The sequence below is a fragment of the Microtus oregoni genome, unplaced genomic scaffold, assembly GCF_018167655.1.
Source record: "Microtus oregoni isolate MIOR12 unplaced genomic scaffold, Mior012 000020F_ref0000438, whole genome shotgun sequence".
Taxonomy (NCBI): domain Eukaryota; kingdom Metazoa; phylum Chordata; class Mammalia; order Rodentia; family Cricetidae; genus Microtus; species Microtus oregoni.
In genome coordinates, this window is record NW_024543079.1 from 20,432,612 (window position 1) to 20,504,418 (window position 71,807).

The 71,807-nt window shown below is 44.9% G+C and overlaps 1 protein-coding gene and 1 long non-coding RNA gene across 3 annotated transcripts; both read left to right on the forward strand.

Annotated features, from left to right (window-relative positions):
• The first annotated feature begins 31,463 nt into the window (after positions 1 to 31,463).
• On the forward strand, positions 31,464 to 35,672 carry Foxa2 (forkhead box A2). 2 transcript variants are annotated; one of them, XM_041670474.1, is made up of 3 exons: positions 31,464 to 31,682; positions 32,635 to 32,704; positions 33,712 to 35,672. In XM_041670474.1, the coding sequence occupies exons 2-3, from the start codon at positions 32,636 to 32,638 to the stop codon at positions 35,020 to 35,022; spliced, it is 1,380 nt and encodes a 459-aa protein (XP_041526408.1). In that variant the 5' UTR covers positions 31,464 to 31,682; position 32,635; the 3' UTR covers positions 35,023 to 35,672. The 2 variants fall into 2 exon arrangements, with proteins under 2 accessions (XP_041526408.1, XP_041526407.1); XM_041670473.1 differs by lacking the exon at positions 31,464 to 31,682 and having other exon boundaries at positions 32,568 to 32,704.
• Positions 35,673 to 38,297: 2,625 nt separating this feature from the next.
• LOC121460309 lies at positions 38,298 to 54,434 on the forward strand. The gene is made up of 4 exons (XR_005976044.1): positions 38,298 to 38,501; positions 49,005 to 49,071; positions 52,808 to 53,077; positions 54,109 to 54,434. It is a non-coding gene; the product is annotated as an uncharacterized LOC121460309 (long non-coding RNA).
• Positions 54,435 to 71,807: the final 17,373 nt, after the last annotated feature.

The window sequence follows — 71,807 nt, forward strand, 5'->3', positions numbered from 1 at the left end:
CCTTTCTGGAGGGAAAAAGCTAAGTTACTTCAGTGTGGACAACTTTGTGCTCTCTGCTTTCTTACTACATGGGCAGCTTATGCCCGTGAATCCTGGACAGGACACTTGTGACTGGCCGGGATGGACAGAATCTGCAGGGGACAAATCGGCAAGAGTGTGTATGACATCAGGTCTGCTGAAATCCAAGTCAGTATAGGTAAACAGAAGCTGCTGCCTGGGAATCAGACAGGCGGGTGCAGCACCCGAGGGCTGAGTCCTGGGCTCAGTGACCACAGTGGTGTGTGGAGAGGACTGACTGCTGGGACTGACAGTGATTTAATACACATCTCTACACACTAAAAGACCTCAATAAACGTTGTTGACTGACTACCCAACTGGCTTTGACCTCCCCTGAAAAGAGGGTGGGGGGCACTAAATAAACTGAAGGTATTATCATAATAATACCTGTTGGCCAAGAATGTCCTCAAGATGAATGAGCGCCTGTTAAAGGGCAAAATCGGTTTCTCTGCAGAATGACACTAGGTGAATACTAACTTCAACAGCATCTGAATGGGACCTTATATTGCTTCAACTCTGCCCTTTGCTGTATGGCTACCGGCCTCCTGGAAAGGCAAACACTCTCCTCAAACAGCTGAGCCAAAAAGCTGACCTATCTTGACATTCATGACTTGCTCTGCTGTGACTGACTTGGAGCCCTAGAACGGAATGATGCTGAACACTTTGTCATCCACCCAGGGATAAGACTGCCCTGAATGCTTCTAGAGGTGGGGCCCGACTTCTCTGTCCCCTTCCCCCAAGACAGCCCCAGGAAGAGAGATTCCCTACAGTCCCCTATCACTCCCAGGAAACCATGCCAGTCAGACTCCTTTGTGTTTGACCCTAGTCCTCCAAGAAATGATTGCTCAATTTCTTATCATGTAGTCTTCTGGAAAAATAAGAATCAATACTCCAGTACCTCATGCTAGTATTGAAATTCAGGCACACATGTTAATTTTCCAGCTTGGGTCTTTACAACTTGATTATTATAATGAATTCCAGATAAACTCTAGTTCTTCATAAATATTTATCTTTTTATAATCTCTTTTTTGCTCCTTCTACCTTCAGCCTATTTTCAATTCAACCACAAGTTCACAGTTATTGAAGAGAAGAAAGAAAGAGAGGAAAGACATGTAAAAAAAATTACATAGCATACCCAAATAATGACTTTGGCCCAGCATTGGGGTTTCCTTTTTTCCTTTTTTGTAGGGAGGTGGGGTGTACCTGTCAAGATTGAGGGCCTGAAAGAACAACTAATCATTCTTCCACATGCCCAACAATTCATAACCCCAAATCTTGATGTTACCTTTAGTGAGAAGCCTCTAACTTTGTGGCTTTCTACCAAGTCATGGAAAACAGCTGAAAAGCAAAATTTTCAGACATTTATTATACTACTGAGAAACTCATTATTTTTCACTGGAAAAACATTTTCTTTGTATTAGATAATCTAAAGAGATATGGACAATACTGACATTGCTGCCTTAATTTTTTAATTTCATAGTGGTTTATTTTTTTTTGGGGGGGGATGTTCCAGAAAAAAGCTTGAAGTATTTGAGCAAGATCACTTGGCTAGAGCCAACTGATTTCTTTTGTATGATGAATAGATCTCGGATGATGTCTAGGAAAAAGCAGCTTCCCCCACACAGAGATTTGTAATTCCCAAATGCTGGTGCATAAGGTGATGGACACTGAGCCCTCCTCTACTCTCAGCTCAATCTGCCACGAGCAAGGGTTCTCCAGGAGGTCTTAATGACTCGGGCACAGGACCAGCTCAATGGTTTCCCTCACTTACAAGAGACTTGCACAGACAGTCAAAGGGGTCATTCATGTGCTGTTCCGCTAAGCTGTTCTGCAAAGCCTTTCTGGAACTTTTCTATTCGTGTCCCCCACTTTCTCTGCTTTTAATAGACTTCAGAGGAAAGATCAGCAAGTGGCTTGTCTGGCCCCTGAAGCAGTCTAGCTTGGAGACCTAGGCTCCTTTTCGGCATGGATCTTCTCAAATATGCTGACTTCGGGGGGTCAGCTTTTTTATTCAAATGTTTCTTCTGCTATCTGTGATCTGAGGGAGATGTCAATCTTAGTTCCTATAGCAGTTCCATGGAGACCAGGAATTCAGGTCATTTGTGTTCCCCACAAATACACTCTGAACTAAGGAAGAGAGGGAAAGAAGAAAAAGGATAAATAAAAACTTCACAGACCACAACGAAATGAGTTATTTCCAGGGAGCTATAAAGTGTGGATGTTTGGGAGACAGTGCAGTTATGTTTGACCAAGTAGGTCTGACTTCAGCCTCTGAGAACAGGCTGCCTGGATTCAAAATCTGTAAAGCCAGACAAATACTGTGTAGCATGGGTGAGTCCTCTACCTTCCTGGCCTGTATTTGTCGATTGGATGTAACAGCAGAAGAAAGGATGAAGAGTTTAGGAGTGCAAAGGCCACAGAATGGTGCCCAAGGCCAGGAGTTAAGAGTCAGAGCCAGAGCGTTAGGTGGATGTAAACCTGAAGGATAACAGTGACTTGGGACACAGCCCACTAGCCTAGTATTTAACTTAGGGAGGTCCAGGTAGATCCTCAGCCCTGGAGTTATTAAGAGAGCTGGGAAGTAGTACAATTACAGTGTTTGTCTTGCAGCTGTCGGGCCCTGGATTAGATCCCCAGCATCACCACAAAAAACAGTCACAGACAGAGGTACTCGAGAGGATAAAGGTCCTCAAAGGCAAGGTGGTAGGGTGCTTTCTTAGAATAAGCAAACTTTTGAGTACAGAGAAAAAAGAAAATAACAATAATAATGATAATAATAATAACTGCCGATATCTCGGTGGAGACCTCCAATTGCCGCACACCGCGCCCCCGTGTCTGCGCTCTGTGCACTGGCACCCAGTTTGCTACTTCAGGCAAGGGGCTGGAGGTTAAAATACACAGACACACACAGACAGAGAGACAGCGACACGGGTCATCCTTGAATTCCCCAAGAATGCCCCCTTTATTGTGTTCAGGGGCAGATTTATATAGAGATAGTCACGCCCCAGCCAAACCCACCAGAAACCACTCTCCTGCCACCAGGAACTCCTGAAGGTCTCGTGCTCAGAGCAGCTGTAGGCACTCAGATCAGGGGAAAACAAGTTGTTTACAAGAAATTCAGGATCTGGGGTTTCACTGCTCCCAACAAATAACAACAAAATCCAGGAAAAATGACCCAAAGTTTGTCATCTCCACACATTGGCAGTTATATACATTTCCAAGGACAGTCCTTCCTAGGACTATAAACTGCTCATCAAAAAACAGGTTCTGAACAACTGCTGTGGTGATTTATCATGTACCACCCCGCAGCAACATGTGTGTGTATGCTTCAAATTATCACATTTCCCTGCCTATCCTTTAGTAAACATTCGATTGACATGCAAATTATGCAACCAGCCAATTGTACAGTGGGCTCAAGACATAGCAGACCGTACTCATTTCTACAGTGGCGTTGCCGAGGTTCCAGAAATTTCAGCTTGCCTTGGATCCATGCAAGTCCCCAGTCCTAGTTTAGAAACAGTTACCTAGAGAACTGGAGATGCAGCTCACTGAGAGAGCACTTGCCCAGCACACATGGGGCTCTGGTTCTATCTTGAGCACAGCGGAGAAATGGAAATGTACTAATAACTGTGGACAAGGAGGGGAGGAATGACAGAACACTGAATGAAAAGAGGAAAGAGCTGAACTTGAACTGTTCCCACTCTGTCAATGCAGAAAACTCATTCTCTGAATTACTTATCACTCGCTGTTTTCTTTTTCAAGTAAACCCACGATAATGAAATATAGAAGTACGAATTCATTTCTTGTTACCTTGTGGCATAATCATGATTATTGTTTGATGACATGATTATATCAACGTATACAAAGTTTAATTAAAAAAAAAGTGTTCCACATCTGCGTTTGATCTCATGTGCTCGGTCAGACAATCATTGTATTGTACAGTGGTTTCCAGTCTGTCAGCTGTTCTACTTCCTGGAACCAGGCAAGCACTCAGCCAGTGCTAGCTAAAATTTAACTTTTCTAGGGCTTCGTATAAATCTATTTTTTGATGCTTATCTCTCTCTTCTCCTTTTCATCTTCCATAAAGTAAATACAGTTCATAAGATAGTTGATAGGATTAAGTGTCACAGATATTCAAAAGGCAAAGGAAGATCCTTGTATAAACCAAGTCTTCAGGTCTCCCAAGAGAGGAAAAGCAGAGAATAGAGTGAGACAGGGTGACATCAGAAGCAATAAGGATTCCAGGTAGGAAGATTCGAAAACAAGCCCTACACTGAATTCATGTGTTTTGATTCATGTTGGAATATGTGATACACAACAGTGCAATTTATCACACTTCAAATCTGTGCGCTATTTTGGCTTTTAAAATATCCATTGTTTTAATTTAAAAGAGATTATAAGTTGCTACATTTTAAAGTTCAGAGCAACATGAAGAAAGTAAGAGAAGATCTGGAGAGACGGCTCAGCAGTGACAAGCATGTACTGACTTTTCCAGAGGGCCCAGGTGCCATGCCCAGCACCCATGTCAGGTGGCTCACAATCTCCTGCAGCTCTGGTTCTAGGGACCTGACTCCTCCAGTCTCTGAGGCACCACACTTATCTGCGCATACACATAATTAAAAATAAATGTTAAAAGAGGAGGAGCAGAAACCCTCTAAGATTCTATAAGTCAAGGCAGCCAGGGTTAGACGTTGGAAAACATCAAACAGGATGCCTGTCTCTGCGTCTAGACAAAAAGGCAAACTGATAGGCAGTCAGACAGCTAGGGAAAGCAAATCAGAGGATGCCAGGAGCGTCCTATCACATTGTCGATGCGATGGCCTTTTCTTTGGATTTACTCAAAACATTTTTATCTTAAGCAGATAAAATGATGGGGACTCACCTTTTTGGAATGACTGGAATTCAGATATTTTCCCATTGCAGAAAGGGAATATAAGCAACCAGGTGATTGTGTTAGCTAGTTCTATAACCACATTGCTACTGTGGACAGTATCTGGTGCTGGCTACGAAAGATGAGGAAATCAGCAGATAACAATTTGAAATATAAAGTTTTTGGTTCCACAAGTTACCTGTCTATGGCTACGTGTGTTCATTCAACCTTTTGTATCATTTCATGGCTTTAGCCCTGTTCGTTGAATTCTTGCTCATTTCTATTGTAAAAATAATTCGTCTATAGGATTAGTTTATTCATTTTTAGGTTGCTATTTCACAATTTCACAGTATTCTTTTGACTTTTTTAGTTGTGAGAAATTTTTATTTTTTAAATTTTTCTTTGGAAGATAACTTCAGATTTCTCAGATAGTTGCTGAAGTAGAACGAAGCACTTTTATGTATTCTATGCTCAGCTTCCTCAACTGGTAAAGTCCACTTACAAGGCCCCAGACAATTATCAAAGTAAAGAACCTAATAACTTCTTTTTTTGACAAAGATTTTTTAAAAATTAATGTTAAGGAAACACTGTTCTATCCAATCAGTTTTCCCTCTAAATGTCTATAATCCAGGGACAAATCTAGGATTACATATTGTATGAAGTTATTGAACGTTTCTTTCATTTTTCCTTAATTCGTACTCTCAGTAAGTATGAAGGTTTCAGCTACGGGGATTTTCTTCTGATCTTTAGTTTATTATCTCTTCTAATTTGACGACTCCCATTTTTACATGTTCAATTTTAAAAGTGGGTGACTGCAAATGTGCTTTAGAAAAACCCCCTTTCTTGTTTCTGGAACCTCAACCTCATTCCGGACTTCATTTTCCAGGTGCTAGGAAAAGAACTAAGGGCCATGTATGTGCTGGGCCATCACACCCCTATCCTCACTCTGGCATATGCTCTTTAACAGAGCTATTTGGTACCCTGTAAGATGTACCAGGTCAATGGGATGAAATAGTCTTCTGACACAACCCAACAAAAACACTTCAATTCTGAACCCCAGTGGAAAGAACCAGGGAAAGGATGATTCTGCAGCATGAAGTTTGAAAAACATAAGGGGAAGGGAACAGCCTTATGCTGTCTCTTAACCCTTGCCACTGACTACCAAAAGCATCATGTCCTCGCTGACTGTGAGAACACAATGCACTGAGCTCTTGGTAGAATATATACAGTAGAAACCCAAGACAAGTGTAGCTGCTGACCCAGAGTGCTAATGTCAGTGAGCCTAAACCAAGACAAGAAACTAGCTCTCTCTGGTCTCCATAAATGAGCAAGGGAAATCCCCCTTGTGGAAGATGCTATCAAGATGTTCTGATGGTCTCCACTGGATGCATCCTGATGGACAGGGCTGGCTACGTCTATTTTTTTTTCCTTTTTGCTCAAGTCTATTTGCATAGTTGCTTTGCTACTTTTCATCTTGCTTGCGCGTGAGTGGCTCTGTCCAGACTGCTACTTCCTCTGACCTAATGGGACTAAATTGTCCTTGACGACTTTCCCACTTTTATTTGAATCCAGTGTGTCCTTGTCTATGAGGTAACATGTGAGGGCTGACACTGATCTCAAATTACATTATGCAGAGATTTTTATTGTAAGGATAAAAATGATATGAACAGATTCACATTTTAAAAGGATTCTCCTGTTTGCTGCTGCTTGGGGAACAAGTACAGAAAGACTAGGCCCATCTTATAGCTACTGAAATAGTCCTGAGAACCAAAAGATGGTTGAGACCATGAGGGCCTCGGAGGAGCTGATGGCAGGTGTCTGGGTATATGGTCAACAGCTTTCACTTGTGCGTAGTACAGAGGATAGAGAAGAGTGGAGAAGGTTTGGTGAGTCTTGGTTCAAAGAAAGGTAGATTGACATGAGTGGCTATATCATTTTATCAAAATGAACACTGGGAAAACAGGAAGGCAGAACATAGAGCACATGCTACAAGAAAGCACGGTTCCTCCAGAGCATCAGTAAAAATAAACATGGTGCAGAAGGCTTGCCACAGGCATCTTCTGCTCCTTCCATTAGGCACTTCCAACTGTGAGCTCTTCATCTCTCTTATATCTGTATATCACAAGAGACATGCTGAATTGTCTACGTGTTGGGAAATTTCCCCACTTTTCTTTCTTGCTAACAGATTTCCAACTTTGTCAAACCAAAATGATAGGAAGTGGCCAGAAATATGGCTCATCAGATAAAGGGGCCTGCTGCCAAGTCCGATGACCCAGGTTTAATCCCAGGACTCCACATGGTAGAAAGAAAGAACTGCCTGCCAATACTTGTCCTCTGACCTCCACACATACACCATGGCACATACCATACACACACACACAAAAAAAAATAAATTATTTAAAAATCATAAGTGTCTAAGAGTGAGGCAGGATAAGCCATCACTGCCATCTCAGTTTGTGCTAAAGAGTGTGCTGCTTATGAATGTGCTCATCAGATAGGCAACCTTGGAGACTTTGTGAGGTTACCACTCAACTCAAGTTATATACAAGTAAATCAGAGATCAGAAATGAAACCCCAGTGTCATACAACCTAGAAATGGGCAGTCTGCTGGGAAATAACACACTTGTACACTGTAAAGATTTGTCACTCATATTGGTCTAATAAACCACTGATTGGCCAGTAGCCAGGCAGGAAGTATAGGCAGGGCAACCAGACTAAGAGAATTCTGAGAAGAGGAAAGGCAGAGACGCAGTCAACAGCCAGATGCAAAAGCTGATGAGAATGCCTTACTGAGAAAAGGTACCAAGCCACATGGCTAAACATGGATAAGAATTATGGGTTAATTTAAGTTGTAAGAACTAGCTAAGAATACACCTGAACCATTGGGCAAACAGTGTTGTAATTAATATAGTTTCTGTGTGATTACTCGGGTCTGGGCGGCCAGGAAATGAAAGCACAATCTCCATCTACAGCAATTCCACCTCATATTCAGACTCCTTATGACACACACCCTCCAAGACCCTGCCAAGCTCATGGAAAAGTTTCATTTCCCCAAGCAAAGGCCTAATTACCCCCTTCACATAACTGTCTGGGACATCTCAGGCCAGTGGCAACAAGATGCCTAGTGTGGACTTCTTGTTCCTCTTCCCCAGAACTCAGTGACAAAGCTAAGTACACATAGTGTTGGGCAAGAAGGTCCTTCCCTTCATCAGAAGGATTTCTAGAGAACTGCCACCTTATTACTCCTCCCTCGGGCCCTATCTACAGATGTCAAATAGACGCAGATTACACATATTGAAAAAGAATGCCTTTTGTTTATAACTATAGAGAGAAGAATTCAATGAAAAGATGTAACTTTTAAGGTCTTAAAATTTAATGCAAGGTATCCATTCTCACCAGTGTGAGAGAGGACACCACCAAATAACTAAACACCACTGAGCAGCTTGAAGGAGGTCTAAAAGGATAGGGCTGTCAGACTGTCCTCAGCTCTAGAATGTGCCTTCTTATAGTAATGAGAAAGGTATTGTCTTAATGACTCATACAATGTAAATTTAAATTTTGAATAAACATTATAAAAAATCAAATATTAGAAAATCATTCCTCAAAGGCAGCAGTGGTTTGCCAAAGTGCTGGGTAAGCTTAAGTAAGATCATTTCAGATTATGTATACAGTGCTGAGCCAGTTCAATGTAATTTTCCTAAAATTGTATTTTCATTAAGGCTCCTCCCTAAGGTGAGAATGCGTGATGATTATGTTCACTGACATTCTTTGAATAAGCCGGCTTTGAAGCTGAAAGACGTTTGCCCAGGAGGTTGTTTTTAAATGTATGGTGTCTCTGTGGAAGTAGACTGCAGCGACCACGGTCAATGGGATGCTTAACAGAATAAAAGGGACAGTATTAAGGTAAAGCAAGAAGCTAAAACCCTACACCCAGCAGACACTTTGAACACCACTGTACTATGACTGCTGCTAACAATCTCTGTCTTTAACTGTGCCATCCGTGACAGCAAATACAAATGTAAACAGAAGCCATCTCTGTTAATGCATCTGTGAGCTGTTGGCATTGTAGAGATGGGACGCAGGGACTCCCTGCTAGTGGCTAACCCTTACAGATGAGTAAAGAAGAGGAGGGAAGCTATTAGAACTAAAGCAAAGTTCAGTATGGCTAGGCTAACAAGGCTAAGTGCACTGCTATACAGCACCCAAGAGCTGGTATGTGAGATGATGATCAGGACCTGAGCCACGATAGAGCTTCCTCCACCGAACACACTGACTGCACATTGATTGCCCACTGGCTAGTCCAATATTTATTTTGCAAGTGCTTGTTACTTGTTTAGCATGGGTTTGGTGCCATTGGAGGTCCTGGAAATGCTGCTGTGAATGGGGATAAACAGATCCCACACCTCTGCATCTTATCCTCAGAAGAGAAGCAGGATAACACACAAGAACACAAATAAGCAAAGTAGAGAACACTGAATGGTGACTGCTTATGGGAGGAAAACAGGAGCAACTGGACAAATAGTGAACCAGGGTGCAGAGAGCCAGCTGAGATGCAGTGGGAGGAAGGTAGCACTTGAGCTAGGAAGGAATCAACACATTCATGAGTTGCTATAGAAGTCCAACCTCTTCACTCTAAGGTCACTTTGCTCTATACTTAGATTGGATGTGGGCAATCAACATGAGAAAGAATGAAATTATTAATTTTCAGTACAAGCTGTCTTCATCAGATAAAAGTGAGGCACAGAGCCGGGCGGTGGTGGCGCACGCCTTTAATCCCAGCACTTGGGAGGCAGAGGCAGGCGGATCTCTGTGAGTTCGAGACCAGCCTGATCTACAAGAGCTAGTTCCAGGACAGGCTCCAAAACCACATAGAAACCCTGTCTCGAAAAAAAAAAAACCAAAAAAAAAAAAAGTGAGGCACAGAGACAAACCTGGAATGGATGAACAGTGATCAGAAAAGGCCCATGAAAGATGGAGATAAAAGGGGGGAGGGGAACCAGTAAATATCATGTATGATTATTAGACTTTCCCCATGGAGTTCTGTCAGGCTACCCAAATGTCAATCACACAAACTCAAAACTACAGCAAGGAAGGTCTCTGGTGACATCTAATCATTCCTACCTTTTAAAGTTCAAACATTTGCATAGTTTCTACCACTTGAGCATGGGTAAGACTTTGACTTGCTTCTCACCAATGGACCATAGTGAGTTGTCGCTACCTTGGTTATATTGCATTGTTCATGAGCTTATGCCTTCTTGCTGGCTGTTGGGGAGGTCCATATAACTAGAAACCAAGATGGCCTCCAGCCAACAGCCAGTTAGAAACTAAGACTCTCAAACAAGGGACAATAAGCCAAATTTGGTCAACAACCCAGGAGGCTGGACGAATTCAGAAATCTGTCTGAATTCATCTTATGACAGATTTTAAGGTTGGGCACCAAAGAAGCTATACCAGGCTAGACCTTGGAAGTGTGAGGTAATAAATGCATACTGTGAGCCACTAAGTTTGTCATGACTTGCTATGAACAAAATGAAACAAAAATAATGGCACTGGTGAGGGCTGATAGAGGACTCAAGTATGTGGGTAAAGAACCAAGTGAAAATCTCCCAGGAGTGAGGATGTCAGGGTGGGGAAATTACTACAAAGAAAAAATGTCTAACTATTTCTGACTTTTAAGAAAAATATGTAACTTATGATATCTTTTTTCTAGACAGGGATCGTCTGTAGCTTTGGAGCCTGTCTTAAAACTTACTTTGTAGACCAGGTTGGCCTTGAACTCACAGAGACCCGCCTGTTTCTGCTTCCTAAGTACTGGGATTAAAGACTTGCACCACCACCCTAAGTGTGCCTGGCATGACTTATTATGTTAATGAGAATTCTTATGTAAAGATTTTAATTTGTTTTTGAAAAATATGGAATTTGTGATTGTGAGTTAATGTTTTCTTGCATAAATTTTTTTCTATTCAGAGGTATAAAGGGATAGGAGATAAAAGAGATATAGGAGAAAGAAAGATGTAGAAGAAAAAAAGATCAGGGAAGAAAAATCAGGGGGATAGAAGAAGAACAACTGGAAAGAAAATGTAAAAAAAAATACAATGAGGTAAAAGAATAGAACAGAAAAAGAGTACAGTAGGAAAGACAAACAGCAGAGAGAAAAATAAAACAAAAATCCCCCAGGGATGGTTGAGAAGTTGGGTCCACAATGAAGGATCGGCACAGTGTCACTTCACACCTTTCCTGTGGTGGGAAGATCGGATGAGAAAGCTGATAGTTAAGACTTGCACCTTGATCAAGAGAACCTGAAGGTGTAGGTGTGGGAGAGCCAAGACTGAGGATGTGGAAGCAGGAGAACTGGCTCCACCTCTTTGCTCATACAAGGGGTAAACTAGCCAGAGTGATGCAAGGGAGAGCTAGCGGGCTGATCAACCCTGCAACTACCCAGGCCCAAAACCAGGGTTAAGCACCGGCCCATCCCAGTATCTAACCCATCTCTGATCTGCTGGAGCACTGTTGGTGGTGTGGGGTTGGTCCTGAAGACCCAGGGTTACAGGATCTCCATGACACAGAGCCACAACAGGATGTCCAGGAAGAGTCCTAGTGAGGACCCAGTGTCAATAGTGTAGCAGACACTGGGAGCCTTGAACCAAACCCACGATTCTTTGCAATGAAGACCTGCATCTAAAGAGGTATAGAGAAAGGTGTTTACTGCGTGACTCACTGCATCACACTGCAGCTTCCATAACGAGATTTTCTCTTTCTTCCTTTTTTTCTTTTTTTTTCTCTTAAATTTTATTTTGAGGGGAGGTTACAGGGACAGAGGACAGATGCAAGGGGACAGGAGATGGGTGGGATTGGAATGCAAGATGTGAAAGACACAAAGAATGAATTTTAAAAAAGTTTGAAAAATAGAGACAAATTTATATATAAATATATATAAAAGAATAGCCCTTTCCTTTTTTTTTTTTTTTTACAAATCTACTTTCTAGTAGAGGTTCCACCCAGTAAGAACAGTTCAATAAGTTCTCCTCACACAAACCGATAGCTTAAAAAGAACAAATGAACACACTCACAGATTTATAGAGGGGAGGAAGTGTTTAATTAACATGTATTAATTTTCTGTCCCAACCATGTGCAGTAGCTTTGAAGTAGCCTGTAAACTCGCAACACTGTTGACTCACGGTAAGAAAAACACACAGGGACAGCAAAGGAGCTACTCAGGTCTCTCCCGCTGGGCCAAGGCTCTGCCAAAGACTGGATTATTTTTTAAATCTATTTTTGCAGTGAAAGGAAAGCCACAGGCATCTGAAGCCTAGCTTCCCAGCCCGACGCCTCCCTTCTGCCAGGGCATGAAGAGCACCTTCTGAAAGACTCTTCTGGGCTGCCGGCGGTGTGAAGCGAGATGGCAGTGAGTGTTTGGGTGGCTTTTGTTTTTGTTTCCCAGCCCTCCATCTTCCGGGTATTTCTCCTCTCCAAAGGACACTCTGTCCCCACCGCAGCTACTCCTGATCATCCCCAGACATAAATCCAGATTCATTCTGTAACGATTCATGAGTGAAGGCTTGTCCTGTGTTTTTGTTTTCCGCAGCTATAGTCTTCCTGTGCCAACACAAATGAGTGTATTCCTGTTTTATTTTTAAAACACCTTTTTACAAATCTTCAGTCGCTCTTTGAGTATAAAATATTCATACCTTGACTGCAAATTATGGTTGGGAACATAACCACTCAACGAGTACTTTTAGTTCAGATTCATTTCAGATTCATACAAGCAGGGAAGGAAAACTTTGGAAACACAAAGTGTCCTTTAAAGGTGAGAAAACCTGAATGAAGAAATGGGAGGAGGGGTGGCCATTCCCAACCCAGATGAATGCTTTTGCCACAGAGTCAGAGTCATTTAGGGTGGTGGAACAGGCTTTGGCAACCAGCAACGGAGGCAGCAGTACAGGACACCCAGATTGAGGAACTTCTCCAGCCATGAGCCCTTGTGGAGAGTCAAGGTAAGTCAGTTCACGCTGACTGTCTCGGCTGCATCTTCTCCCTTCCAGTCCTTGCAGAGGCTCTTCTGAGCATCCACTGCAGACAGCTAGAAAGCTAATTTCACTACAGATTTGGATGCTGGGAATAAACGATCCAGATATTCAAAACCCATTTCTTAGTTTCCGTGAAATGAAACCTGGCAGGTCTGGTTGCAAATCATTTTGCAAATGCAAATGCAATCGCCCAAAACTTCAGGACCTTTCTTCCCCAGGCATCCTCTTAACTGCCGCCAGGGATTTTTAGAAGAAAAAATGTTACTTCGGTCTAAACCTTGAGCCTTTTGTAATGGAGGTGATTTTCAAATGGGAAGTTTTTTTTTTTCCGTGTCTTTTTTTTTTAAATTTATTTATTTATTAAGGATTTCTGCCTCGTCCCCACAACCGCTTCCCATTTCCCTCCCCCTCCCCCGATCAAGTCCCCCTCCCTCATCTGCTCGAAGAGCAATCAGGGTTCCCTGACCTGTGGGAAGCCCAAGGACTGCCCACCTCTATCCAGGTCTCATAAGGTGAGCATTCAAACTGCCTAGGCTCCCACAAAGCCAGTACGTGCAGTAGGATCAAAAACCCACTGCAATTGTTCTTGAATTCTCAGTATTCCTCATTGTCCGCTATGTTCAGCTAGTCCGGATTTATCCCATGCTTTTTCAGGCCTAGGCCAGCTGGCCTTGGTGAGATCCCAATAGAACATCCCCATTGTCTTAGTGTGTGGGTGCACCCCTCGTGGTCCTGAGTTCCTTGCTCGTGCTCTGTCTCCTTCTGCTCCTGATTTGGACCTTGAGATTTCTGTCCGGTGCTCCCGTGTGGGTCTCTGTCTCTGTCTCCTTTCATCGCCTGATGAAGGTTAATATTCCTGAGGATGCCGATGTGTTTGTCTTTGGATTCACCTTATTTAGCTTCTCTAGGAACATGAATTATAGGCTCAATGTCCTTTATTTATGGCTAGAAACCAAATATGAGTGAGTACATCCCATGTTCCTCTTTCAAATGGGAAGTTTTGTTAGCCAGCAGTTGGAGGAAACTGTGCTAACATTTCTGAAGCCTGCTGGATTGTGAGGTCTTTGATAGGCACAGACTCCGTGAGAGGCACTCCTCTAAGCCTTGCTAACCATTTTAACTATCCTGACTCAGCCTCTGGTTTGATCTATCAGGGTCAAAGTATTGGTCCTGTTTTACCCATCTTCCTATTGTGCAGTTGGCCTCATTCAAGGTGGCAAATGGGACCCAGCTACTATTAAAGTTTCTCCCATTGCCTTAAAGCATGAAGAATAGAGACTTTCAAAGAGTGCCCCAGCATTCTCCCTGGGCACCTGCAACCCACCTTGGGGGAAGGGCTTGCTTCTGAACTCTCTCACTGTAGTTAGAGGCTGAGGCCACACATAGGAGCTCAAGTCTGAGATCCAAAATACCTGCCAGAGCTAGAAGCCCTGGGCAAAGCCTTCTTCCGAACACACACCGACAGGGATAGCTAGCTAAGACACTTACTCCTGGAGAAAGTAAACTCCAGCGGGGATTAAGAAATAAGTAAAGATTGTCCTTGCTGACATTGGGTTTTTCTCACAGTGCTTCCTTGATGCCTGTCATGTCTCAATACCCAATTTGGACTTAAGCCCTAACCTCCAATGTGACTGTATTTGGAGAGAAGACTTTTAGGAGGTAAACAAGGCTAAATGAGGCCCTGAGAGTATGATCCTCATCTGACAGGCTTAGCAGCCTGATATGAAGAGAATGAGAGGGAATATATCTGCCCAAGTACACACTCCAAAGAAAGGTCATATGTGAACAGCAAGGAAGAGGATCCCTTCAAGTCCAGAGACAGCTCCTGAAAGAGCCTCACCATGCTGCACCCTGATTTCAGAACGTTAATTTGTATCCCCGGGATCTATGAGAAGATACATTTTGTTCTGTTTGTGCGTGTGTGTGTGTGTGTGTGTGTGTGTGTGTATGAATGCATGTGTGTTTGCATGTATATGTGTGTGCACATGTGCACATTTATGTGTGTTTGGCAATACTAGTGATCATACCCAGGGTCTTATGCATGCCAGCCAGCACTGTCCTATTAAGTTACATCCCCAGGCTTGGCGTCTTGGAACAAAGTCTTGCTATGAAGCTCAAAGTAGCCTTGAACCTGCTACAGAGCCCAGACTGGTCCTAAACTCACAATCCTTCTCCCAAGCTCAGCACATCTATCCATTTCTATTTTTTTTAAGTGTAACGGGGAAAAGGAAGGAAAAATAGAGGGAGGGGAGGAGGGAAGAATGGAGGGAGGAGAGAAAGTAAGGTGTAAAGAAAGAAAGGAATAGGTAAAAACAGAATGTTCATGACAGCTGAAGCAGAATGCTTGCAGACATGTATGCATGGGCCAATTAAGGCTGGCATGGGTCTCTCTCAAGGGATTAATTAGAATGTAGCAGACACCATACCAAAGGCCCTGCCCCAACCAGCCCGAGATAAATTAGCTGTTTCCTCGTCGAGGATATTCATCATTCAAAAGCCTTAAGACCTAACGTTCAGTCTCTACACCCTAGAACTTCAGCCAATGAGAAGATAAAATATTTTCCTATCAATTCAGTTAGCCTATCGCTGCATCCACTGTGCCAATGCTGATAAGAGCCAGTAGGTCCATTGTCACTTGCTATTTTGTCTCCTCCGTGGGCCTGCTCATTTCCTACCAGATAGCATGTTTTGTCTTGATTCCCATTCAGCCAACCTCAGTAAAGCCAAAGGCCTTCAGCTTTTCACTCTTCCCAACTCTGCACGTAGCAGTTCACGGATGGGTGTCAGACTAAGGGTGGATACAGATAGGAAGGGAACAAAGGAAATCGAAGTTCTAGATTCCAAACCCCTCTTCAGGCCCCTGGGTCCCTTCCCCTGGACTTGCTGCCCAAAACCTGGAACGTCACAATGACTTCCTTTCTCCTTCTTTCCAATAGACTCTTGCTCGATGTATTCTAGATGTTTCTAGTGTGTTGATCAACTACTTCATAATCACATGGTGTCTCAACTTTAAAATAAAAAAAAAAGAACTTATCATTTTGTCATTGGATAAAATCTAGGCCAGCACCTCCTTGATAGGCACAGTGGCGCGAGGGTCTGCTACCTCTTCATTCTGCCTGTGTTAAAGCCCTCTCAGTCACACTTCCAAATCATAGCAGGCCTCCTGTTCCGCACTGTGCAGTTCACGGGTGCTCATAATTTCTCCCATCAAAATCCAGCATTAGTGTCACGTTTTTAAAACTCTCAGATCCAAATTTTTTGCTGTTAGTTTTGAGACAGGGTTTCATGCACCCCAGGCTAAGCCCAAACTCAGTACATCTGTCCTTGACCTCCTGGCCCTCTTGCTTCCACTCTGAAGTACTGGCATTTCAGGTGTACACTACCATGCCCAGATTCAATTCAGCACTGTTGTTGTTTCTGACCTGGCAACCCAAACTTCCATGTCGTGGGTGAATTAATACGTGTTCATGGCCATTAAGGGACCAGGTCATGTATAAGTGCTCTTAACCATTGAGCCATCTTTCCAGCTCCCAACTCCCCCCCCCTTTTAAAATAACTCACTAAGTCCAACTAGTGCTGATGTGTGTGTGTGGGGGGGGGTGTGGGTGTGGGTGTGTGTATACAGGCCTATCCACTCAAGCATGGGTAATCAATTAGTGCCTACACATTCAAAAAAGGGAAGAGTCAGGGTGTAGCAGCACACACCTTTCATCCTAGCACTTTTGAGGCACAAGCATGTGGGTCTCTGAGGTCGAGGTCAGCTTGATCCACAGAGTGAGTTATAGAACTGCCAAAGCTACATAGTGAAAACTTGTCTCAAAAAAAAACAAAACAAAGGGGCTGGAAAAATGGCTCAGTGGTTAAGAGCACTGACTGCTCTTCCAGAGGACCTGGGTTCAATTCCCAGCACCCACATGGCAGCTCACAACTGTCTGAAAATCCAGTTCCAGGGGATCTGACACCTTCACACCAATGCACATAAAATAAAGATAAATAAATCATAAAAAATAACCCCCCCAAAAAATTAAAAAACCCACAAATAACAAAGAATGATGCTCCTTCCCCCAGTAGCTAGCAATTGCCAATAGCTCTTGTGTAACAGGTGGGTCCTGGAGAGGACCTCCCCATCTATGCTAGAATTGTGACTGGATTATTATGTACAGACCAGTAGTAGATACATGCACAAGACCTGTATATAATCAATCATTCATCCCTTGTTATCCTCAACCATGAACACCTTTAGTTAGTTTAAACCACCTGTTAGGCTATATCATAAGCCTTGGGGAGGGGCATTTACTGAAAGAACTCTAAAGGAAGGAATGTCTGACAAGGGACTGATGAAGAACCCTTGGGTACAGAGAGAAAAAGCTCTCCAGACATCAAAGTATTTTCTAGCAGAGAGGGTTCAGCCCACCATATTAACACAGTTGCAGAGGGTGTGGTGCAGATGAGCTAGACTAAGATAAAGGAAAGCTGAATTTTCCCAGCCAGATTCTGCTCACAGAACCATTTGACAAACAGTGCTTTCAACATTAGTACTGGCATGCCTTCATCTTATAAAAATTTAAATAAACTCAACTACAGCTCTTCCAGGTACAAGGATGTGTTATAGGTGCAATATGGATCACAGAACTTTTATAGTTGTTGTAGGAGGTCACTTGTTCGTTCCTGGCTGCCCAGACTCAAAATAGTCACTCAGAAACTATATCATTTGAATCCCTGTTTGACCAATATCTTAAGCATATTTTTCAGCTAGCTCTTATATCTTAATTAACCACTTCTATTAATCTGTGTACTGCTAAGTGGCTGTGGCTTACGAGCAAGGTTCCTCCCAGTGTCTGTGTCTGGAGGGGCTGCTGGCTTCTCTTGACTCCTCCTTCTTTCTCCCAGCATTCAGTTTAGTTTTCCCCACCTAGCTCTGTTCTCCACTGCTATAGGCCCAAAGCAGTTTCTTTATTAATCACTGGAAATCACAGCATACAGAGGTGAATTTTATATCATATAGTACATTTTGCATGATTCTGGAAGTGAGAGGTTCCAGTCAAAGTTGGCTTTCCAGCACAATTTTTTTCATGGGCCTTACCATGGCAATCAACCCGTGTAATCAACAGTCTGCATAAAATTGGAAGATAGTTGTTTTACCCTTAGAAATAAAAGCGAATTCTGATTGACTGTGTAAGAGAAGACAGCAACCTCATCATCTACCTGTCAACATCTGCACACGTCCACATGTCCACTTGTTAGTATAATTTCCAAACAGTCCACTCATCCACAACTCGCCTACCAAATCGAGTCAAGATGAAACCCTCACTCTGATGCCTTTGATTGGCTGTTGTTGGGAGCTGGTGTCCAATCAGTGCTCCTGGAGAATGCAATCCCTGCGCAGACCCCAGTCAACAGGAAAAGAAACTGATTTCCCTATATAGGCCCCTGGAGAATTCATGATGTGGGTTGTTCTGAACATGGCTTTAAAAGATGCGCATATCTTTTCAGTGCTGCCGTAAACGGAATGGAATAGACTAGGAATCAAGGACTCAGTCCTTTCTCTTTATGTTCTGATCATGAAGTCTAAAACATCGTGTGTGTGTGTAGCAGCAAGCAGCCATTTAAAATTTAAAGTGATTCATGTCTAAGAATCTCACGTATTGGAAAGGCTGATGGGAGGCTCATGAGAGAGACAGAGAGACAGAGGGGGAACATGCTGAAAGGTCTTCTGACTGACGTAAGGTCTCATTAGCCTCATGGGGATCTAACCAAAGACTTAGGCTGAAAAGTAAATCTGTGCCTGGGAAGTGAGAGTTTTTGCAAGGAAGGGAGAAATTCCATCAGAGCTTTGTGGAAATGGCCCTGGAAATGGGGTGTCTCCTCTCACATGTGGTGAGAACTGTGAGTCCTGCCTGGTATTTTGCACAAAAATGCGTAGGGCACAAAACTGGGACTGCTTTCTTTGTGGTCTGTTTCTCTCTGTGGCCTCAGGCCTGTATGGCCTTCAGTGTTTGGGGAGCAGATCCAGGATTTCTATGTGGAATGTCTTTATTTCTCATTCACATCAGAACAATCACCTCAGCAGAAAAATCAGGAGTAAGGCTTACCTCCTTGATAGAAGCAAAGTTCATCATGGCTCAGTTCCCCAGCCTCTTCTCTCGTCACTGAACATTGGAAGTGCATAGAGTTTTAAAAGATTTCTGCTTAGGGTGGGCTCTTCTGCCTTCAGTCCATGAAGGAATTCCGTTCTCTGTGAGGACAAGTGGAGCTTTCCCTTCAGTTTCCCGCTGCTGCCACTCCAGGTGGCACTGGCCTCATCCTCCACACTGCTAACACATGAGGAAGATTATTTCTGGGTTATGAAGGTTTCTGGAAAACCTGCTTTAATACACCTAGAGGCAGTTGGCAGAATATAACTTTTGGTGTCTGCAGGTGATTCAATTTAAAACTTCCAGTGTAGATGGCCTGTTTCATCTTGAAGGAAAGAAAACAATTTGGAGATCCAGTGCCCATGATGATATTAATATTATTGTATGCCTCCTTGTCTCTCTCAAGCACACTAGCCATCCTTGAAGATACTATTCAAGAATTAAAGAAAAGCCACATTTAAGTCTTACAACAACTCAAAAGTGCTGATATTTTTTTTCTTGTGACTAAGGAACCCCCCCAGGGGGCTGGAGAGATGGCTCAGAGGTTAAGAGCATTGCCTGCTCTTCCAAAGGTTCTGAGTTCAATTCCCAGCAATCACATGGTGGTTCGCAACCATCTGTAATGGGGTCTGGTGCCCTCTTCTGGCCTGCAGGCATACACACAGACAGAATATTGTATACATAATTAATTAATTAATTAAAAAAGGAACCCCCAGGCATGGAAGCAGGTCTTTCTAAGTACTTGCCATCATGAGATGGAGCATATAGCCCTTTCCCTACTCAGTCAACATTAGAAAGATCTAGAAAATTAAGATCCTCAGCAGCAACTGTCAATAACCACAGGAGCCCATTTATCCCTGCTCATGCTCCTTTTTCCTTGGTAGAGACAACTCAGGAGCCTACTGTCCTCCAGTCCCAAGAGGCCCTAGCATGATTCAGCTTCAGGTAGCCACAATGATCTTTTTCTTGGTGCTGAACCTCATCAATGCCTACCCTTGCTATTTCATCCCTTAGTTCCCTTCTAGACTTTCCTGGGCCAAATGTCCTGTGTCTTAGTTAGGGTTTTTATTGCTGTGAAGAGACACCTTGACCTTGGCAACTCTTATAAAGAAAACATTTAATTGGGTAACTTGTTCACAGTTTTAGAAGTTCAGTATACTATCACCATGATAGGGAGCATGGCAGCTTACAGGCAGATGTGATGCTGGAGCCGAGAGTGCTACTTCTTGCAGGCAACAGGAAGTTGACTGACCTCAAAGCCCACCCCTTCAGTGATATACTTCCTTCAACAGAGTCACACCTCCTAAGAGTGTCACTCTCTTTGAGCTTATGGGGGCCAGTTGCATTCACACGATCACACCCTGCTTATATTCAGTTCCTTCTATAAAGGTGTAGTTCTGGAGAAGCCAGAACTAAAACACGCCTTTGGCTTCCAGTTTCACATTTTTTATTTCACTTGATGCTTTCCTGTCTCTATCGGTTTGGTATTTTCTTGGGAGAGAGTTGGAGACCTAACCTACCACAGAGGTCAACTTCATCTACAACTAGGCTGTTTTTATTTGTGCCTAGTGGAAGCCCGAGAGAGTGTTCCATCCACAAACTCACCCTCTCTACCTGAATTAGCGTTGTCCTGCATGACAGCCTCTAAGTTAGGTGAAATGTATTTACGTAGTTGTCTGAGCTTGGCCTGAGGTGGTCAAGCCTCTGTTTCAGTTTGTGTTCAGAACTGGATGTGTGTGGGTCACCCAGGATGAAGTCGGACCTCACATCTAGAGCTGAGATTATCCCTGGGAGGATGCTAGCTGAGGGTAGATTGTAGCCTACACTCCTTGTAGGAAGGCAGCTGGTACAGTACTTCATCTGTGTCTACACAGGCAGTGACTCACTTCCCTTCTGTCTAATCCTGGGTACAAAGTTCCTTCCCAGGACTCTGCTGAGGAACAGGCTTCCCAAATCTGTCCTGACTTATCTCCCCAGCTGGTCATTTCAGCACTTAAGAAGCAGAACCAAGTCTCTAGCCTCCAACTCCTCTAGTGGCCCTGTAATCTGCTGCCAGCTGGCCAACTTTCCCAGGAAGTTCTTTCCCTAGCACCTGCAGATGGGCTGCCTCTATGCCTCTATACAGGCATTTCTCTCCACAGGAGGGGCCCTTAGTTCTCCCCTTTCAGTCTGGCAAGCTCTTTCCCTTCCTTCAGAGACTTGTTTTCTTATCAGCCCACACGCAAAAGGTACCTAACCCTCTCCTCTGCAGGACTGGTGATAATAACTGCTATCTGAGGGATGCATGACATTGCTGCTTTGATCTGACGTTATGTGGTGGTTATATTCCTTTCTGGTCCACTCTCACCTCAGTGACCTCCTTGAATACATTCATGGCACCCACGAACCTTGACTCCATTAGATATGTGGTTATTTCACAAATGATGAATGTAGCCTGAGTCACTACAGAAACACAAACAGATATGCCTTCAAATGATGGCCAAGCTTACAGTGACCATTTAGGCTACTGTTGAAAGGGATGAGGACCATTCAGTGTAGACCTTTGGTGTGGTGTAGCGCAAATACTTGCTATGATTCTTCATCAGGGATTGCTCTTGTTATATTCACTGAGGCAGTTACAAGTATCTGGCATGGGTAAGGCCTTAAGCCCCACAAGAGTCTTTAACCAATGATGAGTAAAGGGTTGAGCCTTATCTACCATCCAAAGGCCCTTTGGGATGAGTCCGAGCTCTCCTCTGTGAGACTTTACTCATTCCATCTTCAGCAGCTTCAGTGACTTCTGCCATTATCTGCCTAATAAACGAGAAACCTGAAGCATCTTTTCAAGAACTAATGCTCTCTCACCTCCTACTGTATGGAGTTTCTTAGGCTTTAGACATCACACCCATAGTAAGGGAATGGACTTCAAATCCTAATGCAAACACACATTTATAACAGAAACAGATTTTTTAAAATCTGTTTGCCATGTAAGATGGTTAGGGATCATTAATTCCATTCATCTTTCCCTTATGTTTATTAAGTCTAGTAAAACAATTTGTTATCACAACACAAGAATGGGTCATCAATAGAAGTCCAAAAAGCACAGGACTAGAAATTGTTGTAAGCTGATTCAATCCAACCCAAACTAGTGCACACACATAAAGTATGGGTTTGTGTATCACAGTGATATGCATCTGTCCTATATCCCACCCCTCACTTACTAGCACAGAGAACCAGCTTTACACCTGCAGTTCTCATCTCGAGGAAGCAAATTATCTCACCAGTCTCTGTTCCAGTGGATCAGTATACGCAGACACCTATTCTAGAAACACTCAACAGAGCCATACAGATGTCTCCAAAGCTAATACCATGGGCAGCCCCTTGCTCTTTGCTTCTCTTCTGCTTGGGGGCCAGAGTAGTGAAAGACTGAAAATTTTCCTTCTTACACACACACACACACACACACACACACACACACGATCTGTGGAAAGAATCACTGTCAAATTCACGCTCTTATTTTTGGAGGGCTCAACCAACATACATACAACATGAAATGGACAGACAAAGAGGCCCCAAATCCCACACACCTTTGTCAGCCAAGGTTTCTGTCCTGCCCTGTCCACAGCCATTCAGCCCCAAAGCAACACACAGAGGTCTACATTAATTATAAACTGGTTGGCCTATTAGCTCAGGCTTCTTATAACTCTTATAACTTATATTAGTCCATAATTCTTGTCAGTGTTAGCCACGTGGCTTGGTACCTTTCATCAGCAAGGCATTCTCATCTTGCTTCCTCTGTGTCTGGGTGATGACTGTAGACTGAATTTTTCCTCTTCCCAGAATTCTCCTGTTCTCGTCGTCCTGCCTATACTTTCTGCTTAACTACTGGCCAATAAGAATTTTATTAAAATACAATTGGCAGGGTACAGACCATTGTCCAACAGCACCCTGTGTTTCTGGACCTACTGTGAGCTTTGCTGTCCATGACCACAGGCTGTTTAAAATTATACTATTTGCCATATTTAATTTTCTCCTGCAGTCATAAATATTAATTAAGTGAAACCACATAGAGCCTACATTTAGTCTTTTCCCTTCCTGAGGCCCATAAAAACTAGAGCCAAGGCAATGGAAGGGCTGCTGGGTCTTTAAGATGTCTCGGACATCCACTTCTCCTTTCTAAACCTGGGCCAGATTTATTAAATCTTATTCATGTTTTCCTACCTAACTTCTCCCAGCCAGTGTGCTTCTGATCTGATTTCTCTTCCAAAAAGAAGACATAGAAACTGTCTCTCCAGAGAAAGGTTTGCTCATTTTCTGTGAAACAGGGTAGGTTTTGATTAAGGAAAACCAGAAATAATATGTGCAACATAGTAGCTATCTAGGGGCAAAGGACACATTTCTCTGATTTTGTTTACAAAAACAGAAGATGCAAGCAGAAAAAATTAGGCAGACATAAAATCAATAGAGGGAGCCCTTTCTCATTCTTCCCAAGTCAGCTTCAGAGCCTGTCAGTGTTGACAGTTTGGCATGTAAACTTCAGAAGCTTCCTGTGTAGTGACAGTTTTGCTATTCATAAAATCAAATGAATCATATTCTGTGACAATTTAAAACTTCATTATAAATATGGTTATGGGGACAGAGCTCAGCAGCACAGCACTGCACAAGCCTAGCAGTTACATCCACAAAATCAAACATAAAATAGATAATAATAAGTAAATGATATATAATATGCAATATCATATATTATAATAATATAACATGCATTACATTTTATTTTATAATAAGTTATATATTAAAATTATAATATAATTATACTATATCTTTTATAATTATGCTATACTATTATACGCATATTATACAATATTATATAATCTATATGGCATATGTGTATATAATATGTGCATATAATATAAATGCGACATTACAGTATAATTAAAAATAAAAATATAATATACTGGTCTGTCTATGATTTTATAGACATTTATATCACTTTTTAGAACAGTGAATTTAAACACCTCTTCCTAGAAAGAGTCCTAGCATTTAGGAGGAGGAATACAAGAACGAAAATGACAAAGCAAATATTATGTTTCCAAATTTAACATGCCAAAGGGGAGGAGAGAATAAATGAAGACAGAGAAGTGTCCAGAAAGTCATGTTGGTCTGACTATGAGACCTGGCGAATGGATGTTCAGTCTTAGACTCCCCCAGGGCCAGTCCGGCATCCTCCACAATGAGCATCTACTTAGTACCTTATTCGGAGACTTGGAAGGATGAATGCATGCTTCCCACTTACAAAGTGTAGCTGGAGCCTGGAGATTTTGAAAGTATAGCCTATCCATAGAACCTTCTCTGATGAACATGACCCAGCACTTACATCACACCTTCCCTCTAAGCACCGTGTGATCAGTCAGCTCTCTTGGGTGATTCAATAACCGGACATAAAAAAGACAGTTAATAAATAAGTTTGCACTTCCTGCCCAGTTCCAACTAAATATTTGAAAAGTACATTAGTATAATGTCTTTCCTGGCTTTATTAACCCCCAATCCACCGACACAAATGAGCCTGCTGACTCCTCAGTGACTCGCATTAGTTCCCCTGGTGCATATAGAAGCCTTGTATAAATAAGAACTTGCAGGTGGAAGTGTTTTGCTTTCCTTATAGAGGTTCTGACATGAAAGAAAAGAGTTCTTCACAGAAAGAATGCTTCATTCAAATTCTCACAATGGAAAGACGGTCTCACCACTGACAGGAAACCATATTGCAGCTGGAATAAGAGCCAGCAGCAGCCTGAAGACTTCCATTTTTCTCACCTCTGAGGCTTCAGTTTCAGCTCCTAAACTTTCCTTGCTGGGCATGTTAGAAATTATTAGGATGGCCCACCGAGGTTAATGGGGGAATTTGCTGTGATGTCTAAGAATTCAGTTAAAGTGACTCTTAGACCCTTTCTCACACAATGACCAGCAGTGTGGCTTCAATATTGTGTCACATTTTAGGGAAGAGATTCTTTGTCCCGGTAGTCTTCAAAGAGACCTGGGATTCCTCCTGGGTGGAAAGGCAAACTTCATTGGAAACTCAATAAACAGGCTTGCTCTTGTCACTTTCTCGTCCTTTTGATCCTCGCATTTTGTTTCTTAAATGTATATTAGGATGAGGATGAGGATTAGGGCTCCTGGCCTATGCTCAGGGTCAGACCACCACCCAGTGCCGGCCTGGATTCCCTGGGCATCTTCCTTACAGAACAATGGTAAAGGGATCCCTTTCTCTGTGGCTGTAGACTAATGTGGTAGCTTTGATTCTGCTGTTTCTCCATATTTGGAAAATATCTATCAGTGCTGCATACTGATAATTGCCATAGATCCCCTGTCCTTTCCAGTCAACCAGGGAGGTCCTTGTCTCCGGAAAACATGCCCAGGTGGTAGGGGGATGTGCTCGAGCTAACAATGCACCATGGGGGAGCTCTGCTTTGGAACACTTGCTGCAGGGACCCTGCTGCCTGTAGGGGCCCTTTCCACAGTTTGCGGACTAGTGATACCCTGCAGAACCTAACCAGGGCAGTTAAGGGAGCTCCTGGGGGCATGGAGTCTGTAGGTACTACAGAAGTGGCAGAAACTAGAGAGGGGTCTCCAGCTCTCATTTTATCACATGACATCTCACTACCTGCTCAATACAGACTGCAGGAACAGAGAGAGAAATGGACCCGTAAGACTGAGACCACCTGTGGTCAGTGGCCCAGCAGCTCTGCCCATCTGCAAGGAATGCTAAATCTACCTGCTGAAGCAGAATCTGCATTTTAACAAGATTCCCTGGGGGGTATTCCTATGCACATAAAAAAGTTAAAGGGTGTGTGTGTGTTCCAACCCTGGTTAATTAGCCCACTGTCAGTGAGGCCCTGTAATTTAGTAGCACCCTTAGAAGCTGTGTTGGGAAGGATGATCCACAATCCTTTGGTTGGGATTCCTTTGACGTCAAAGTCCAACTGAAACAGCTGATACAGACACAGGTATCACAAACTCTTAAGCCCAGCATTTACCAAACCTGATAAGTTTCTCAAACCAGTACTACTCCAGAGCACATCCTTCCTCAAGTCAGAATTCAAAGGTAGGAGTTTATACACTTAGTTGTAGAGTACTTGTCCAGCGTGTCTCTGAGTACAATCCACAGCGCTATCACCTCGACCACCATAACCAACCAACTAAATAACAACGGCAAAAACCACAAAAGAACAAACAAAACCCAACACTTTAATAAACACCAATAGGCAGCAGTAGGCAACAATGTAGCATTCACGACGTGGAAAAGTGACGCCGTTATATGATAAGGGTACAGTGTTGGAGAACCCATCATAACCTGGAAGTTATATGATAAGGGTACAGTGTTGGAGAACCCATCATAACCTGGAAGTTAGTCTATCTTCTGTCACCTAAAAGGCTAGTTTTAAATAGAAGAATATAGATTTTTTTCCACTTGAAAGTTCCTGGATCATTGTTGAAAAGAATTCTGAAAATATAGGAGGTTGGAACTTTTTTTTTCCATTACAGGGTTTCTCTGAGTGGTCCTGGCTGTCCTAGAATTAGCTCTGTAGACCAGGCTGGCCTCCAATTCAGAGATCCACCTGTCTCTGCTGGGATGAAAGGCATGCGCCACTACCACCCAGCTAAGGTTGGAACTCTTGACAGAAGAGAAAAGGGAAGAAAATAAGGAAAGACTCGGATTGGTCTCTACAACAGGTGGTGTTCCCTGGGTGTGCACCACCTGGCATACAGTCAGAGCTCATTAAATATTTGCCAAATGGGTAGGAATATATAATTTCCCCTTCCCTTGTCAGTGTTAGTATTGAAATAAGTTGTGCACAGCTATTCTGTGTTTATACCAAGGCCCTGCATGACTTTGAAATTGAAACAAAGGTACTAAGAGCACTCCCCAAGTCTCAAAGTTGAACTCCAGGCCTTGCTGCCCTGTTCCAGGTCTCTACACTGCTCAGTGCCTCGCTGCTTCTTACTTACTGGGAGGACATTTGCCTATCCAGCAAGTCATCCATGGTTCCATAGGTCTAAAGGACTCTCTTCCAAGTGAGCTACACAGAGAAAGAAATGGCCAGAGTATGTGAGTGACTTCCCAGGACTGCTGTCCTCCCTGAAGCTCACTGTTCACCTTGTTGGCGGGAATATCTGAGATATCTCCCAGTACCAGCATGCAAATGATTGAAAAGTTGCCAGGGCCACCGATGCAGGTGTGCCTACTTCAAGCATCCCTTCGCTGAGACCTTTTTCTCACATTGCTCTATTAGGATTGCTACCAAAAAGGTATCATCTTTTAGTTTTATCTTTTCCAATTATTTTAATTACCTGCTATAAGAGCCTCATATACCAGAAACATGTTAAAAAGTGCTAGAATGGTGAGCCGGATGTCAAGCACATCCCAGGAATACTCCTCAACTTCTTGACCCCAATGGACAGAACACTGACTTTTAGTACTGAGCAAAACAGATGCCGATGCAGTGTGTAACTAACTGCTCTTCTAATCTGCCCATAAATGACAAACATTCACAACTACCACCCAGCCTCCAAACAAGCTCTAGGTGTATTGAAAAGGCAGGGAGATGAGGGAGAGAGGGGTCTGGGTGTTGAATGAATTTGGCTGAACCTTAACCCAGATCACACATAGTCTTCTGTCTCCTGCTCTGAAGTAGGACCATGCAGGGAATGCCCCCTGTGGTGAACATCACTATCTCTTCATTTCCTCTCCCTGAAGAGCAGAGTCCATCTGCTGATACCAGCAAGGAGGAAAAAAACAAAACCAAAACAAAACAGTTTTAGCAAAACCAGAATCAGTTAGAAGAATGGCTTTTCCTTACTGTTCCAGTATGAGAAACAAGTGACTAACTATACAAATTATTTTTCTAGGATTTCCTTAACATGAGAATTAATACCCTTATTGAGAACTTCGCCATAACATAACAAATATAATAAAAGAGGATGCAACAGTAAAATGATATATAAAATGATGTCACTACTCTGCAGAAAATGTACATTGGAGACACAGTTCTACAACCCAAATCCAAATTGTTTTGTTTTGAATTCATTTATTTTTTATTTTATGTGCATATTGGTGTTTTGCCATGAGTATTGGCTCCCCTGCAACTGGAATTACAGACAGTTGTGAGCTGCCACATGGGTGCTGGGAACTGAACCAGGGTCCTCTGGAAGAACAGTCAGTGCACTCTTAAGCACTGAGCCATCTCTTCAGTCCCTTGTTTTATTTTTTGATGCTAAAGAATGAACCCAGGGTCGTGCTCACAAAAAGTACCTTCTCCCACCGAGTTATGTCACCAATCCCATCAAGGGTACTACATATGTATCTTATAATTATTCTATCCCTGTTCTTTCTTTCCCATAGATCTCCCAAGGGACAACACAGCTTATTAAACTTGAAATCTTACTTTTGTCCCACCTCATTTCTATAGACATTTTTTCTGTGTTTTTACAGAAGAGTGCAAACGTTTAACTCTTTTCTTCATTCGTGCATGAATATCCTTTGATGATGTGTTCATGGCTAACTGACTTTAAATGTACTCCCCATAAACAAGTGTTTTGACTCAAAAAAAAAAACTATGAGAATCACAGAAGAGGATTTCAAAGGGGGTCTGACTTTTAAAAAATAAACCAGAAACAACACGAGGAGTGAGATGTTACCTATAACCTTTGATATACTATATAGATTCTCCGCATTGAGATTTGGGGTTCACCCAGAGAATTCCATCGTGTTACATAGGGGGAATTCTGTTTAATGACAGAAACTTTGGGGAGCAGTTTTGCTTAGGGACACTGGATATCATTCTCTCCCGAAATCTTGGCAGAGGTAGCCATGATTTTAGGCCAAATCAGAAGGCTGCCTTGCCGCCAGCGCGACGTCCAGAAAACAAACAAACCTAGGAGCAGCGGCCGTTTGTAAGGAAGCTAACCCCGCCGCTGTGCAGGACCTAAGAAAGGGAGAAACGGGAGGGTGCAGGCAAAGGAACTCTTTGTGTGGCTCAGCCCCAGGTGAGGTTTAGACAGTCGGGGATCAGAGTAGACATCTGTGTGTAGTCGGAGCTCCCGAGAACTTTTTCCTGGAGAGAGGCACCTGGGGCAGTTTACAGCATTCCAGCCTGGAACTCTGGTGCCAAGGTTCTGAATAAACCTTTAGAAATCGCAGCGGCTCGGGGAGGACCAGCGTGTGCGCCACCAGGAGCAAGCGCCGGCAAAGCCCGAGGCGCGGGGAGAGAGAGCGGGCTGCCAGAATGTTTCCCCTCGTTTCGCAGCTGGTTGGGCTCTCTGACTGCTTACTGAAAGCCAGTGGCTGGTAGTTCTTGGAGGGTCGCAAACCAACCACTCAAATGTTCCAGGTGGCGTCACATGCAGACCTACCCCTTCTCGGAGCTAGGAGACAAGGGGCGGGTTTGCCTCGCACGCAATTTCAGGGACCTCCAGGAGGTGCTCTGGGGATGGAGATAGGGTGTGGGACCAGAAGAAAGAGAGCAGGGGCAGGAGTTGCGCGGTTAGGAGCCCAAGGATAACTTAGAACTGTGCTTGACCCCGGGAACCTCGCTGCCAACAGGGGGCGCCCTGTCACTGTGGAAGTTGGAGCTTAGCGCTCCCGGATATCCTGAGATCTGAGCACTCTCGACGCTTCAGGTGAGGGTGGGAACTCTGGCGGAAACGTGCTTTGCTCTGCGGACCCAATCTCCCAGCGTATAGTAGCTAATTTTAAAAGGGGAATAATTTCTGGGGCCGAATTTCAACTAGGAGCACATAGAGTAATGCAACCCCAGGCTTATAAACACTCTGGCATTCAACATAGACGGGTGGGAGAGACCGACGGCGTGTGGGGGGCGGGGGGGAGGATGAGTGTGTGTGTGTGTGTGTGTGTGTGTGTGTGTGTGTGTGTGTGTGTGTGTGTGTGTAAACCAGATTGATGGTATCCCCGCACTGGGGAGGCAGAGGCAGGCGGATCTCTGAGAATAAGCGAGTTCCAGACAGCCAGCGCTGTTACACAGAGAAACCCTGTCTCAAAAAAAAAAAAAAGGAAAGGAAAGAGCGAGAAAGGAAAGGAGGTAGGAAAAGAAGGAGGTTGGTGTCTTGAGTTTCCTATTTGGGGCGGGGAGGTGAGTACTGTGCTTCAGCATTTAAGATCTCTGTGGAAAGAACAGGAGTGCTGAATTGTTTAAGGGTGTGTGTGTGTGTGTGTGTGTGTGTGTGCGTGCGTGCAGGCAGGCACATGCCTGCATTTTTGCTTTTATTTTGAAAATCAGCTCCTTTTATAAACAACATGTGTACCCCTCTTTTCCTGTGGGCCCTGGGGGAGACGCTGGGGATCTGCTCTCTCTGGGTTCCTTGTAGTCACTAGCTGAGCATCAGATTCACCATTCAGCAGGAAAGTAGGTCTTGCCTTTGGGGGAATCTTACCCTGCACTTCTTCAGAGGACTTACTTGACTTGTTCTGTAAACTATCCAAACTATACGTTTCAGTAACGAAAGGAACTGTTGACGCTGCACCTTCAGTCCAAAAGGACGCTGACCCAAGAGACTTCTTCCTCCACCAGTCCTCTAGGTTCACCCTCCAGTCTGATCCTCGCTCAGGCTTCCCTGTTCAAAGCTCACTCCAGTGTCTGTCTGCCGCCTCTATGTATCCTCTACTATCCCCACTCCCAACTCTAGACATTTGGATTTGAGCCCAGTTCCTATTTTCTTCACCTCTGAGGCGGAAGAGTCCAGGGTTGTAGCCTTCTCATGTTAAGTCACGTTTTCAAAACCAAGAGTGTCCACATATAAACGCTTGCCTTCAGGACCCTCTGTTCAGAACCAAGAGTGTCCACATATAAACGCTTGCCTTCAGGACCCTCTGTTCAGAACCAAGAGTGTCCACATATAAACGCTTGACTTCAGGACCCTCTGCACCCAAATCTTGGGTCACCTTAGTCTTGGTAGCAAACGATACAAATGACATGTTCTATTGGTTATTGTTTTGTTTTGCTTTCTGAGACAGATTATCCCTGTGTGGCCCTGGCTGTCCTAGAACTCGATCCGAATGTAAACTAGGCCAGTCTCCAACTCAGAGATCTGCCTGCCTCTGCCTCCCGAGTGCTGGGATCAAAGCCCCACACCCAAGTGACTTTTTTTTTTTAACACTCATAAACCCGAAGAAAATAGGAACTGAAAATTTCAAATTATATAAAACCTTCCCGGCCTCAGCAGGCAGAGAGACCGCAGAGCCTCCTGAAGTCATCCCATAAGGCCTATTATTGATTCCTTTTTCTCTCTCTCCCCTCCTGCCCTACCCCCACCACTGCCCTGTTTGTTTTAGTTACGAAATGCTGTTGGGCACCTTGGATTTAACTGAAAAGTAACCTTGAAACACCGAGGCCCGAATGTCAGAGGCAAATCGCAGCCTCCCAGGCATTGGCTGCAATTAAGCGGGGCTCTCCCGGCCGCGTGTGGTGGAAAGCCAGAAAAAGGTCCGAGGTAGCTGACAACCAAGGCGGCCCGACCATGCGTGTCCTGCGCGCCTCCTAAGGCCGCTCTAGGACTTAACTGTAACAGGGAGGGGCCTCCGGAGCAGCGGTCAGTGAGTTAAAGGTGTGTACACTGTTTTTTCTAAATAGGGCAGCGCTTAGCAAATTGGCTATCACCTGCTTGTTGTTTTGACAGCGAATGTGCGCCGAGAGGAAAGAAAGTCGGGATAAATAAATCTTGCTAGTCTCGCCTCTGCGGGGCACCGAGGCTGTACGCGCCCTCGATTGATGCACCGGGTGCTCTGAGAAAAGAGGGGGGATGGGGCAGGAGCGGGAGTCCAGAGCTTCTCCAGGGGTAGCCTGATCCCAGGTCTCTGGGGCCACGGAAGACTCCCCGTGGACGTAAAGAAAGGGACACCACCGGGGTGCCCGCTCGTCTGCTTGCAAGTCCGGGTCTTAGGGGTGCAGGGGACAGCGGTAGCTGGGCTGGCTTCGGGCGCGGAGCGGCAGGTGCGGAGACCGTCCCGGGCTTCCTCTCACCTAAGTGTGAGCTGATTATTCAAATGGGCTGCCCGGGGTCTGGGGATTGGAGGCCTGCGCCAGCGAGCCGCGCTATATCACCAGCCGCCCACGTCACTGCGGCACTTGTCCGCTGCGCGGTCCACACCTCCTTCTCCCCCTCCTTTAGCTCTCCCCCCCGCCCGCCCCCACGCCGCTAGCTTCCCGCCGCCTCCCGGCAGCTCGACACTGCCAGCCTTAGCCTGCACCGTCAGCCCCGGGAGCGCGGCGACGGAGGGCACGCCCGACGGCAAAGCTCGGGTTCCGGCCTCCTAGGTTCTTTGGCCCCCTCCTCCGCCAACCACCTTCCCGCCCACTCCCAGCTACCTCCCGCGGCAGGCCGCGGGAGAGAGAGAGGAAGTGGAGCCGAGAGAGGGAGAGGGAGCGCGAGAGAGGGCGGGAGGGAGGGGACGGTGCCTTAGCAGACTTTTTTTTTTTAAGAGGGTGGGGGTGGGGGCTGATTGCTGGTCGTTTGTTGTGGCTGTTAAATTTTAAACCGCCATGCACTCGGCTTCCAGTATGCTGGGAGCCGTGAAGATGGAAGGGCACGAGCCATCCGACTGGAGCAGCTACTATGCAGAGCCGGAGGTAAGCGCTTGCCTTCGCCGGGGAAAGTGGGGGTGGTGGGTATCTTCGCGTCCCCAGCCTCCGAACGCTCCCTTCACGGGCACCCGTCTCCCCCCCCACCACCACCACCACCTCTAGCCTTCCTGGACAGCCGCCTTTTCCGCCCTCCTTCGACTCAAATGGGTCTCTTTTTTATACGACACACTGTTAGCCTTGAGATAATATTAACTTTGTGATCAAATATTGACTTGCGGCGCCTCCAAATCCTCTTCGTGGCCGAGCCACGCACTATCCTAACAGAGTTATGTTTGGCAGCGCGCGGCTGGGGAGGGGTGGGAGGTCGGCTGGCGAGGGGGTGGGGAGCTGAAGAAGAGAAGGTGGGTAGGAGTTGGGGACAGAGGTGCATGCAAAAAGTCAAAGACGAGTGGACAAAGAGAAAGAAAGTTGAGCCGGGACACTAACAGTTCCTAGCCGAGTTGGCGGTCCCTTCCCTATTCCTCCACGCAATGCCTCCAACTACCCCGCGAACTCTGCGCAGGCACAGCGCTTCACTCCCCGGTGACTGAGGAGTGGGGTCCCGGTATGAAGATCCAGAATAGAGACACTGAGACTATTTCCATTTGAGACTGCCCCAGTGACTTTCCAAAAGTGGCTTTTGGCGACCAGGGATTGCAACGGAGATTTCCAGCCTTAGTGCTTACTCAGTATGCTATCCAGAGGGTTTGGGAAGTCCAAGAGAGTAAAATACATTTGCAGCGCCTGACGTAGTAGTGGTTCTCGAGTCTGGGCAAGGAACGAGCCACAAGCTTAGAACTGCAGCCCGCTAGTCACCTCTCCTAGGGCGACCACCGGTGCGGCTAGCTTTGAGGCACAGAGGACTTGGTGTTAGTGGACTGGGGACCCAGGGAAAGAAAGAGATTCCAAGCAGCCTCCAGGAAGGCGGAGGACTGGATCCAACTGGTGGGTGGGAGGGTCTGGCACGCTCAGCCTAGGTGCTAACCTGTCTCCTCCCCGGGCTCTGTCCGTAGGGCTACTCTTCCGTGAGCAACATGAACGCTGGCCTGGGAATGAACGGCATGAACACTTACATGAGCATGTCCGCGGCCGCTATGGGCAGCGGTTCCGGCAACATGAGCGCGGGCTCCATGAACATGTCATCGTATGTGGGCGCTGGAATGAGCCCATCCCTAGCTGGCATGTCTCCGGGCGCGGGCGCCATGGCGGGCATGAGCGGCTCCGCTGGTGCGGCCGGCGTGGCAGGCATGGGACCGCACCTGAGCCCGAGCCTGAGCCCACTCGGGGGACAGGCGGCTGGGGCCATGGGTGGCCTTGCTCCTTATGCCAATATGAACTCTATGAGCCCCATGTACGGGCAGGCGGGCCTGAGCCGCGCACGGGACCCCAAGACGTACCGGCGCAGCTACACCCACGCCAAGCCTCCCTACTCTTACATCTCGCTCATCACCATGGCCATTCAGCAGAGCCCCAACAAGATGCTGACGCTGAGCGAGATCTACCAGTGGATCATGGACCTCTTCCCTTTCTACCGACAGAACCAGCAGCGCTGGCAGAACTCCATCCGACACTCGCTCTCCTTCAACGACTGCTTTCTCAAGGTGCCCCGCTCGCCAGACAAGCCTGGCAAGGGCTCCTTCTGGACCCTGCACCCCGACTCGGGCAACATGTTCGAGAATGGTTGCTACCTGCGCCGCCAGAAGCGCTTCAAGTGTGAGAAGCAGCTGGCACTGAAGGAAGCCGCGGGGGCGGGCGGGGGCGGAGGCAAGAAGACCGCTGCTGGGACTCAGGCCTCGCAGGCTCAGCTCGGGGAGGCCGCGGGCTCGGCCTCTGAGACTCCTGCGGGTACCGAGTCCCCCCATTCGAGCTCTTCCCCATGTCAGGAGCACAAACGAGGAGGCCTGGGAGAGCTGAAGGGGACACCCGCCTCTGCGCTGAGTCCCCCGGAGCCAGCGCCCTCGCCAGGGCAGCAGCAGCAGGCCGCAGCCCACCTGCTGGGCCCACCTCACCACCCAGGCCTACCACCCGAGGCCCACCTGAAGCCGGAGCACCATTACGCCTTCAACCACCCCTTCTCTATCAACAACCTCATGTCCTCTGAGCAACAACACCACCACAGCCACCACCACCATCAGCCCCACAAAATGGACCTCAAGGCCTATGAACAAGTCATGCACTACCCTGGGGGCTATGGCTCCCCCATGCCAGGCAGCTTGGCCATGGGCCCAGTCACGAACAAAGCGGGCCTGGATGCCTCGCCCCTGGCTGCAGACACCTCCTACTACCAAGGAGTGTACTCCAGGCCTATTATGAACTCCTCCTAAGAAGAAGGTTTGCAGGCCCTGCTAGCTCTGGCCAGCGGGAGAAGGACCAGAGAGAAGAGAGGCTGCCTGGAGACTTTGGAAAAGTTGGGAGGAAAAAGTAGCCACCACACTTCAGGCCCCAAGAGTGCAGTCTCACCCACCTGTCTGTGCCCTTAGAGAACTGGGCCTAGGTGATCTGTCATTCTAAGTAGAGAAGGGGATGGAAATATATATATATATATATATATACATATACATATATAAACAGTTTTAAAGGAGCCTTTGGCTTCTACCCTGTAGACTCCTCCTTCTCAAGGCACCTGCAGATTCTGATTTTTGTTGTTGTTCTCTATTGTTGATGTTGCAGGGAAGTCTGACCTAAAACGAAAACTTTTGTGAGTGACTTGGTGTAAAACCATGTAGTTTTAACAGGGAACCAGCTGGTTGTACTGATGTTTAAAAAGAGGAAAAACAATAATGTTAAGAGTCTGGTGTAAATGACCAGGAGAAGAAAAAAAATGCATCCCATTCTGGACATGGTGAAATCCAGGTCTCGGGTCTGATTTAATTTATGGTTTCTGCGTGCTTTATTTATGGCTTATAAAATGTGTGTTCTGGCTAGAACGGCCAGAGTTCCATAAATCTATATTAAAGTGTTATTGCCGATTTTACCCCTTGGGTCCTTTTCTTCTACCCCTTTTATCCCTCCCCATCTCTTTTCCTGCTGTTTTTCTCCTTAAAAATTAAACAGATTTATAAATTATTGCAAGAGAATGGGAAGGAGGTGGGAGTTTGTTGTGGGGCTTTTATGGAAGACTGGAGGTCAGTGTTTCTGTTTACCTAACATTTTATTTAAATATCAAAGTTGAATGGATTTTCCTGTAAGCACCACTGCTGAGTCCTAGGAAAGTCTCCCATTCCCCTGCTTGTCCACCTAGCCACACCCCTATCTTGCCTCCTGAAATGCATGTTCAGAGTGAATGGAATACAGTCCCTAAATAATGCAGTAACGACATTAGTAAACAAATCAAACTGTTCATGATTACCTTTTAAATTTTGAGGTTTATATTACTAAACATGGCAAAACACTTAAGTCTCTGATGGACCATCCGACATCTTTACTCAAATCGACATTTTTTTTTTTTTTGTATTAAGGTGCAGAGATTGAAGACAAGGTCTCCTAAGCAGCTCTGGTTGTCCTGAAACTCATTATGAAGACCCGGTTTTGGTCATCCTCCTGCCTCTGCCTCCCCAGTGCTAGGATTACAGACCTGTGCCACTGAGCCCAAGTAAAAGTCCAATGGTGTTATTTGTAAAGTCAGAACCAAAAAACAAAACAAAAGAAAAAACCAAAAAAACCTCCCTGAGTGCACCTATCTTAATTTTCCACCTGAGTTACTGGAAAATGTGCTGCTGCCGAAGCCCCTGGGACTGGCCATGCTAGGAGAAAGGCAGAATTTTACATATGTTTGCTGGTGGTTTTTTTTCTCCTTAGTGTGCCTAGACTGGATTTACAACCTCTTGGTGCAGCATTTGAAATCTTCTGGCATACAACCCCCTTTACCTTCCTGTGGAATTGAGATCACCGTCTCTAGCCTGTGATACCACCCCCCAAACACAAATACACACACATACACACACACACACACACACACCAGCTTGTCTCACCCTCTCCTTTCGCAGGTGTTATCCTGGTGTTGGGAAACCTTGCTAGTCTGGAAATTATGAGCCACCTGATGTGAGGAAACATTTTGAATATTGTTCTGGAACTGGTTTTAGGTGCCCAGCTTAGGGTAACCTCCAAATCCCCTTTTATAAAGCAGTATGGAAGGATGGGGTGGCAGTGAAGGGCACCTTGAGCAGCTTATTACCAAATGACTCCAAAAGTAGTGAGATCTCCAAGTCTCTAGACTGGTGTCCCCTTCTACTAGCTAACCCTTGTGGCCCTGACAAAGCTCTATTAGCTCAGAAGTTCAGATAGAAAAGCCAGAATTGTGGCCCAAGGGGCTGAATGGGTATTTTGTGAGTCTCTGGGGAAATACAAAGACCTCCCCCCCCCAAAAAAAATAAAATCTTATCAATTGTCCCATCTCTCTCCAGATGCTCCAGATTGACAGGTAACTAACTCTAGTAGGACTGGGCCTTGCAAAGGGAACCTCAAAGGGGCTTGCATCTCTTGTCCAGCAAGGTGCCTGGGCTAGGGAAGGAAACAGCTTTTTTTTCTCCTCCAGTCTGACTTTGGGGCCATTCCCATGGGAAGCAAAAACAGTTTTCGTTGTTTAAAATCTCAAGCAGACATCAGAAGTGTTTCTAACCTCCGGCTACTGCTTAGAGCTGACATCTGGCTATTCCTAACTATTACAACCTAGACCGCCTGTCTGTCCCACAAGAAACTCAGCCCAAGATCTCTGAGACACCTGGTTCATCCCTTTTCCTCCTCCCCAAGTCTGGCCTTCTCTTGCGCTTGTGCTTGTATATTTGTGTGTGTGTGTGTGTGTGTGTGTGTGTGTGTGTGTCTGCCTCTCCCCCTCCCCACTCTCCCAAAATCCCCTTTTAACAAGCCACATTGTTCCGAAGAACACAAGGAAGAGAAATTGAAGGAGGGGGGACCCGCAGGCCGGCAACCAGCAATCAGGCCTTCTCTTTGCCTGGCCAGGACACACACGTCGCGAGCCCGGCCTGAAATGTGTTTCATTATCACATAAAAGGCTCCCGTGGCGAAGGAGCGGAGAGGCAGGGCTGGGGGCTGAGTGGGGGACAATAGAGGCTGAAAGCGCTGCCCTAACCTGCTATGTTTCTTATCGCATGCCCATTGTTCGAGGGTCGTTTTAAACTACTTAGCGCGCCCCCCTCCACTGATCCCTGCCGATAAGATATAGTTCTGTGCGAATACATAAAAAGGTTGTCGGGGAGCTGTGCCCTGGAGGCTTTTCTGCCCTTCTCTGGTGTCTCCCCCCCCCCACACACACACAGTTCCCTCCCCTAGTTTCCAAGTTTAGAAGCTTAGGGATGCCCCCCCCCCCCCCCGCAACTCGACACATTGCAGGGTGCAGCGGCTACCCCCCCCCCATTTTTTCTTCCGGTTGCCCGTCGCCTTCCTTGCTCAGGGTTTAAGCAACCGTGATCTGTGAATAAACAAAGTCAGTAAACAACCGAAAAAACATTCTAGATCCGAATTCCAGGAGGGTAAACTTTCCATGCCACGTCACACTTCAGCAAATTTGCACAGATATTATATTGCCTCCCCCCCCTCCTTTATTATTCCTTTTTTTTTCCAGGATCCCATTGTACTTAACTGAATTTTATAACGCTGATCGATATCTTGGTAAAATATTCATTTTTAAACTAGCGGGCAGTGAAATCTTTGCTTTGTGTGCTAAAGTCAACAGTCGCTCGGTTTGAGCTCAAATAAATGCAGGGATGCCTCAGCTAGGAGCAGTCCGCCGCCTCCCTCCGAGCGCAGGACGCTCCGACGCCCGCCTGCCCGCAGGCCACCACAGGTAGGGAGCGCGCCCACTCGGGGGCCACGCCCGGGCACCCCGCACAGAGTCCGCCCCCCACTCAGGTCCACATGCTTCCCTTCCCCCAGTCAAGCGCGAACTCATGTGCCTCTATGAGGACTGGGGGGTGCACCCAGCAGATGAAGACCCAGGGGGTTGGGAAGTAGCGTTTTCGCGGGGGAGTGGGAGATTCGAGACTGCACCGTGGCTTAGAAGATCAAAAAGTCTAGGAGTTTAAAACTCCCAACTGTTTAGCAGTCTGGGTGGATTCCCGAGGCGATGAGAAACGGGGACTGGTTCCTGCAGCTGTAGGGTTGGAGAGCGGCTAGTTTCCTGAGAGCTGTGTTTGGGAGGCATGAGTACGCCTCGGTCTCAGAATCTAGATTGTTGTACAGCCGGTGTGTGCGTGAAACTAAAAGATCCTGAGAAGAGGAGGCCACAGCGTGCGGGGCGCGTGCGTCTCTGAGTTCTGTTCTCTGCCGCTTCCCGGATCCTGGCAGACCAGGCAGCACCAAACGGGTGCAGGGAGGGGGGACAGCGCCTTTCCTGGAAGTCACTTTAGCTCTTGCCCGCAAGAAGTGGCGCTGGCTTTTCCGGCCACAGAGAGCCCCCTGGGTCAGGAGCTGGGCCCAGCAGAGAAAGTCAAATCAAGCCGCGGGGTCGGTCGTCTATCATCCCAGCTCTACAACAACCTAGTCGCGCTGCCCTAAAGCAGGAGCATGCTCCGGGGTGTAGCACTTGAGCCTGTAGGGGTAGAAGAACAGAACTTTGGAAGACAAACTAGACTCCAGTGCTTCTTTCGGCTGCCTTCGGGAAGGTGCCGACATCTCCTAAACTAGCTTCCACTGTAGCCTGTTGAAAATACAGTATGCTAGACTTTTGAGGGCAGACCAGAAATAGACGATTATCTTGTAGGTGAAGCTTAGGGTTCTATGCCCATCAGCGGGAGGTAGGAGGTGGGAGAAGAAAAAGGAAAGCATCTCTTTGTCAGTCCCGCCATTCTTTCTTAAACCGGCCTTCTCCCAGGATCTTTGCCGTAAACACCTGGGTGCCTGGCATTGAAAGAAATCCACTTCCAGTTAGGTTTCACTGGGACTTTCAACAAAGGATGAGACACACTAGGTGAACAGAACATTCCACCCTAACTGGAAGTCTATTCCAGGTTGCACTGCACTGCCTTCTGCGGACAGTGAATCCAGTAGGCAGAAACAGTCCACCGGACCCTCTAGGTCCATGCTACAAGGGCACCTCCGAAAATGAGCAATCTAGGCACACCCTCCGGGCCTGCCCTTGCATCCCAGGCTGTGGGCCCACTTTATGGACACTGGAGGCCAACTGAAAAGCCTCTGCAGCGTTCTAAGCTGGGGTTCCGCCTGGTGTGCCTGGCTGGGTGTCTTCCCCGAACGAGATGGAAAGCCTGCAGGACACACAGCGAGGCTAATCGTTTTTAAATAATTAATGCCTCCCCATTCCGCTGGTAATGCAGGGCTTCGAATGCGTCAATTACTTGTCATTAGACGAGTGTCGCCCCACGGCCTTCCCTCGAGCCTTTGATGGTGCCGGTCACCTAGCCCTGCCCACTCCACCGCGGAATTAAAAAGTGTCCGGCCTTTGAGAATCGGTGCGGAGTAGCCACGGCCCTCAATTCAGTGAGAGTTTAGAAAGAAAGACCCTCGGTGAAGAGATGTAATCTTTCAAATGGCCAATTTAAACGCCTGATCTTTATCGCCCTTCTCCTCACGGCGTTATACAGAGAAGGCAGTCCGTAGTGCTCTGGGGCCTTTTAATGTGGAAGTGGGGCGCTGTGGGGAGGGGAGAGATAAGGCTTAATAGGGCCTGGGGAAGGCGGTTGCCAAAGGATGTACCTGGAGGTACCTTGAAGCCACTGTAGGTTTTTTATTGTTGTTGTCCCCTACCCCCTCCGCCCCATCGTGGTAGTTTGGGGTGCTTCCTCTCCGGAGGAGCAAGGGCCTCTATAGCAGGGCTTCCCGATCGTGCAAAGCAGGGACCCGGACGGATTATGTTCTCCCTAGGCAAAATACAGTATGTAACAAAGGGAACGCTAAGGATGGTCCCCATTCTTCCAGCTTCTGTGGACCCAGACATGCCCTGCAGAGAGACTGGCTAATATTCACACAAGGATCTCAAGACCTGTCTCACAGAACACACAGACTCCCTTTCCAACCGAAAGGAAGGAGAAGGAAGGAAGGAAGGAAGGAAGGAAGGAAGGAAGGAAGGGAGGAAGGGAGGAAGGGAGGAGGGAGGGAGAGAAGACCATCCAGTAGCCTCAATTCCGGTCAGGATTCTCTTATGATAGCAAAATAACAAGGGTTCAAACTTGAGGTGTCTCTGTTGTGTCAAGACAGTGATGACAGGGCCCTGGCTGCAGCACCATAGCAACCAAGGCCAGCCAGGAGTTCTCAAGTGAAAAAAAAAAATTAAATCCAAAATAAGGGAAAATGCCACCAAAAGTTTGCAACTTTAATTACTCTTCTGACCAGTTTCTTACTGGGTCTAATAGGTTTTTGTTGTTGTTTTGTTTTTGACAATAAATATATATCACAAAATCTCAGGACCTTACCTATCCCCGTCTTGAGCAAAAAAACCTCTGAGTTGTGTCTCTACCTTTCCTGAACTAAGAAAGCACCTATCTCTGCAGTGGCCTTAGACTAGACTGCAGATATTGTATTTTTTTTTAACACTCTTCCACTCCAGGAGAGGTTTTCTTTGTGGGGAGGAGTTGGGGAATGGAGGAGAAGATCAGATGTGGAAGGAGAAAGGTGTCTTTTGTGTCTGGCCCAACTGGGAGCTTCTGCTTGCTTTTTTTAGGACTTATCATGCCTTTCCAAGCAGAAATACCAGACTAGAATGAAAAATAAAATTAATGAGAAATTTTCGATATGGAGGGGCACTTCCATATCAAAGAAAAACAATAAGAAATCGATGTGTTCCTGAGGGAGCTCAGTAGGGCTCCTGCTCCTAGTAGGCCTGAGTTCTTTTTGACAAAACTCCCATACTCTCTGTCACTCCAGGGGTTGCCTCGGAAGCCTAAATCCTGGGGCATCTTCCCCATTCTGCTCACAGCCTTCCTGCCCACTCTCTTATCCCTTTTCTTTTCTTCTTTAAAACAATAATGTGTGTCTCCCTCACTCCCTCCTCCCATTGTATTTGTTGATGACCTAACACGCTCACACCAAAAGCCACACACAGAAAACCAACAACGTGGGATGGGAGGAAAGACCAATTATGGCTGAGGCTAACAAGCGGGGAACACCCAAGTAGAAGCTGGCTGTCTCCTGGGAGACTGATGGAAGCTTCTTTTACAAGCTGTAATTCCCGTCTGGGTCCCTATCTCCAGACTGGAAGTGATGCCTCCTCTCCCCTCCCCCTCAGCTCTGTGCTCTAGGAATCCATTCCAGAACTTCTGCAAATTCTTCGGGAGAGTCTCTCTGAGCAGGTGAAGAGAGCAGAGGTGTTTTCTAAGCTTGTCTTTGGAATGTCATGCTTAATTTTAAGTGGCAGCTATTGTCAACACTGAGACATCGTTGTGACATCTACATGAACACTACCTGGGCTCACCTTAAAAAGCACCGTGTGTATGTGTGCGTGTGCAGGCGCACACACGCGCCTGTGTGTGTATTTTATTTCATTGTTAGATGATGAATCCGATAGCTAGGGGTGCTAAAAGAAACAAAACAAATTAAGTTACATTCATACCTGGTTTTAACTCCATTTTGCTAATTAGCAAATCCCGAAGCATTGTTAGGTGAGGCTGTCAGCAACACTGTATTCTCGACTTAAACATTTTTAGCCTAGAAGTGAAATGTCAGCATCACAAATGTGTAAAGAAGTCTAGGTTTACTTCATGAGCTGGGGCTTTACTGGCTACATGGGAAGTTTGGAATGAACCCTGAAGGTGTTGCTTTTTAAAAGGTCGCTTTGCTTTTGTAATTCTGCTCGCATGTGTTTAAGTGGTTCAGAACCAATTTCCTTCCCCCATATAAAAATTAGTTTCCCCCAGTTTCATTTATTTGAAAAGGATAAGAAAGCCACAAGAATACACAGATGTTTGGGGGTGTATTATTAGATCATAAGCTATATAGACCGAAACAGAGCTATCTATGTGTCTGTGAACTTCTTTGCTTCTTAGGAATTTGATCTACATTTATAAAGCAGACATAACTGTATAATGAGTTCTCTTGGCTGTTGTTTTCTTGCTTAAGGCAAAGCACCAAATTTTTAATTTGAAACCATGAATATTAAGCGTGTGATACTTAAAAATATAGAACGTAATCTTGGAGTGTTTGGAGGGTAGGAGGAGAGGCATGAAGAGGGTGGGGTAGAGAACTGGAAAGAACAGAGAAATAGGTGGCATTTTCTGTGAAGGAATGAGGGGGAAACGTAATCCAGGACAGGACCTGGGCCATAGAGAGATCTGCGAGGTAAGTAGCATCTTTAACCAAGAAATAGTATAGGAGTGAGGAGCGTGCGCCTAGTATGAGACTCTGGATTCCATCTCCGCATGCAGAAAAAAAAAAAAGTGTGTGTGTGTGTGTGTGTGTATACACACACACACTTTATATATATATATATATATATATATATATATATATATATATATTACAGTGCTTCATCTTATATAAAATATACAGTTCTGCTCACGCTGTTTACCTCACCTTTGGCTTGTTCTAAAGTAAGATCGACTTCACCAATGCTCTCTGTTCCTCCCTGCAGTTCTGATCTACTAAGAGAAAGTATAGTTTCCACTCTATGTCTTTCCAATTGAGAAATTTTGCCTTCTTCCCAGAATAGGGAGCCCATTTCTTGGCAGGAATCCCCTGATTTGTCCCGTCATTATAGGCCCTTATTACCCTACAGGGCACCCCAATCTTGCTTATCACAACTCTCTTCAGTCCCACCCCTACTGAGTGGACCTTTCCACTTGCCACCTACCCTGTGATGTGTTGTCATTTCCTGAGGGAAGTCAGTAACGCTCCTGGGGCTTAGAGTTTGGGAATTTCCTCAGCACTGGCCTCTCAGCTCTCCATCTGGGACAGATGATTTGTATTTCACCCCAGTAATCTTTCAACTTTCCAAAGCTTCAGCATGTCACTACGCTTGGACACCCCCAGCTCCCAAGCAGTAGGAAGCCTGTCTTCCCAGAATTCCAGAGTCTCCCGAGGAGAGGAGGTTGTCGAAAGTATTAGGAGAAAATTGGAAGGCACAAGGGAAAATAAATCTTAGAGGCCATGTTGCAGAACAGAAGAGATACCACCCCTTGTCCTAGTAGAGATTCGAACGGGAGTGTCCCAGGTTAAGTTGAGTCGTGTTTCTACGATGGAATTGGCCTGGGATTGTGGTCCTTCAAGGTCAGCCAGATCTGAGCTACATTTCCTTTGCACCTAACTCTGGGACAGTTGGGTAAGGCAGGAAAGGAGGTGACAGCGACTCAGCGGCTAAATAGATGGTTCTTGAATTGTGATTAGAAAGACAAAATGCCAGAGAAAAATGAAAATGCCAGGGGTAGAGACCACCGGCAGCCGTGAGGACTTAGAACAATGCACACTGGCAAATTATTTCAGAACTGCAGCTTCTCAGCCGGCCTTATTCCTTACCAGGAGATCTTGACAGCAGGGTCTAGGAATGTTCAAAGCCAGTCTTGCTTCTGACCTCCTCCTGACCTGCACCTGGTGACTTGCTGACACAGGTGACAACAGAGACAATTGCAGGTACCGCCCACATTGGGTCCCCCCTCCCCCCCACGCTCCTGCCCAGCTGACAAAGAAGCAAGGCCCCTGCCCCCCACAGCACTTATCTTTCTCAGGACTTACAAACAGATGCAGATCTAGTAAACACCTGCTCTCCAGCTCAGACTTCTGGGTGGGGATGCTGACCTGGCACCATGGTCTCTATGTCTTTCATGGAGGAATTGACCCTGCAACGCGGTGTAGGATTGGGGGGAGCTGTTGTCAGCCAGGAACCAGCAGGTAGTATGCCACTGGCTGCTTGTGGGTATGCCTTATGGCGAGGGTTTAATATCTGCTTGGACAAATCCTGGTGACACAGTATGGAACTGGGCAAAGGCCCTTATCCTCCCCCAAATAGTGCTCAGCCTCAGCACCAAGGTCGCCTTATTTTTAGGGCCATGTTGCTGGCTATGTCTGGGATTTTCTGCAGTCTTCGTCTTTTCCACTGTGACATTTCAGAAGACTCTTAGGTGACTGGACTCAAAAGTCGACTCCATGGACAGGGGTGGTCAGCTTTTGGAGATGCGCAAAATTCTAGAATCAAATCTACTTCTCACTCTAAATGGGCTAGCTGAGGTCTTAGATTAAAATGGGTACATGAGATCCATATGAATGGAAACCTTTGAAGATGGTGGAAACAGAGAAGATTCCATTGGGGAACTGATAATGGGATGGACAAGTAGGGAAGGGTACGCAATTTATACTTTGTCCTCTTAGGTTTTAATTAATACCCCTCTTTCACCAGAAGAGTTTGCCAATTAAAGGCCAGTCTCTCTTGATTCCTTTGCTTTAAAAAGGACATTCTGATTCACCCAGGCAAGCAATTACCTCCCCCCCCCGCCGCCACACACACACACACACACACACACACACACAGCCCCACTCCCAAGTCTATTCCTTCCCAAAGCTCTGAGCAAGCTGAGTCCTAGCTGCTCCTAGCACCCAGCATAGAGCCCTGGCTGGGAACTAGACTCAGGTACTCATCTGCAGTCATCAGAATGCCGAAGATTATCTAGGGAGGTCAACCCTGGACCCCAAGCCTATTCCTTCATTGATAGTGGAAAACACTGTTTAGATTTTGTCTTTTCTGGGTGTGCAACTAACAGTAACTACAGGGTTTCTCCCTGGAAGACACTGGATCTAAGTACCCACCCCCAACTCCCAACCTCCAGTCCCTTTCTCTCTTTCTTCCCTCCTTCGTTTTCCTCCTCCTCCCCATCTCTCCTCCTCCCCCATTCTTCCCTCCCTTCTGTCTTATTCTTCCTTCTCACACCTCCTGAAGGGCAACTTGCTTGCATTTCCTTTACTTTATACCATTTTTAGTTAACTCCCTCCCTCTAGCAGCTGGGCACTAAGCCTTCATCTTAAGGTGCTCATCACTCCTAAAGGGCAACCGACCCCAGGCTTCCCAATCTGTAAGGAAAGTGTTCTTTTGAACCTTTTGTTCTGCAAAACCTGGCAAAAATACTCAGGGGGACTTCCCAAGTGACGGGTCCATTCCTCCTCATTCCCTTGCCCCATCCAAGACCCAACAGACTTTAGGGTTAGTCTTTAATAACCTCCTTGCAGAACAAAGTTGGGGCACATGTGCCATATCTACAATCCTCATTGTACCCATACAAGGCAACCTTGGGTCCTCCAATCAGGTATTTGGGGAGTGGGGAACGTCAAATAAAGTGGCAAAGCCATACTCTGAACATTGCATTTTCATGACCTTAACAAGATCCCCATTTGCTCCTCCCTTAGAAATGGAAAAGGGAGAGATGTTTGATGCTCAATATTGCCAGCCACCAGGGGCCCTTTCCTTCCTGCTCTACCTTAAACTCGCCAGAAGGGATTGCTCTGGTGAGGCGGATACATTGTCATCTGTTTGTGTAAAGCAGATGTAATTGTCGGTCAACCAAAGCAATACAAAAATTTAGTACATACTTTGAAGGATTATAACTTAAAATTCAATAATTATGTTTCAGAAAGCTAAATGTGTGAGTTTCTCTCACCTTCGGACAGTTAATCTGGAGTGGTTGGTGGGTGTTTTTGTTTGTTTGTTTGTTTTTGTTAAATTTAGAAGCTTTCTCTTCCAAGGCTGATGTAATAAAATGGAACTCCTGTCATATTTGTCTAGCCTCCGTTCATGGAATAAAAATGTACTTTTCCAATGAGATCACCTCGGCTCTATTCCTGAATTGCTATTATCAGCTAACCACAAGCAAAAGCGCCTTCAAATGTCGTCAGTTTGAAATCAGTTCTTCCCAGCATGCAAAACTCCTAGCGCTTTTAAATCTAAGAAGTCACTAATGGTGCCAGTGAAATAACTAATAAAAAATAAAACAAAAAGCACTTTCAACTTACAGGTTTTCAAAGTTTAAACTAGAAGTAGTTTAACAGTATGGCGTGTTCCACAGCAACGAACAGCAAGCAGGTAAAATTTTTTTTTTTCAGTGAATGATGAGGCTTGAGGTGTAGTTCAGTTGGTAGACTGCTTGACTAAAACGGGCAAGGCCTTGAGTTCAATCCCCAGGGCTGGAATAAAAAAAAAAAAAGCTACATATTGTGTTTAGAAAAATAGAGAATTGCTCTTGATATTAGATAACACTTTTTAATATAAAGATTCCCTAGAGAAACCAAAACATCAAACTTCTTTGCTCTTTTCATTTTAAAAGATAGTTTTCAAAGAGGTTACAAAAAGGCATTTGAAACTTTAATGTTTTGGGCCCATCTATCTGCCTGTTCAATCATTCTCAACTATTTCTTTCTATGATGTTTGGAGCACCTGGTTCATACCCTGAGCAATACAGAGAAGAAAGACTTGGCTCTCTTCACACTGGTGTTTGGTGTGTTGCTGTTCACAGCCGACTGACACACTCTGTTCCCATTGTCACTGGCAGCACTATGTACTTTTGATATGAATAAAACGAATTACTCACTTGTATTTTATAAACTTTCTCTTAATTGTATGTTTGACCAAAAAAGGTCAATGCTAGCTAAACCATTCTTGCAAAGACTCTTAGAAATATTTCTTAATACTTTGCTTTTTAGAGCTAAAATAAAAACTACATTAAGAAATTGCTGGAGGAAGCACGTTTATTTGTTATTTTTAGATTGTTTAGAAAAGTTCGGTACAACATTGAAAATATTTCTGGACAAAACTACAAATGTTCTCTGTGGAAAGGGGATTCGTTCACCTTTTAGTCTCATTAGGAGTGCGAGGTGACTGTCCTGAACTTTCCCCATACTGGTGCCCAGGACCCACATTAAACAACTCACCACCTCCCAAGCCCAGGCAAGGCCACGCTAAGCTTTGAAAAAACAATTTAGGGGAAACTTGCTGATATTTTTTAGCACACAGTAAACTCCCATGACACTGAGACAGAAATTCTGTTTGGTGCAAGCGGCAAAAAACACAATCTATCAGTGTTTACATGTGTATTCAGCCATGAAATTGAATACTATCAGAGTTGGAAAATGCAAATCAAATTAAAAGCAGAGAAAATTGCCTTTGGAATTATAGTACCCGGGAGTTCCAGAGTGTTTGCTTAAATGGAAATATTTTTTTAAAATAACGGAGAGTGTCTAAATTGCCCTCTCACTCGTCGTCTCCCCACTTCTGGACCGATTCTTTAATTTTACCAGAAAATATCGTCCATTCTGGGTACAAACCGTCCATCACTATAACAAATCACACTTTGTTTTTCCAGAACATAGCTTTTCTTAAATATCAAATTGCCCCCGTTAAGCCACGTGTCCCTAAAATCAGGCTTGCTTCAGCATCCCCGATTCATATTCGGAGCTGAGCAGAGCTTGCTGTACTCCTCTGGCACGCTCAGAAGTGCGCGGCGCGTGCAGGCGGCCCCGGCCCTAGAAGCCACACAACTTGCTTGGGCCAGGACTCTGAATCTGTGGATTGGCGAGCCGGGCCGCCGGTGCGGCCCTGGTGGTTTCCAAGTAGCCGACCACTGCAGATCAAACTCCTGAGAGACAGCGGGCCCAGGTGGAATGCTTCTCTTCTGGGCTCTCACAGTCCACTGGGACTCCACAGGGCCAAAAGAAAAGGAAAACGCCCGCTTAGTGTCGGGGAGAACGGGAAAATAAAAGAGCGAGAGAAGCAGGATCGCGGCAGGTGAGAGGTGCAACCTTTGGCCCAGCAATCCAAGTTTTAGAATGTGGAGAACCCACCCTTGTCGGCCTTGATAGCCCATAGCCTTCCGGGCGAGACCAGACCTACTCCACTGTCCCCACAGTGGGCACTTTACTTCTCTTCCACCCCTCCCCCACGTCCTTCGGGCCCCTGGGAAAACCAAACTTAGTCTCTGCTTCAGGTGCCAAGGTCAAGCAGCTTTCAGAAACAGTCTTGGGCCAAGTGTCAGCCAGAACAAGGCAGCCACGTCCACCTGGGTTCTAAGTGAGGGGTGCTGGGGACCCCCGCAGGGGCCACGCTGTGGGTAGAATAAACTTTCATGTTACTTGGTGACCTCTGAAGATTTTAATTTCTCCCATCCGACACTTGCCCACCCCCTCTGGTCCCAAAGATCCTTGACTCTAGCCCGCGATCGCAAAGAGCAATATCACTTTTTCTTCTCTGGGGAGGAAGATAGTTGAGCGGCCTGTGTGTCATTTTTTCCTCCTTCCTGGCTATCCCAGACCTGGTGGTCCGATTGCCAGCCCCAGTTACAGAACGATAACTCCTGTCCAGCCGTGGGCAGCAGCGGAAGCCGGTTTTCACTCAAAACTTGCCGGTCTATTTTTTTTTTATTTTCAGGAATCCCAACGGTGCAGAACTGTGCCACCGCGCCTAGAAGACAGCCTGAGGCTCCTGGGCAGATCCCGTAAGTTCCAGTTGGGGAGATTCCGGAACCCTATGCCAAAGAGTGTTGCGCTGATCGCGTGTGTGTGTTGTTTTCAAAACCAAGCAAAGGAAACAGCAGCCAATTAAAATGAAATATTTTCAGTTCCCTCCTACGTTGTCAGTGATTTGCCCCCGGGGATCCACAATTTTTCCCAAGCCTGTTAACGGGTGACAATGAATGAGTGCCTCCTGTAATTTAATTTTCCTGTCACACTAAATAGAGCTACATTGTAAACCTTAGATCTACTCTTACTGATAGCATCGCCTTGTTTTGTCATTTACACCATAAAGACCCCCAAAAGGGACACTGTATTGTGACCGCCACTCTTGAATTATTCAAGAACTTAATGACATTTTCCATTTTAAAAAGCGAACTAATTGCCATTGATGCGAAGCATGTGACCTTCTCGGGTGCCCAGTATGAGAATGTTACCATCTGTACATCCACACATAGCCACAGAACAGCAAAAATAGGGGGAAAGGTAAACAAGCTGGATTAAAAATGAACACTGAAAATCACCCTTATTATTTAATTCCATCCAAGCCAGAACATAGAGTTCCAAAACTCTCTTCACTTGACCAAAAATCTATGTCCAACATGTCATCAGTAAGGCCCACTTTGGGAGACCTGCGGTGACTTTTTAGTTAGGATAAATGTAGCTGTAGCTGTGATTCTGAAATCAAGTATCCTTTCTTAGATGTGAAATTACTTTTTGTCCTGATTGAGCGGTCTGCCCTCACCCATTGCTGACTTCTTCATTTAATTATTTATTTATTGGAAAGGAAAAGGAACTCAAATTATGAAGACAGTTCACCTCAGTATTTACTGTTTGAATCTATCATGAGTCCTCTGCAAAACCAGGCTTGCAATTCTTCATTTGTATGGCTTCTTAAATTATTGAAATGGGTGTTTATCCCTTTTGTAAAGTAGAGAAGACAGATAGTGTGTTTCCCACAGTGTTCATGCCTTTTCCCTGTTTCCCAGGAAAGCAGAGAGCATATATGTGCTTCCATCAACATCCTGTAACTTCATAAATACACATACATCGACAGAGGTCCTTGTGTTCCTGAGCTGATTGACAGCCGCTAAGAACCATTTGAAAGGTGTGAAGGAGCGTTAATAAGTTCAGGAGCAAAACAGTTCCCTGTGCTGGGCTCCAGAAAATACCCTGAAATTTTAAGTCATGGTTGAGATGAGGCATGGAGATTTCTGCAGAAAACCACAGTGCCTTTCGAATCTACAGCCTCAAACATGCATCCAGCTTAGCAGAGAGTTGAATATCCTGTGCTGGGCTGTGAATCACCACCTCCTCCCATCCCCCCGCCCTCTCTCAGAGTTTCTGGAAAGAGGACCAAGATATGTGTGAACGTCATCAGTATAGCCATGTCTCTGACGCAGCTGTTCTGGGGCAGTGTGGGGGCAGTGTGGCTGATCAGCTGGGGGAAGTACAGTAAATGCTTTGTTAAAGAGCGTTGCTTAGAACAGAACAACTGTTTTCATTTTTCCTTAAAAGAAACACGTTCTCTCCTTGGCGACATGTGCTCTTGTGTTCAGTAACAAGAGAGAAGAAATTCATTAAAGATACGCAGGTTCTGGGTTATTTGTTTATTTACTTTGAAGGGCTGAGGCTAAAAACTAGGCCTCCTATATCTAAGCACATGCTGTATTACCCAGCCACTCTCCTAGCCCACATAGCTGTGACTATTAAATAATAAAGACATTGAAGAATGTAATATAATGTGATAAAAGCAGCCCTTCATGGATCATGTGTTAAAAATCATTTTAGAAATTATGTATTTATGTATTTCTGTGCTTTTTTTTCCTTCATGAACAGCTTGTAGACTGTAAGAACAGATTGAATTATCAAGTGTCTCATGTCTGAGCTCTATTGTATTCTACAGTGAGATTACTCAGGAATTCGGTATGCTATCAAAATAAGAATTCATTTACCTTTCTATTCTTTGGACGCAGGATTACTTGAAGGCCACATCAGTACTGTGGAAAGATCTAGGCATCTTCTGGATACAGGGTTTCTCTCTTCTGGCTCCATTTCTAGAACTTACTGTCCTGAAGAAGTGTTGGTGTTGGCATTTCCTAGAGCCTGGTGTGGCGATTTCATTCTTATCTAGTCCCTGGTTCTAGGGGGTGCGGGAGAACTTCTGACAGAGGACCGTGCTTAACTCAGTTGCACTTAATCTCGGCCTTCTGCCTCCCAGTGAAAACCATCTCTGGAAAAGCATCCCCATTTGACTTCTATGGAAGAGCCACAAGATAGACAGAAGCCTCCAGCTCTGCATCTGTGAAATGGATTTTTCATTCTTTTGATCTCTTATTTCTCCATCAAACTCATTGTGAAGGGATTCGCTGAGACTTTTCTGTTAGGCGAGCCATGTTTCAGCACTCTTGCTTGTGTTTGGAATTGCTGCAAAGTTGAGTGTGCATGTTCTGTGTTTGGGTTCTTTTTTTTTTTTTTTTAATACCATGCACACTTGGGAAAGGATGAATAAGGCCATTATTTTGGACAAAAAAATAGTTTCGCTTAAACCTAGGCAGACACACCATCAGACTATTTCCCAGGTTCTAAAAGGGTCCAAAAATTACACCATACAATCAGCTGGCTATCTTGTCTCTGTCGCTTTAATTCCAGCAAAGAGTTACATACAAGCTCTCAGCATGGCTACTTAGGTTCTCTTTTCTGTACTGAGCTCTGTAAGCCTCAGAACTACTAACACGTGGTTTCTTAAAATTCCAGAACTGACAAAGTCATCAGCCACTCTCTGCCCTTCCATATTTAATTGAATGTCTGCACTTAGACATATTTACTGGACTTCTGAGTGTCTATGTTTCCTTCCCTGGAAAATAGCATCAAGATAGATTTGCTGTGGTTACCAACAATACCTTTAAAGGAAATGCAGTTCTTCCTGTTTTGAAAATACTTGTTTCATAAGCATGGATTCTGTTGCAACTCCGGGTCAGGATTCTGATCAGACATGGAGCATTGTTTCAGCCAAAGATAGTTATTATATTACTTAGCAGTTACAGCGTCCAGCTTGAGCAAATTGCACTGTGGAAATAGGAATCCCTGTTCGTTCTAGTACATTTTTTAAAATAGAGACCAGGGGGATATAAAACCCCTCTTTGATTTTCTATAGACTAAGTGAAAGTCATGTGTTTGTTTTTTGCTTGTTCTTTTTGGTGCCATTTTAAGTAGCTAATTAAAGCATTGATAAAAATCTATCTGGGTGAATTAGAGTAGGAGGGATCATTTCTGTAGTGAGGATACAGGGAGCCTCACACAAGCCATCAGAAGGATTCTCCCTTTTTCCTTTTTCATACAATTCTACCAGGAACAGGGGTACTTTTCTTTGTTGTTTGTTTGCTTGGTTTGGTTTTTCTGGGTAGCCCCGACTGCCCTGGAACTCACTCTGTAAATGGTAGCAAGATTGGCTTTGAACTCAGAGATCCTTATGTCTCTGCCTCCCAAGTGCTGGAATCAAAAGTCTCTCTCTCTCTCTCTCTCTCTCTCTCTCTCTCTCTCTCTCCCTCTCTCTCCCTCCCTCCCTCTCTCTCTCTCTCTCTCTCTCTCTCTCTCTCTCTCTCTCTCTCTCGCCTCTAGTTTGTGATCCTCCCCCCTCAGCTGCTAGAGTGCTGGAGTTACTGTTGTCCGCTCTCACCCCAGGCCCTTCTCAGCTGGCTGCGCTCTTGTTTTCTCTAGATTTGCTCATTCACAGCTACTGGAACAAAAAGATGAGCCAGAGGAAGGACACTGGCAGGACTGTTTGCCTAAGAGCACCATGGGACTTAGGAAGAACAGAAGCTTCTCCCCACGCTGAACTTTGACCCTCACAAGAATGTCCCCAAAAGGCCATCATGACACTACAGTCAGATAACCCTGCATACTCTCCCAGGTGTTTACTACATCTAACCAGAGGAATGAGACAAAATGAGGGTGGCTCAGAGCCAAGTGGTGGTGGGCCTGCCCCAGGTGGGTGCCTTGCTGAACGCAAATGCAGACACAAGGGAGTGTCGGCCATGAGAATTGTCAGTGGAAAGATCTTAAAACAGAAAGTGTCCATTTGACCTCCTTGCAGAACTGAAGTTATCCAAGTTATTTAATCTCCCCCAGAGTTGCCAAATCTTATGAGAAATAAACAATGAGGTGTGTGTGTGTGTGTGAGAGAGAGAGAGAGAGAGAGAGAGAGAGAGAGGAGAAAGAGAGAGAGAGAGAGAGAGAGAGAGAGAGAGAGACTCATTGTTAGAAATCTTTAACATCAGACCCAAGGTCTGACCCGAGATAGGAGTCCTCTTCTATGCCCAGGAAGTGTCTACCAACTCAAGAGTGATTCTGTGATGGGAGGTGCCTGCTTACCCACACCAGGGGAACCTTTCTCTGTTGGTTTGACCAATGTTGTAAGTTAATTTATACTTCTCAGAAAGGTGAATAGGGACAAGCATAGAAAAAGCTCCTGGAGGACTCTCTTGGGAGGGTAGGGCAGGCTGGCCATTTTTGGAGCTTTTGCTCCTCAACCCAGGAGGATTTACAAAAAAAAAAAAATAACAAACAAACAAACAAAAAACCCAACCCCACTCAGCATCTATCAACATCTATTGAGTATTCGGGGAACAAGGTGATGCTTTTCTGCCTTGCCAGTGTGGAGATATTTTTACTGTTCCTCATTCCCAGGTGAAGAACATACAAAATGAAACCCAACCTGCTTAAAATAAAACACACCAACCCCAGCATGCAGCCTGCCACCTCCCCTTCCTTTACAAGCTGGGGCGCTTGCTGAGTGAAGGTTTATATGTGTGAATTTTCAGGGTGCTTTGTTCCTGTGGAGAGGATTCCAGAGGCCCTTAAAGTCCTCAGTCTTAACAGGGGAAGTCTTTCCTCCAACCCCTGCCCGCCTTGGGGAGGTTTGGTTGGAAGAAAACTGACCCTGAGTGCACTCTGGGCAAACTAGGGTGAAAGACCTGATATGGTCTGCAGGGTACTTATTAACCATCGTTCATTTGCAGGATCGATACTTCTGGCAAAGGAGTCAACACTGAAGATATACCACGTTGTCTGGCTCTTTCCTTGACACAACAATTTATTTAATAAATGCATCTCCTGCAGAAGAAGGCATCAGGCACTGTGTCTTTTATCTGCAGGATATGCAAAGCGCATTTATTCAGCTTTTATCTCTGGAATTGTATGCTGATCCCATACATATAGATTGATTTTGTTCAGGTAGATAATGAAAAGTCAAGTGGAAAATTACACAATGGCACTCACGATCCTGGTCTTATATCGGTATATAAATTGGTTTATTATTTCATTCTATTAAAGGGGCTGCCCCCCTCCCAGGAAAACTTGAAAACGCACTGTATTGTCTGACTGTCTGGATTTTCTTGGGAGAAGAAGGTTGAAAGGAGAGAGAAGGCTCAATGATTTTCATTCCCCCCCCCCCCGTTCTTTTGGTTAATTGTGCAAGATAAGTAAGCAGCACCCAAGGGTGTCCTGGGAACTGTCTGCTTCCCGCAGCCCACTTCAGAGTCAAGCTGGGACTTCTGTGATTTAGATTATTAGGAATGAGAACAAATCTGCCCTTCACTAGCATCCTGTTACAGAGGTGTCTATTTTTGCCAAAGACAATTTATAATTTTGTCCTGGTGACTGAAAGTGGCAACTCCCTTTGGAGTGTGGGGAGGCCAGGGGTGAGAGGGTGGTAGCAGGGAGAGGCGTCCACCCAGGGACAGCTCTGAGCTGGAATCCTGGAGGAAACGTTATCAATAAACATCTTCTGGACATTTGGCAGCCCGTGGAGCTTGCTCCAGCTTAAAGCAATTAATTCAGGACACCGACATCAACTCTCCAGGTCTTTGACAGCTTGGAGCCGAAATAAAAATGCTAGTTCTCCGGGGAAGAGGGGAGGAGGGCCCGCTCTTTGCTGGACTGTTTGCTTATGGGCCCAGCGAGCAACCTTCCCTGCAGAATGAAATGCAAGGTCGCACACAACCAACCGGCAGAGAATAGAAGATGGGAACGAACAGTTTGAACTATTTGCTCAGCAGAAGGGCACCACAATGCTGGGGTAGTGGCTTTCCCATGCATCGACTGTCCCTTCTTTGGGATCTTTTGTTGTTCCTGTCTCCTTTGGCCAGATAAGAACACAGCTGCAGCCTTGCAGCTAAGTAAGGCTTCACTTATCCCCTTAAATCTCGGGGTGTCTTTACTGTACCAGGCATAGACCAGCTTTTTTCTTTTTTGACCAGAGGACTGGGAGGGAGGGAATGAAGAATTGAGGGGGAGGGGACAGAGAGAGGACTTTCACATTGCCCATGTCTGGTTTATGCCTTTCTTTCTCTCCTTTTTAAACCCAAGCTGGGATAAGATGCAATCTTTGTGGGCCAGTTTTATTGAACGGTCAGTGTTTTGTGCCAAAAAAGGCTGCCTTCTAGGGGAGGGTTGTTTGTGTATGCTGTGTAGTGAAGACTAGTTTTGAAGCTGCTTTACGGCAATTTCAGATTCCTTCAGCAGCTAAAAAGAGGGCAGAATTCGAAGGAGTCGATTTTAAAAATTGGACAATTACAATTCTCTGTTTCTGAAAATCATTTCGGGCTCTTCTTCCTACAGTTCATTTGTTCCAAACTGTATAATGCTAGTTATGTCTTATTAAGAACAGGATGACCTGGAGATGGGGGGAAAACGTGCATTTGTATTTGCTGTAAATTGCACTTAAGTATCAGAACCATGCTCTCCCACACTCATCCTCACAGGCCTGGAGAGATGGCTCAGTGGTTAAGAGCACTCGCTGCTTTTCCAGAGAAACTTGGGTTCAATTCCCATCACCCACATGGCAGCTCATAACTCTCTGTAACTTCAGTCCCAGAGGCTCTGGCACCCTCATACAGACATACATACATGCAAGCAAAACACCAAGACACATAAGATAAGAATAAATAAATCACTAAATAACATTTTGTTTTGTTTCTTTTTATTTTGTTTTGTTTTGTTTTGTTTTGTTTTTCGAGACAGGGTTTCTCTGCCGCTTTGGAGCCTGTCCTGGAACTAGCTCTTGTAGACCAGGCTGGACTCAAACTCATAGAGATACACCTGCCTTTACCTCCCGGGTATTAAAGGCGTGCGCCACCACCGCCCGGCCTACATAACAATTTTGAAAAAATTACAGCTCGTGTCTTAATCATCACAAAAGAAAGCGGGCATGAGCCTAAGCTCTACTTTACATTCAAGCTGATTTTTCTGGAGTTAATTCAAAGTCAAAACCTGAGGTTTTGCACTGCTGCATGGTATGTTCCGACTTGGTGGGTTTTGCCACAAGTTGGCTTTAGAAGTGAGGTTCCTCTGATGTTTATTTCTATTAAAATAAGGTTGATTTAGCATAAATGATTTTATAAGGTGAAAAGGCAAAAAAAATTTAACACCAAAGAAAATGGTTTGCTACGACCGCATTGAAATTCACTGCTAAAGCCCACCTGACGCACGTTTCGGTGCTTTACAGGCTTGAATGACTGTGTCTGTTTTTCCCACTGACAAAACTGGTGGGGAAAAGCCTCTTCCGTCTATTTTTCCTGCTGGGTGGTCAGAGGGAAAGGCCAGGAAGCCAAAGGCCTCCCATTGAGACCCTCTTCTGTAAGAGGCGACCTCACATGGTGCTTCTGGGGCACCTGTTCATCTCTACTCACTGTGGGTGTGAGCTGTGAGCAGGCAGCCAGAGGCCACGTGTCACCTCCCCTTACTGCTGCGGTGCTCTCCTGCAGGGAAACTGCCACCTACAACGCCGCCGTCACCTTGCAGAGCCTCTAACACGTTCACAAGCTGTTATTCAGCAAAGCTGGAAAATGATTTTGATGCCAGTGAGTGTTACATTTTATGGTGTGTGTGTTTCAGGGAGAAAGGGATGCCTAGACATTTGCGAATGCTTGATGACACCATGAAAAGTCCAAAATAAAGGATTCTATCAAATGTCATCTTTTGCTATGATTTTCTACACACATATGAATGTGTAAATAACCTTAAAAAATAAGTACTGACACATTCAAGTCCTGTTCCAATTCTTTCATTTTTCTTCTGTAAGCAGACATTAAAAATTTTTGTATTCAGTGCCCACCTCCATTATATCCTATAATAAAGGTACATTTTTTTTTCCAATTACATTTGCAGGCTACATGTGTTCTATCTCTCCATGAACTGAGGCTGTAACTGCGAATATTACCAGCCTAGATAAGTGTATTCGTTTTTCTTTCTCTAACTCTGGCCCCACACTGTGGTCCGTCCCCCCCCACCAGCGTGGTTTCTTAACATATCTAAAAATCATGGTGAATCACGTTGGATAATTCATCTAAAAAGATTTTCTTTCTCCGGAGCCTGTGGCTTTCCACACAGGAATGCCGGGTTTTTATTTCTAATTTCTGGGTGGATACAAAGCTGCCTGTGTTGGGAGGCCCCTGAGGGAGGAGCATCGCCAAGGGCGAGGGCAAACTCACAAATAATGAATTGAGTTTAAAGACTGTGGTCAAATGCAAGGAACAAGTGATACTGATCGTATATGTAAGGGGCCTGGACATCACACCAGCTGCCATGGGGTTTGATTAATGAGGCATTAAGGAGATCGAGTGACACTTACAGCTAGTTACTTATGGTGCTAATTTCAAAACACTTTGTGATAGACAAAGAGACTCTGCTCATAATGCAGAGTAATTTGTGGTGTGTCCCCGGCAAATGCATTTAGTGAAGCAAATATAGTTATGCAGAATTTAAATTAAGGTTGACACTAATGTAAACAGAGCCCAAGAACCACTGTCCAATAATTTGATGAGGACACAGGTTTTAATCAAGCCTCTTCCACTAAAATAGCAATTTAAATCCCCATCGTTTAAACTGGATAAAATGCTTAAGCTGGGAAAGCTGGGGATTGCGGTGGGGAGGGCAATAAAATTTACTGGGGAAAAAAAATTTTTAAACAGAAACACAATATCTCTTGGGGAAAGTGTGACCCCACACAGACCCAGCCTAAGGAGATGCACATCATTTTAAATTGCAGGTTGATGTCAAGGCCAGAATCTATATGGTTTGATCACATTTTAGCTTGGAGTGTTTCCTCTGTTGTGAAGTTAAAATTTGATTATAGTCTAGTAGAATTGATCTCTGAATAAAAACGCTCCTGAAATTAAGAAGAAAAAGTCGAGACTCAGAGGTTCCAAAGCATTTGCTTATTCGGAGAATGTGTTTCCCATCCCATTCTTATTTGAAATGAAAAATCCCCCGTTGACTGGGAGGTGGGGGAAGGGCAGACTTACCCAGCCCAGGCTGCCTTCCTGAGAGGTTGACTTTTCCGGGGTACCCTCACTCACACAAGGCTTTGTCTGGAGTTGCCAATTTATCTTGGAGTCACTGGGGGAGGGTGGGGGGGTCAGCCGACATTAACATTAATGAAAATGCCAGCAGCCTGGGGTCAGGGGGCCCAGGAAGGTTTTGTATATGGGAAACAAAACCAAACAGAATAAATAACAATTTATTCTGTCACTGCTCTTGCAAGGAAACACAAGTAACAGTTTGGTGAAGTTTCTTAAGGCCTCTGGACTTGACTGCTGCCTGAGGAGTGGTCAGGTAGGGGATCCTCAGTTCTCCAAATCACACTCATAATATGTCTTCCTTGGAAAAGAATTTCTTCATTGAAGTGTGCTTCTAAGTTTGGAAGAAAGGGCCAAAAATTATTGGGGGGGGAGTGGAGCGGGGAGACAAGTGCCTCCAATGGAAAGTGTTCTGAAAAGGCCTGTGCCTTTTCAGTTCATGGCCACCCATCTTCAAGTCAGTAGGGGACATTTGGGGGTGAAGGTGAGCCAGGCAGAATAGATCCAGGAAGCTGCAGCCACACTCAGGCAGCCACACAGCTAGGAGTGACAAGGTAGGGTAGCTCCATTTCCTAGGTTGTTCCCTCTTTTTATTTGTTTGTGTGTTTGTGTTTGTTTGTTTACTTTTATGTGCATTGGTGTTCTGCCTGTAAGCGGGTCTTTGTGGGAGTGTCTGATCTTGGAGTTGCCACATGGGTTCTGGGATTTCAACCCAGGTCCTCTGGAAGAGCTGATGGAGTCCTTAAGCTCTGAGCCCATGAGCTGTGTCCTCTTTAATTGAACCCCACAGAGGGCATCACCATGTGATCCTTTGGGGCTAGGGTGGGCCATCCCAAACTTACTCCCTGTACACATGCGGAAGAAGAAAAGAGTTCCCTGGTGATGTCTCTAGGACATTAGAGAAAATGTACTGAACTCTGCCTGTGTGTGTGGAGAACAGTTCTGAGCAAGGGGGTCTGCACAGTGCTCTCTGATGCTATAGAACTCTTTGACCTTGGAACACTGGACCTTATAATCAGAGGGAAGGGGGATCGCAAATTTGGGGATCTGTCTAGGGGTGTCTAGGAAGACAGAACTCTGAGAGCTGGCGACCTTCAACTCTGGTCTAGGCCAGGAACGTAGCGGTAAGGGAGCCACATTAGGTTACATTCGGGCTGCCAGGGTATCTTCCAGAAGGGTGCGTATATACAATTATAGAAATTTGTTAGGTGATGATTCTGGGGGCCTCTTATATAGAAACTTGCCTACCTCCCTCCTACAGGAGGTTGAAAACAGCCACCCCTTACCCTCTCACTGTGAGAATAGTCTCCTCGGGTGAAGAACACTTGGCCTTGGTCCACAGTGTTGATTCCTGCCCCGGGGAGGGGGTGCCTACATGTCCTGGGTGCCCATGGACATCTGGAGTGCACTGAAGCCACTGCTCACAGCAGGTCCCAGCCCTAATAAGGAACAAACCCCTTGTCACCCCTTACTCAGACTCCCCACTTATCCCAATAGGAGTTCCTGGTAGGCTGGAGACCTGCTGATGACAAGGCAGTAATACTTCCGGCATCATCATCCCCAGAGTCCACACTATTCACCTTCTGTTTCCAGTGGGGAGGACTGTCTTCATGGATTTCCACAGCGTCACAGTATTGGCAACGCCAGCCATATTGTGGGAGCTACAATAGCAGAGCCATTAGGTGCTCCCCCCTCCCCCGATGATTGTCTAAGCCTTGGTTCTGGAGATAAGTTCTCAGAGGCTTGAGACCCACCCTGGAAAGCATCTCTTTCTTAAGCTGATGCACAGCCAGCAAACTGACCCTAGCCTATAAGATTGTTATTCTTCTTGCTCCTAATGTCCCTGAGAAACTTGGAAGTTTCAAATTTTTTTCCGTGGACTATCCATTGCCCTCTCCCCTCAAGGATAAAACCAAACAATTCCTCAGGCTACTGAAAAACATGCTTCCCAACATGTCCTGAAAATGACTGATGCCTGCCAGTTCAGGCTCACTTCTTTTTAAAGCAACCTAAGTGGACCTTTGTTCGGAGGTCCCAGCTAGGAAGCACAGCTATCTGGATACCCTTGCCTGGAAGACCAATCTTCCTTTATTCAGGGAAGGAGGATCTCCACAACACGGAGCAACAGCAGAATATCCAAAAGGAGTTTCAGTGAGGATCCAGTATTGATAATGTAGCAGAAATCAGAGGCCTCGACCAAGACCAGTGACTCATTGCAATGAACATCTGCAAGCAAGAATGTACGACTAAAGGGCACTGTGTGACTCACTGTGACACACTACAGCTTCCGCGACAAGAAGTTTCTGTTGTTTTTGTCTTTTTTATTTTTGGGGGGTGGGGCATTTGCAATGGCAGAGGGTGGTAATGAAGGGACAAGGTAAAGAGTGGGACTGGGGTGCATGATGTGAAATCCACAGAGTCAGCACGAAGTTAGGAAGGAAGGAAGGAAGGAAGGAAGGAAGGAAGGAAGGAGAGAGAGAGAAACGTGGGTGGAACGTGATGCAAGCAGCCGGTACTTGGAGTCACCCAGAATAGCTTGGGTTCTTCTGACAGGCAAGTGAGAAAAACACAGAGCTGTTTCCCCTGTCCTGCCTCTGGATTCAGGATCTCAGCAAAAAGACTGACATCAACCGAGTTGCTATGGGCATTTGTGGTTATCTGAAGAATTTGTCTCAAGTGGGGTTCAAGGGCCATCAGGAACAGGTGTGGGACCCCAGTCTGCACACCTGCTGCTCTCAGTGCAGGGAGCCTCACCCTCTCCTTTCCTTTCTGGGCTCTGCATTGAAAATGTCCCCTTCTCAGTCACAAAGCTGATTTTCTTCGCAAGTCCAGGGTCTTTTGGGCATGTTAGGTCTGGGTCTACGAACCTCGACAGAGATTCTCTTAAACAGGGCACAGAGGACTAAATTCTTCAGGTCAGCCTTAAGGTACTCAACGTTCATAACATATACTTAGTATCCTTGTGCTAGAGTGTAAGACCCTCCTAGACAGTGCCCTTGGCCTCTAGAGAGTAAGTGATTAGGTAGGGCCTGTTGTTTGAGAAACTCTTGAGGGGGCCAACTTCCTGCTCATTCATTCCAGTTGAGCTTCAGCACTATGTGCTCAAGTAGGCTGAACCTTGTCAGATGCCAGCACTGGAGGCGGGGGTCAGGGATAGTGTGGGAAGACAGAGGATGGTGAGATGCTAGTCTCTTGAGTATTGGTGGAAAGAGAGCAGAGGTCCACACATAGCTATTGATAACAGGTATAGTGGCAGGACCTCAGGACCTGGGCAGTGGGTGTGGGTGGGGAGTAGAGATTCTCTTGGAGACCTGGGCAGTGGTTGTGGGTGGGGAGTGGGGATTCTCCTGGAATCCTGAGCAGAAATGCTGAGGTTTCAGTCTTTTTCTTTTGTTCTTCTGGCTAGCATTTTGGGTGCTAGTTGCTCATTTCCTGTATTATCTCTAGGTTTAATCATCTCTTTATCTCTTGCCCTCTTCCTCCTTCCAGGGCCCAGCTGCGGATCTGAGAGATTTACCAGCCCACTAGACTACCTTTTGTTGGGTCTCTGTCTACTTCATTGTGTAGAACTCCCCCTCTCTGTGGCAAAGTGACACATCCATACTCCAAGGGTATTGATAGAACAAATTATTGTGCAGAGATGGATGCATCTGGTCAGAATTCTGATGCATAAGATACTAATCTATCTTTCACAAAAGTGATTGGCCCTCTTCTCTGCTCTTTAGGGCTTCTCCAGGCCATGGGTTATTATAAATGGGTTGGCGTTTATAGGAAATGTTCCAAGAAGTCTGTAGAGGCGTGGGCACAAGTTATAATGGCTTAGGGACATTTCAGGAGGTTGCTGGTCACATTGGACATGTGTCAAGTCAGTACAGTTCCAGGTGGTTATCTGCTGGCCTAAGTCAAAAGTACATGGCTTGTGACCACAAGGAACCTCCAATTCACATTTTCAGGTTACATAAAAGCCTGTGGGTCAATCAATGTTTTGGTTATATCTCAACTCTGCCTTTTTCTTAATTATTTATCTTTTATATTTTTGGAATATGTCCTTTCTATACATGTCCTTTCAAACTTCACTTTTTCATAAGGACCCCAGCCATACTGGATTATAACCTGCCCTTTATGGCTTTGCTATGACTTAGTTATATTAACAGAGACAATGCTTCCAAATGATGTCACATTCTATGGTAGCTACACTTAGGATTTTGAAATATCTTTTTGAGGAGGACACAATCAACTCATAACACAAAAGAAAGAAGAAAGAACTAATTTTGAACACTATAGTATATCATGTGATATCCAGAATTTCCTTACTATCCATGGACCTACAGCATAAGCCATAAAATCAGAATTGAAACATCTCTTTTATGAAGGTTGTTATGATGATTGACTGAGTTTAAAAGATGCCCTTAATGTCTTTCCTGGCACATAGTGGGTATTCAGTATTAACTACTATTGTTATAAAAGCTACTTGCCATGCTTACTTATGTGTGTATATATGTTAGATCAATACTCTATTTACACTTAATTTTACTTTTATTAGCATGCTATTCTGAGGAAATTTGGGGCAAAGCAAGATGGAAAAGTATATATTTTATTTGATATATATGTATGTATTTGTGTGAGCACAGCAAAGGGAGGCATTTATCCCAAAGCAGAAGCTTGCTTTTGCATTGTGAAGATGAAGAGCCAGCTGGCTGGAAAGATGGGTGGTGATGTGGGGAGATTACAAGAACAGTATCACCAAGGCACCCCAGAGCACTGGCTGAACTCCAGGCACCAAGTGGAATTCCATCCATGTCAGGTTTGCCTTTAAACCCACAGACACTCCCAAAGGACAATTGCAGAAGAGGCAGCCAGGATACAGATGTCTGTGTGGCTGCTTTAAGTGATGTGTCTAGAAGCCCTGTGTAGACTATCAGACTTGAAGGAGAGATATGCTGGAGCTGCCCATGACTTGGACATCAGGGGTGTGCTCAGAACATATTCTTTCCTCACTTTCATACCTTTGCTTTGTGTAATTCCCTCGTTATAGAAGAGGTATGTCTCCCAAATGTATCTGTTGGGATGCTCCCTCACTCAAGGCCAATGTTGGCACCACAACCTATAGGAGTCATATCTGCCCTTACCCAAGGCCAGTGCAAGGAACTTTATTCTCCAGGAGTCTTCTCTGATCAAGCCTGCCTAACATTTTGTATCTTGCTTATGGTTCTTGACCAAGTTGTCTTACAAGTTGATTTTCTATACTTGTACTTCTAGTATAGTCTTTGTTGGAATAGGTATTGTAAGACATTTGTGAAATTTCAAGGACTAGTTGTGTGCCAAGACCTTGGTTTGGTGCAGGAGATACTGCAAAAGAGAATTTTGAAGGTGATAGAATAAAAATATGAAGAATAATTTCTTTTTGTAAATTCAAAGGAGCATGGACATTTGGGTTAATATAAAATCATTGTGCTGCTGATGGTGACTGATGATGATTATGATTGCGCTAATGGTAATGATGATGGTGGTAATGATGAAGGTGATGTTGATAATGAAAATGATGATGGTGATGAACGTGTAAGGTGTTTTTTTTTTCTATTTCTGAATCTCCTTTCCTCCTTTATCTTGTTCTGACCTCTAAGATGTTGATCCTAATGGTTTCATTAGCCAAGCTCCCCTACCGTTTTTTTTCCTGTTGGATTAAGTGATTCAAAATATGAAGTGAGAAAGAGAGTTTGGGTATTATTATAATTTGGATAAGAAATAAATGCAGAAGACTAAGTTATTGAAGTCTTAGCTCCCAGCTGATAGTTAAGTGAAAACTGGCTTCTAATTTCACAAGGCTTCTAATTTCATGAATGAACTAATTCCTTGGTGAGTTCATAGCTGAATGGGCTATTAAGTGCTGAGACCTGGTTGGAGTAAGTAGATCATTGGACATGTGTCCCCAAAGATATTTTTTGTTGTTGTTGTTGTTTTTTTTTTTTTTTGCCCCTAGTGCCTTGCTGTCTCCTCCCATCCCTCAACACGTACTCCTGCCATGATGTTCCTTCTCAGTATGTCTGGGCCCACAGTCAACAGAGCCAAGGGACCATGGATAGAAACCTCAAAGACCATAAACCAAAATAAAATTTTCTTCCCTTAAGCTGTGTATTTTAGTTGTCCTGTGTCAGCAATGTCAAGTTGATATAGACATGCATTCTTCCAGCTTCTGTTTGCTCTTCACACCTTCTTTCAGACACTTGTCACCCCCCCCCCCGCCAGTAATTGGATATCCTACCTTGCCCATCTGCCTTAAGATGGCAATACCTTCTTGTTGTTGCCAGTCTTAGGTGTGTCATTAATATATTACCTAATTTTTTTTAGTCACAAAACAAATAAAACAACAAAAAGACCTATGTAATTTCTCTTTATCAGAATATCATTTGTGATTCTTTTTTTTAAAAAAAAACTTTTTTTTTATTTAACTTTATTATGTTCATTGGTGTGAAGGTGTCAGATCTCATGGAACTGCATTTTCAGACAGTTGTGAGCTGCCATGTGGGTGCTGGGAATCGAACCCGGGTCCTCTGGAAGAGCAGTCAGTGCTCTTAATCGCTGAGCCATCTCTCCAGCCCCTCATTTGTGTTTCTTGATCAGACCTTGACAGATGCATCTGATGGTAGCAGTAATGAAGATAGTGATGGTGGTAAGGTCTTCTGAGCTGGGAGTCTGAGAATTCCATAAGCAACTCATGGAGAAAGGCTATAAGACCACAGCAGACACTAGCAAGAAGCCTAGTGTATCATTTAGCGATTTATGTGTAACAAATTATCCAATATTCTATGACTTAAAACAGTAATGAATTCTTATTTCTTCCCTTTTGCAGCAAGATGGCTCTCCCTACCTTATCATGGCTAGGGTCTCCTCTGCAAGCATTGAAGACCTAGGGTTGAAGCACATTTGATCCCAGCTATTGGTTACATTCCAAGGGTGAGCACTGACAGACACGGAGAATGAGCAGGCTGAAGTCATACAATCTTATAGCTCAGCCTTCAAAGTCTTGTGGGGGCTGACCCCTTATTTCATGAGGAGGGGATGTAGGCCCCACCTTTTTCTTTATGTGGTGCTGGGGTTGGAGCACAGAGCTCTGACTTTATACATGACATACATAACATACACTCTGCCACTGGGCTATATCCCCAAAGCTCTTGATGTTGGGCTGTTGGCGTCTCATTGTGTGATGAGGACTTAGGCCACTGTGGGATCTATGCATGTGTCTTCATGTATCTCTTCTGTCTTCCCCAGCAGTGCTCACTATGTAGAGCACACAATGAAAATGACAATGACCCAAACACCAAGGGACCCCAGTCTCTGAGTCACAACTTGGAGAAACCTGCCCAATCCTTATTGACCTCCATGAAGTGCTAATTAAAGGTTTAGTGCCTTGGCCTTTGATATTTGGTGACCGCTGAGGGAACTTACTGTAGCTTTCAACCTTAAGCCACTGAAATCCCTCTTACTGTTTTAACAGCACAAATGCAATGATGGCCAACAGCTTGGGTTAATTTTTTCTTCCTGAAAAACTGCACTGGTCCCAAATATTAGGTGCAGTGGGTGAGTGCAAGAAATAGAAGGAGAGCAGGCTCACCAGCTGGCAGGATCCTGATGGTATACACACAGGACATATACAGCCCAACAGTGGAGAAGTGTTTGTTAATGTGAAGGTAGGCCATCCATCTTCAGTTCTTGTGTGGAGGGTCTCAGGGAGGTGGAATTCACTATGTTGGAAGTAATTGGCAGGTTTGTGTCTTCTGGGGCCTTCCTCCACCATGAAGGAAGCTGTCTGAAAGGAAGTTGGTTCCGTGTCTGTCCCAATATAAAGCCTGGGAAAAACATCTGTCAAGTGGTATTTAGAACTGACATTTTCATAAGGATCCAGTCTATAGAGAATTTTCACGGGGCTTGGAGAAGCACATTTTTCTTTTCCTTTTTCCTTCTGCACATTCTGCAGTTCAACACCGTTTTTTAGAGTTAAAGGGTTGCACTGTGACTTGCTCAGAGGACTCACTGCATTGAAAAAAGGTTTTTGTTTGGGGTCATCTCAACACAGTCACAATTTCCATAACAATAGTTTAATCAAATGGTTTTGATAAATAGAAATTTCTCTCTGGAGGCAGTTGAGTATAAACTGTATACATCTGGCTCCTAAAATACTTCAGTGGTTTTTATGGTTTTTCTCCTTTAATTTTTAGTTTTCAAATGGAGCAGTTTCTACTGATTGGTCAGTCGCAATCAGTTCACTTCTAGCAAGCTGCTGCTCTATGTGACGTCAGCATTCTCATTACACCACCAATCTGACTCTGGGAGACCATTGTCTTGCCCCTGTGGTCTCCTTTAATCTGGAGCCTTTACACCCCACACTTTTGTTTGTATCTTATGACAGATAGTTTTGAAAAGCAGAGTCATTTATTTTTTAATTTTTCAGATTGTTTTGTTTGCTTTTTCTTTTCTTCTGGAGATCAAACCCAAGCCTTCATGCATGCTAGACAAGCACACTGTCCCTGGGCCATGTCCTCAATACAAGAGAATCATTTTAAACACAGTGTGTTCCTAAGTTCAGGCCTGCTATTATTTTAGTAATACCATAAAATACATCTTTATTAAAGGGACTAGGCAGATAGCTCAGTCATCAGAAGCACTTGCTGTTCTTGTAGAGGACCTGGGTTCAATTCCCAGTACCCAGATGGCCCACAAGTGTCTGTAACTCTATTTTAAGGGGTCCAGCAACCTCTTCTGTCCTTTGATGGCAACAGGCACACACATATAGACATAAATATATACAAATAAAACACTGATAACATAAAATAAAAGTAAAACAAATCTTAAAATCTCTGAAAATCTTTGCAAATAGCAGCAATCTAGCCGAGTGGAAGAAGAGCTATGGATTCCTCTTGCCAGTTTGTCTCCTCGTTGTTTCTCCTTGTTGTCGCTTGCACCAGACAGGAATCCACCCTTCACCGATGTCTACATCTGCTGAGGTCTGTCCTTTTTCTTGAACATCATTAACCAGTCCTGCAATCTAGGCTCAGAAGCCTTTGACCGCTAAGAAAACTACCTTGTGGCCCACCCCAACTGTCTGGCAGTCACTGGGTTATTTTTTATCCTTATAGTCTTGCCTTTTCTAAAATATAAATGTAAATGGAATTACATCAAAGTACACAATGTGCCCAGGTCTTCTGCTTAGTGGATACTTTTGAAGGTACTTCTAAACAGTCAGTTCCTTTATATTGCTGTGTAGTACTCCAATGCAGGAATGTATCGTGGTCTGTCCACGTCTCCATCCCTTCAAGAACGTTTGTGTTCCCTTCATGTTTGGGTTTTCATGAATACTGTCATCATAGATGTTCATAGGTTCTTGATTTTGTGAAAGTCAGTGCATTTATTTCCCATGAGCAAATAGTGAGATCCCATGTATGTATTTAACCTTAGCAGTGTAGGAGACTGCTGAGCTATTTTGGAAATTACTCTGCTCTCCCCAGCAACGAGTGATTCTAAGTGACAGACCTTGGTATTTCTTGGCATTCAGGCATTGTTTAATTGGTCTTTTTTTTTTTTTTTTTAAGACAGGGTTTCTCTGTGGAGCATCTCTGGCTATCCTGGAGCTCTCTTTGTAGACAAGGCTGGCCTCGAACTCACTGACATTCACCTGCCTCTGTCTCCGGAGTGCTGGGATTAAAGGTGTGTGCCACCACGCCTGGCCCATTTAATTGCCTTCATAGGATCATGTTAGTTTCTCTTGGTTGTTTTGTATTTCTGAAGTGACGAATGGTGTTGAGCATCTTTGCTCTGCCTATATGTGCAGATATATTTTGAAAGTAAAGCTATCTTTTTAGATCTTTATTGAGTTGTTTACTTATTGTTGAATTTGTGCTTATTTTTGACAGCATCTGCTTGTGTAGGCTAGGCTGTTTTTGAACTCATAATCCTGCTGCTTTGTCCTCAAGGGCCAGGATTACAAGCAGGCATCACCACAGCAGGGGAGAGTTTAATATTTTTATTTTTTTTTAACACAGTCTGGGCAAATTCTCTATCTGGTATGTCTTACAAATACCCCCTACCAGCAGCGTATCGTTGCACTGTTTTTAACAGAGTCTTCCTAGGACAAAAATGTTTGATTTTAAATTCAACTTTTCAATGCTTTCTTTTTTGTGTGCTGTGTTTTTGATGACCCGTTAAGGAATGTATGGCCGGTGAGTGTGGTGGCACATGCCTGGAATCCTCAGGAGGCAAAGGCAGAAATATAATAACCCTCAACCTTAGCCTGAGAAACACCAAGACTCTGTTTCAAACGTGAACAATGACCCCCAAAGACAGAGCTGTTTTTCTAATATGAGATCATAATAATTTTCTCCTAGAAGTTTTTTTGGTTTTTTGCTCATATAGATTCCTAGTTTATTTTTATCTATGGAGTGAAGTAAAGATTTAGTTCATGTGCATTTTCATGTGTTGGCCTTCCAGGACATATAATATTATCAACATTTATATTGTAATTTTACAAATGAGTCTTTGTCTGAAAAAAAAAACCTCACGAAATAGAATATTGCTAAATTCTGTTTGAGGTTTTGCAAATGGGAGTAACCTAGGTCTTGACACACGGTGTGCAAATGCTATAACACTGGGCAATGCTCCCAGGTCTTGGCTGAGCTCTTTCATCTTTAATTACAAGGTTCCATGATGTACTTCAGACTGGCCAGGAGCTTATTCTGTAGCCCAGGCTACTCAGTTTGGGACTACAGATTTGAGCTAGTACTGCCAAGCCTGGCTCAGGTGTTATTGGAATGACACCAGAGTTAACATGGATTTTATGGTTGCTCTGAACTCACAATTGTGTCTAAGCTGTTATAGTCTGAATTGTGGGATTCAGATCAAAGGAAGCACTGACCCTACTGCTTGCTGTACCCTTCAGGCCACGGTTGAATTATTGTTGAGTTTTCATGTGGTGTTTTAAAAGATGCTAATGGATAAAACATAGAACTAGAACAATCATGTGGGGTTTAACCTTGTTCCTCATTGTGCAGGGCAAATAAGCAAGAAGGTGAAGACTTGACTAGTATTTCTTAGCTTTTTTGTTGTAGTTGTTTGTTTTTATTGTTGTTGTAGTAGTGGTGGTGGTTTATGGTTGCGCGTGTGTGCGTGCATGAGTGTGTGTTGTTTTGGTTTCTGTTTTTTTTTTTTTTTTAAGAGTGGAGGCTGTGTCACCCAGGCTGGCTTTGAACTCACAACAATCTTCCTGCGTCAGCTCTCTTAGTCCTGGGGTGTACTGCAACACCTGGCTACTGGCTGTCACTTCTGAAGAGTAATAAAGAAGCAGCATACTGGAATGACAGCCTCGCACAGAAAACTCCAGTTCTTACGTCGGCTCGCTAGTTTAAGATTCCCATCCCGAGTCACTCTAGCTGTAGGATGAATGATGAATTGTTTAAACTCTGATTTATCTTTTTTTCCCCTCTTTTATCCTAGAAGGGTAGATAAGAACCCCCCTGTCTCCTAAAGCTCTATGGTGCAGGACTGAAAAAGACATCCACGTTGTGTATAGTGGTGCACACCTATAATCCTGTACTCTTGAGGCCGAGTTTCTTACTGGAAGGGGCTCTGCCTGAGGATGCCAGTGTGGCCAATGTCAGCAGGTTGGGAGGCAGAAGTTTCATTGGAATGGAGACCCATCCGAGACAATAGGGCAAAGTCACGGTGTTTAGATGCCTTCTTCACGTGACTAACCTCAGATACCCAGGTTGATCCTTTGAACTCAGGAGTGAAAGACCAGTCAGAAAAAAAAACCCGATTCCCTCTTAAACAAAAACAGAAGCATCAAAAGTTCAACGCCACGTGCTTAGCCGAAGCTGGTGTTTTGAAGGCACTCCTGGATTGCTGGCTGTCTTCCCTGGGACCTATCACCACCTGCTCAGGTTGTATTCTCCTTCCACCATGCATTCATTAGTCAGTGGAAGCATCAGAACAGTGGAGCAATTGCCCAAGGGGCTTCCTCCAGCAAATCTGGAACTTAGATCCCTTTAGACATGTGAAAACAGACTGAACATGGAACTTAGTTGTTTGCATAGTGGTTTTCTTACGTATGTTAGTATGTAGCGTAAATAAAACGAGATATGGACTGAAAGTTGCTTAGATTTGTGATGGTGGACTTTTTATTTTCTGGTAAAGAAAATATTGAGTCCGTATGCATTATTTTGCCAGGCATGGTGGCTGATGCTTGTAACTTAGAAGCTGAAACAGCAGGATTGTTATGAGTTCAAGGCCAGACTGGGATACAGAGAAATTTTCATGCTAGCTTGGACTATAGCATGAGACCCTGTCTTAAAAACTAAAAACAAAAAAAAAAAAAATAAATGAAAATAAAACAAGAATGACACACCCTACAAGTAATGGTTCTTTTAGCTGAAAAAAAAAATTGGTCAGCACCAGGATCAGAGGCCAAGTGCAGCTTTCTAGAGGACTGACCCTTGAAATGAAACCTGAAGGAAAGAGCCAGCCAACCTGGAGTCTGGAAAGACTGGAAGATGGGTCACACTGGACTCTGTGAGCTTCCTCTAGAGCAAGCTAATGAGGAGGAGCCAAGGTTCTAGAGCCAAAGGGTTGCTTTGAACCTGCCTTTTAAGCCCAGTGAACCCCCACTGCCTCCCTGTGACCTTTTCTGTTTTTTGGGTCACAGGCAGCTGAGAAGCAGCACAACCCCAAGGAGTTGATTGCTGGTGACTTTTTAGTTATGCAAAGAACTCAAGCAATCCAGTTAGTCTGGAGCAGAGGGTATAACAGGGAGGTGGCCGGTGAGACTTCAGAGGGACCCCTGACAAACAGACTGGGATAAGACGGAAGGAATGTGAGGTTATCTCCTAGGTAACCATTAACCAACAAGGGTCTCAGCAAGGAGCTTGGGGTTTCCGAAGCAGCACCTGGGTACAAGACAGGCCAATAAATTGCAGGAAGTCCACCGGAGGTAGGCAGAGCAGTCAAGAAATGTGCAAGAATTGGACAAGAAATAAAGCCAGGGCATGGGGGAGGGAGACAAAGATACTGGGAGGGGAGGGGAGGGCAGGAGTGAGGGGCCTTCCAAAGGTATCAGAATTCAGTGAGTTCTGAAAGGCAGGGTGGGTAGAGGGAATGGTCCAGGTGTCAGACATGGTTAAGAAAGTGAAGCCAGGGTGGAAGGGATTTCCAGACCTAAGACATCCAGATGAGCACATGCGGACATCTAGAGGAGACCCGAGAGAGTGTACTTGTGCTCATCTGGAGGAAGCCTTGGGTCTTCCAAGTTAGGAGGCCCTAAAGCTGCTAACAGGTAGAGATGGAGCCCAGAGGAAGGGGTTCAGCCTGAGATGCCA

Excerpts from the sequence above, each read along its gene's own strand:
- Foxa2 (XM_041670473.1), top strand. The coding sequence starts at position 32,618 with ATGCACTCGGCTTCCAGTATGCTGGGAGCCGTGAAGATGGAAGGGCAC. Across the intron at positions 32,705-33,711 it reads GCTACTATGCAGAGCCGGAG|GGCTACTCTTCCGTGAGCAA; the intron begins GTAAGCGCTTGC and ends CTCTGTCCGTAG.